This window comes from Lemur catta, chromosome 6 (genome assembly GCF_020740605.2).
Source record: "Lemur catta isolate mLemCat1 chromosome 6, mLemCat1.pri, whole genome shotgun sequence".
In the NCBI taxonomy this organism is placed as follows: domain Eukaryota; kingdom Metazoa; phylum Chordata; class Mammalia; order Primates; family Lemuridae; genus Lemur; species Lemur catta.
In genome coordinates, this window is record NC_059133.1 from 55,902,129 (window position 1) to 55,971,083 (window position 68,955).

General features: G+C 52.9%; 3 protein-coding genes across 4 annotated transcripts; all 3 read left to right on the forward strand.

The window, feature by feature from the left end:
* Positions 1-4,629: 4,629 nt before the first annotated feature.
* On the forward strand, positions 4,630-11,402 carry KRT74 (keratin 74). Its single transcript, XM_045553940.1, has 9 exons — positions 4,630-5,100; positions 5,751-5,965; positions 6,426-6,486; positions 7,003-7,098; positions 7,617-7,781; positions 8,407-8,532; positions 9,938-10,158; positions 10,598-10,632; positions 11,117-11,402. The coding sequence occupies exons 1-9, from the start codon at positions 4,630-4,632 to the stop codon at positions 11,299-11,301; spliced, it is 1,575 nt and encodes a 524-aa protein (XP_045409896.1). The 3' UTR covers positions 11,302-11,402.
* A 9,746-nt stretch (positions 11,403-21,148) lies between these two features.
* Positions 21,149-30,148, forward strand: KRT71 (keratin 71). The gene is made up of 9 exons (XM_045553937.1): positions 21,149-21,653; positions 23,901-24,115; positions 24,789-24,849; positions 25,369-25,464; positions 25,820-25,984; positions 26,160-26,285; positions 27,656-27,876; positions 28,518-28,552; positions 29,351-30,148. Exons 1-9 carry the CDS (start codon positions 21,216-21,218, stop codon positions 29,560-29,562), a joined length of 1,569 nt encoding a protein of 522 aa, XP_045409893.1. The 5' UTR covers positions 21,149-21,215; the 3' UTR covers positions 29,563-30,148.
* Positions 30,149-51,883: 21,735 nt separating this feature from the next.
* KRT5 (keratin 5) lies at positions 51,884-57,841 on the forward strand. Of its 2 annotated transcripts, none has more exons than XM_045553931.1 (9): positions 51,884-52,815; positions 53,407-53,621; positions 54,405-54,465; positions 54,576-54,671; positions 54,813-54,977; positions 55,323-55,448; positions 55,652-55,872; positions 56,645-56,679; positions 57,149-57,841. In XM_045553931.1, the coding sequence occupies exons 1-9, from the start codon at positions 52,264-52,266 to the stop codon at positions 57,478-57,480; spliced, it is 1,803 nt and encodes a 600-aa protein (XP_045409887.1). In that variant the 5' UTR covers positions 51,884-52,263; the 3' UTR covers positions 57,481-57,841. The 2 variants fall into 2 exon arrangements, with proteins under 2 accessions (XP_045409887.1, XP_045409888.1); XM_045553932.1 differs by lacking the exon at positions 51,884-52,815 and adding an exon at positions 53,179-53,290.
* Positions 57,842-68,955: the final 11,114 nt, after the last annotated feature.

Below are 68,955 nucleotides of genomic sequence, written 5' to 3' on the forward strand. Positions count from 1 at the left end.
GCTTGAATGTTTAAGTTTTACAGACTTGGGTAGATGGGACTTCAGTGAATCCTGCATCTCCTGGAGAGTCTGGTACTTTCTCTGCAATATGGTGGGTGATGTTCGGGTGATCAGCTATCTGGGTTTTTCCAGAACTGTCCAGGTTGTATCACTGACAATCTTGGAAAGCCCCTCAGCCTGGGCCAACTGGGATAGCTGATTACCCTACAAAGTGGTACTTGGATAGTCCCAGTGTCTTGTCTGGGACACGTTCCCTCTTCCTCTGTGCCCAGAGTTGCCCCTTCCCCTTCTCATGAACACAGAACTTTCTGCTTCACTCTCACGTTCTCTCCCGCTCGGCCCCCAGCCTGTGTCTAGAGCCCTGGAGCAGCAATGGGTTCTGCCCCCTCCGCTGGTGCTGAGCCCACCTGCTGTCCGACTCGGCACTGCAGGAACCCGGGATTTCAGGTCAGGAAGGTGGAGGAGGGGGAGAGGGTGGGGGAGGATGGGAGAGGGCGTGGAGAGAAAGGGAGGGAAGCAGTCCGGCTCCGTTGGCTGAGCTGGCTAACTTTGGACAAGGATGGAAAAACAAGCTCCTTTCAAACTGGTTCAGACAGGCAGAGGGTGTTAGGTTTCTGCACTGAGCTCACTTTTAAAGTGAGCTCAGAGAAATCAGAGAACTCAGTTTCAGGTCTTTGCCAGTGCTAGGGTGCCATGATTGGTCCCCAAGTCTTGTCACCCCAAAGTTTAGCTCACTTAGTATGTCAAGCTTCTTCCTCTCTCCACGAATGAACTTGATCTACAGAATCTGGGTCCCTCGACTCCTGTTCTGTGCCCAGGAGCAGTCAGAGGCCAGAGGGCTAGAGGAAAAGGACGTTTATCATCGGCAAGCCAGACAGACATGGCTTTGGTTATGGGCGGTTGGGATTATTGCTGGCACTGCTTCCTGTTTCCCTCCGGTGTGACGTGCTTTGCAGAATGGGGTTCTTGCCCTCCAGGAAGGCGGTGGCAGATTATGGCGCGATGGACTCAGCTCCTGAGGGCTCCCTGGGAGCCCATATCCGCCCAGTTCTCCTGCAGCACAGGACCTATTCTTTAACCGAAAGCACTGGCGCCGTGAATGTGCGTCTCTTCAGGATCCTCGCAGGGCAGGGAGAAGGGAATCCTCCAGGGCTGCTCCTCCATCTTCGCCTCCAACTCTGCCTCCCAAGTCACCACTTCCCTTGCGACCACCCGGCTTCTCACGGCCTTGGGGGTGCAGCGTGCACCCGCCCCTTTCCAACCCCCCCCCCCACAGAGCCCGACCTCTCTTTTATCCTCTCTTTTATTCTGTTTTTTAATTCAAGGCTGGAGAAGACTTACGGTAAACAAAAAGCAGATTTTCATGTGTTTTCTTCTGTTTTTAAAAAGCATCAGAATTTCAATAACAGCATGTCTGAGTCACCCATGTAAGCACATAATCCAATACAGACACGCAGAGTTAAAACCACAATAACAATAGCAAAACAACTTCCATGTGTTTGTATTTTGTCTTCTCCAGTTCAGTTAACTTCCCGCAGGGGAGAGGGAGTGCTCAGGCACGGCTCTCGATACCTAGCACAGGGTTGTGCACACAGTAGGTGCTCAGTGTGATACTTACTGAGTGAACTGAGCTCAGGCCTGGGGACACTCATTAGGCCAATGAACTCAGAGACCGGGGCGTGGAGTGTGATGACTAATTACAGGGTATCCAGCCGGTAGTGTTGGAACTGTCAGAGATCCAGCTGAGTGGGTCAAAGAAAATTCCCCTGCAATTAAGTTTCCCAGGAACCGACTAGGAGGGGCACTTCTGTGTGGCCACGATCACAGCGCTGTTGTCAGGAAATTCCACTCTGCCTCCACCTCCTCCCTCTCTGTCACAGCCTCCACCATCACCACCCCATCACTGTCGTCAGACCCTCACTGGCTGTCTCCAGCACAGGGCCTGGTTGGTTGCAGGCACTCAGAAAATGTTTCTGGAATGAATACAAAGGGTTCTGGGCACCCAGCTCTAGGCCTGGCCCTGCCCAGCCCGTCACTTCTGAGCATGGTGGGCTCAGCTGATGCTTAGCATTTCTGTGGGCATCTGAAAACCTGCTTTTCGTTGACCCTAAGTCTTCTCCAGCCTTGAAGATCCAGCCTGTGCTTTCCTTTTCTGCTTTGTAAATACTTTCTTGTTGGGGTTCCCAGTAAGAGGTCCAGCTCTCCTATCAGATTGGGGCTCACACTCAGCCAGACTGTGGTGGTGCAAAGCCCGGCCCAGGCGACTCAGACAACCAGAACCACATTTACTTCCCCGTGGGAGCTCCGCGGTGAAGAGTCAGCTACTGGGGATTCTAGAATAGCAAAGCCCCTCATGAAAGTGAGGCTCTTCCTTCCTCTGCCCATCCTTACTGTGGCTGATTTTCTCTCTAGCACGGCGTCTGACGTTACACGAGCCCCTAGCTTGGTGGCAATCTCCCCTTCTCCTCACGGCATCCTTGTCTCCAAAACACAATAGAAACACAAACACGAGCGACCCAGCCCCATGGCAACCACGTGCATCAAAAAGTCTTTGCATCTCTGCCATGAACTTGCATCTCTAGCACGGAACACGATAGTCAGGAACGTGGACTTTGAATCCAGATGCACTTGGATTCCAGGCCCAGCTCTGACTCAGTAGCTGAGTGACTTTGGGCAAGTTCCTTAATGTCTCTAAACCTCAGTTTCTTCAACTGTAAATGACGTCAGTAATGTGATGGTTAAATTAGATATCCTATCTAATTTAGTGCTTGGCACAAGGCCTGGCGCATGCAAAGTGAGCACGAAGACTTAATTCTTTGTGTTACTACTGTTGCTATGACAACACCTGATGTTCTCGCTGCCTCCATTGCTACCACTCCTATCAGCGGTGCTTCAAGGCCCACCACCCCTGAGCCTCTGCTCTGAGCCAGCCCCTTTGATGACCCCTGCTGGGAATTTCAGCCCAGCCTTCTGGAGGTCCCTACAAACCCGGATCTAGCCACTACTCGGCACACCGCTGACCCGCTGCTCTTAATGCGTTTTTATTATTCTGTAGCTTTGGCCCTGGATTAACTTCTTTGTGTACATTCCACCCACTGGTCTGCAGGCTTCCTGGGGGCTGGGCCGTATCATTGTCACCCCTAGGTCAAGGAACTGGCACCATCTGTTGACATTCACACACCAGCATGGGAGGGAGACAAGCCCAGTGTCCCAGGCAGCACCCCAGCTACCTTTGTACCTGTTGCTGCTCTTGCAGTCTGGCCTAGAAAACCACAAGCAGCCACTCGATTATGTCTTCCCAGGCTCCAGGGCTAGGCCCGGCCAGGAAGCCTGGGAAACAGGGTCCCTCAAGAAGGTCCTTCCGCTGCCGCCTCAGGGGCTGAGAGGAAAACGCTCTGGAAGGGGGAGGGCCTCTGAGGCAGGTCCCAGGCCTCAGCCTCCCCCACCCACCAGGCTCATCTTCCCTGTCCCTCCCCAGCAGCGGGAGCAGCTCTCTGCCACCCCCTGCCTGACCCGGACAGGCCAAGGATCCCCAATTTAGTTACAGGAAGTGGTAGGAGCCCTGCCTCAGGGCAGCCACAAGATTCAGAGTTTTTAAATAATTTTTAACATTCCACTCTACCAGGACTACCTGTGCTATACAGGGCTGTCCCCAATCTGGGTGGCTCCCTGAAGTGTTAAGGAAACTGGCAGAACAGCCCACCCTGACCGTGGGAGGGAAACTCAGGGTTCCTGTCCCTTGGTGACTTCAGCCACAGGCTGTTTCCCCACAGAGTCCAGGGGCTAATGTCCCAGCTCCTGCCTGGCCTCCCAGGATAGGACAGACAAGCTTATCCAGGAGAGAAAAATCCAACTGGAGGAAATGCCATCTCCCTGAAAAGGTCCTCACTGTTGAAGGTCGCCACAACCCAGGCCCTGCCCAGTACAGAAAGCCCCAGGCATATCCCTCCTGGGCCGGGCGGATGCCACGTGGTCATCCCCACTTCTTTCCTGGGCTCCATTCCATTGCTGGACAGCTATGGTCCTTGTCACAACCCAGAGAGGGACCCCTGCAGCTTCTTTCTTGGATCCAGATCTTTGAAGGTTTCTTCCCAAGAAGAATCTTCTCCTTTCCAGGTCTTCTCTTCTCTGGCATAAACCCCACAGCTCCCCAGCAAGTCTGGGTCACAGGGAGATGGTTTTTTTTAGCACGAAACCTGGGGTTTTCAGATGAGCCTTCTCTGGGTAAAGCCAGGCATTTGCCCTGCTCCTTGCTGAGAGATAAACAAAAAGGAGGCAGCAGTGGAGAAATACAGCCAGGAGATCTCTGCAGGGGATAACTCCCCAGGTCCCTAATTAGGGAGCACAGATAAACCCCAAATTAGCCCACTCCAGTCTGCAAGACCAGCATATTTCACTCGCTATCAGAAGGGCTTTGTTGCTGCAAAGGGCTTGGAGATCTCTGTGCTTCAAGTCGCCCACGGCCCTGGACCTTCAGCGGGGGAAAGGAGATAGAGCAGAGACGCCCTTTTCCGGTGTCCTGGGCTCAGCAGGGATAAAAGGAGGCAGCACTCTGGGTGCCCCATTAGTATATTCTCTGTCCCTTGGCAACTGCTTTTCTCTAGCTCTGTCAACTTCATCTCTCCCACCATGAGTCGGCAACTGAACATCAAGTCTGGAGGCGACAAGGGCAACTTCAGCGTGCGTTCAGCAGTGCTGCCGCGGAAGGCTGTGGGCAGCCTGGCCTCCTACCGCGCAGCTGGCAAAGGGGCCGGGGCTGGCTTCAGCAGTCGGAGCCTCTACAACTTTGGAGGGAATCGACATATTTCTCTTAATGTGGCTGGCGGCGGCGGTCGGGCTGGAGGTTACAGCTTCGGGCATGGCTCTGGGTATGGAGGCGGCAGGGCCAGCGGCTTTGCTGGCAGCATGTTTGGCAGTGTGGCCCTGGGGCTAGCGTGTCCATCCGTGTGCCTGCCTGGAGGCATCCACCAGGTCACTGTCAACAAGAGCCTTCTGGCCCCCCTCAACGTGGAGCTGGACCCCGAGATCCAGAAAGTGCGCACCCAGGAGCGGGAGCAGATCAAGGCTCTGAACAACAAGTTCGCCTCCTTCATCGACAAGGTGGGTTGCACAGGGGAAGGATAAGACAGCCCCGTGAGGTCTGAGCAATTTCCCTGCTGCCTAGGAATGCACCAGGCATTGATCATGGAAAGGTACAGCTGGGCCTCGGGAAGGCACCCTGATCGGCAGTGCAGGGGGACAGACCTGCGCGCTGGGTAGAGCAGAGGGATAAATGCATGTGTTGTCTGCTTTGGGGATTTTGCAGAGAAGGGCGGGAAGTTGCGTAAAGGGTCACCCTACCTTGAGAAAGAGAGATAGGATTCTGGAGGACAGCTGGATGGCTTCCAGCTCCCCAGAGAACATGAAGGGCTACTGGAACCCAGCACTATTCAGAGGGAAGGGCTTGTGGTACAGGCAGAAACACTTAGCTGAGACATTAGGGAGAACGTCTCCTGGGACCAGGGTCAAGCAATAGAAGAAAGCTGTGGAGTCTTCGTCTTCAGTAAGTTTTCAGTGACTATTTGTCCCGAAGGTTATGGAATGAGCACTTGTATAGGGTCTAGTTTGCATGGGGTGCCAAGGGTGGAGAGTCAGGACTTGAGCAAAATGACTTTACAAAAATCTATTTAATGTGGAGAGTCAATGGTGCATGTCCATGGGGCATGACAGCATCCATTATGGTTCCAGGTGTCTGTCAATTTGGTTTCCAGGTGCGGTTCCTGGAGCAGCAGAACCAGGTGCTGGAGACCAAGTGGGAGCTGCTGCAGCAGCTGGACCTGAGCAACTGCAAGAACAACCTGGAGCCCATCCTCGAGGGCTACATCAGCAACCTGCGCAAGCAGCTGGAGACGCTGTCCACGGACAGGGTGAGGCTGGACTCGGAGCTGAGGAGCATGAGGGACCAGGTAGAGGACTATAAGAAGAGGTGAGTGTCCCTGCCAAAGGGCACAGGAACTCTGGGCTCTGGGCTCCCCAGTGGCTCTGGGCTCCCCTGTGGCTCTGGGCTCCCCTATCTTTGTGCCATTTTTTTTAGAAGGGTCAGGAGCTCGTATCCCCTTCTCTGGTTGTGGGGGAAAGGCCTACCCTGTTTGAAGAGAGCCTCCTGCCTGGGTGATAGGAAGAAGTTCCTATGCTCGCTGACCCACTGAGAGGCTCAGTGGCTGGCTTGGGGTGTCCCCTAGGCACCTGTGCATTTTCCTTGGATGCAGGGAGGAGGATGCATGTGGGGCCACCCAGGACATCTTACTCCTGCCACGAGTGCCTTAGTGCTCACCCAGAGACCCTGCTGGGCACTCTGCATCCAGAGCACTTCCCCAGCCAGCGGGGGGAGGAGGTTCCTGGGCCAAGGGGGCTGAGCCTCTGCCATCTCCTCTCCCTGCCCACAGATACGAGGTGGAGATTAACCGGCGCACAGCAGCCGAGAATGAGTTTGTGGTGCTCAAGAAGGTGAGGGAGAGAAGAGTATCCGATATCTCTGGCACCCCCATCCTCAACAACTCTCCCAGGACTTAAGCCTAGGTCACCGAGGAGGGGGCTGGTGACTGATGAGAGTGGAGTCAAAGTCCTGGTCCCCAGCGAGGTAGAGAGGAAGGACACATACCTGGGAAAAGGACACAGACAGACAGAAGAGAATTCCGGTCTAGGAATTGGGAAACTCTGGTCCATCTCGGCCTTCCTGTGTGACGTGGGGAGGCCACTACCTCTCTGGGCTTTGTATTCCCCAGGCATAGCAGAGGAAGTGCAGAGCCCTGGTCCCCTTTCCCTAGTCCCAAAGGTTCAGTGAGTCTGAGAGAAAATTGATACTGAGTGACTATTCAATCGATATTGAATGACTATTCATCACTATGCTTCCCTTTGTGGGCAAAAATAGGACATCAGATGGCTTTGGGGATGGGGGTGGGCACAGGGCTGCTGATGGGACAGTGGTTGTACTGACTGGTGGCTCTGGGCGCCCCTCGGCAGGATGCAGATGCAGCCTACGCCGCCAAGGTGGAGCTCCAGGCCAAAGTGGACTCTCTGGACAAAGACATCCAGTTCCTCAAGTGCCTGCACGATGCGGTGAGGACACTCCTAGGCCCCACCCCCCCTCCGCCTCTTTCCAGCTGGGGCCTTCACCTGGCTCCCCGGGAAAGGCTGGTAGGGGAGATCTAGGATCAGCACAGTGAGAGATGTTTTGATGGAAAGGTGTCAAACCCTGCATTGGGAGACCAGGGAGGTACAGGATTCTGGTCCCTGGAGGCCATACATCTGGGAGGCAACTGAGCTGGATCACAGCAGTGGCCTTGCCCACAGGCAGGAAGAAACGACCCAGTGAGATCCTACCAACACGCAGATCCCCGGATTCTATGAAATTGTGGGAAATGCATTCTTACGCTGGCTGTGCTGCCTCCCGCTGCCTGCTGCCCATGTGCCGCTCTCCCTCGGCCCCGCAGACACTCCCCAGTGGCACTTCTTCTATCCACTTTGGCCCCATGGACCCTGGGGACCCATTCTGCCGGGGACCACAGGCCCAGAAGCCTGCTGGGCAGAGGAGGGACACCAGGGCACTCTGACTCTGTCCTCATTTCTCAACACAGGAGATCGCCCAGATCCAAACTCATGTCAGCGAGACCTCTGTCATCCTGTCCATGGACAACAACCGGGACCTGGACCTGGACAGCATCATCGACGAGGTCCGTGTCCACTACGAGGACATCACCCTGAAGAGCAAGGCCGAGGCTGAGGCGCTGTACCAGACCAAGGTGGGCTGGGCAGGTCTCCTTCCCCCACTGCCCTCTGTCCCTGGGGAGGGTCAGCCCCACCAGTGAACGCAGGAGACACCTCTGTGCTGAATGAAAGTGTGGTCTTAACCAAGGGTTCAACCACACTCTACCTGTAGAGTATTCTCAGCAGAGATTGCTCCCACAGGTAAGTCATGAGAGTGGTATGGATGGATGTGTCCCACGGAGAGGCACGGGTAGTCCTCTGTTGGAGGACAGAAGTGAGGTGTTCCCATCGTAGAACAATCACATTTGCAGGGACTGGGGTGTGTTGCTGCAGGGAGGGGAAGAGTCACACATGTGGAAGAGCAGCCGTGGATGGACCGGGGTGGGCGGGAGGAGAGAAGGAGAAGCCCTGAGCTCTTTTCTGAACTGCGGGAAGACTTCCCAAAGGAAGAGGAGTCTAGGACTATCCTGAGGAGTGGAGCTATGCTTTGGGGTAAAACCCTTTGGGGCCCCCAGGGAGGAAACCTTTGACCTGGACACTCCTGGGCCCCAGCTTGGGGCTCCTTTTCCCGTCCGTTGCATCCCACTAACAGCAGGGATGACAGGTGTGGTTCATCCCCTACCTTGTCTCATCACCAACTTCCTGTCCCTGGGAGACCAGATGCAGGAGCTGCAGCTGGCGGCCAGCCGGCACGGCGACGACCTCAAGCACACCAAGAACGAGATGTCAGAGCTGAACCGGCTCATCCAGAGGCTGCGGTGTGAGATTGGCAATGTGAAGAAGCAGGTGGGCAGCACCCCACAGAGAACCCCAAGGCTCAACGTCATCCTCTGGGGTGCAGAAGTGGGCCCACCTTTTAGGAACAAGCAAATGTCTCTGGCTGGGCTTAGGGGCTCTGCACCATCCTCAGCCCCTCTTCCTCCCGCCTCGGTGCCCCTGTCGTTGGAGCTGTCCCCCTGCTCATGGTCAGGGTGAGCCTTGGGGCTGTTGCTCTGACTCCCCAGCTTGCAGATAAGCAGCTGGGCTGGAGAGGGGAGGGGGCCAGGATTGGAACCCGGTTTCCTCTTTCTCAGCCTTTTCCTGTGTCCAAGATACCTGCCCCACGTCCCCTTCAGGTGTCCCTTCTTAGGGCAGGCCCTGTGCCCCTCCTCCCACAGGACACGGGGCATGTGTGGGGTGCAGGGGTGTGTGTCAGGGCCCTCTGTGACCATGCTATGTTCCTACCCTCAGGGTGGGGCATGGTCTTGGTGACCGAGGGACACAGCAGCAGACGAAGCCTCCTGGGTCCCCTACCCTGTGCCATGGCACCATTTCCATTTTAGCTAGGGGACCCTGTCTTATCTGAGAGCAGCAAGTCTTAAACACTGTGTCAGTGGGGAGATGATTCTGGACCTGTGACCTCCCTAAGAACCAGGTCGACTCTGAGAATGATAGAATTGCCAAACTGGAAAATCTGAGCCCAAGCTCCTCCCCATGCCCCATGGCCCACCATGTGATGTGGGGGCACAGGCACAGCTTCAAGACTCTACATTTGGCTGATGTGCAGGTTCTGCGAGGACCGTTTCTCTCCCCATCAGTACCTGGTATCAGAATGCCCTGGAAGTTCATCAGAGTCCAGTTTCTGAGGTTGTGCCTACAGTTTAGGGCCATAACTTCCCGCCCTAAGTGAAGGCTCCCTCACCCATCCAGGCCAGATATGGGCGTGTTCAGACAGATCCTCCCCACAGAGTGCTGGAAGAGTCCAGAAGCACTTGCTCTGGGTGCCAACAGGTGGGGAGGGTGTCCACGGGGGAGACATCCTGGAGCAGGAACCTGATGGCAGTGGGGCCCGTGCATGCTCTCTGGTCCCAGGGGCGTCCTGGCTGGGGTAACAGGCATGGTTCTCCCGGACCTGGGGTACTTTGAATCTGTAGATGTTGGTGCCTCCAGCCCCAGGCACTACCCCACCTTCCAAGCATCGGCATCTCTTCCTGCCTCCTGAAATGTGACAGCTCCGTGGCTTCCCGTGACAACACCTCTGAGTATCCATCTGCAATAGAAAATAGGGAGGCTGGGTTCTGGCACTGGCTTTGCAGCTCTTCCTCATTGTCACCCTGGGCCCTGTTTGTAACATGAACAGGTTGCTCTGCCTAACCTGTAGATCTAGAAATTATGCTCTGTTCTCATGGTTTCTCCATTCTTTGCCCTTCAGTGCACCAACCTGGAGACGGCCATCGCCGATGCCGAGCAGCGGGGAGACAACGCCCTCAAGGACGCCAGGGCCAAGCTGGACGAGCTGGAGGCCGCCCTGCAGCAGGCCAAGGAGGAGCTGGCACGGATGCTGCGCGAGTACCAGGAGCTCCTGAGCCTGAAGCTGGCCCTGGACATGGAGATCGCCACCTACCGCAAGCTGCTGGAGGGCGAGGAGTGCAGGTGGGTGGGGTGGGGGGGACACTGGGAGAAGGGGCTAAGGGGCCATGGGGCAGCTGGAAGGTGACAACAACTGGCTGGTGACCTTCTTAGCAAGGAACGCGGTGGTCTGACTGGCGAGCTCAGCTGCAGCTTCCTGCAAGGGGCTGTCAGACGAGCCACGAAGGCAGGTGGCTGGGTGGTTCTGTGCAGAGAGCCGGCTCAGGCGGCCTGGGGGTAGCTACCGGCCCTGCCACGTGCCATCTGTATGCCCTGGTGAATCACCTCACGTCTCCGTGCCTCTTATTTTCTCACCTGTAAGATGGAAGTTGTAATCTCAGGCTTATGGGATGTTACACGGATGGGTTAACATGGTGTACATATAAAGCAGGAGCCTGCTACGGTTTAGCTGAATCTGGATGCTCCCTGAGGTGTCATCCTTCTCTAACTCTCTGACTTACAGGATGTCTGGGGAGAATCCATCCTCTGTGAGCATCTGTGAGTATTCCCGTCGTGAGGGATGGTCGGGAAAGGTGGGGACCCTGGGACACAGTGTGCCACCTCCATTCATTGTCTCCCCATTCAGAAGTTTCTGTCCTGTCTGGGGACGCTTCTCTGGCCTTATAGGAAACCTATTCCTGTTCTGTCCTATGGAAGCAGAGACTGAGATCATGCCCACCCCTTTCCCTTCCTGCCTGTCCCCTGGGCAGTGTCATCTGGGGAAAGGACTGGGGGTATGGACTTCCCCAGGATCTCCAGGAGGGCAGGGCCGTGTCTGTCCTATGTGGTCCCCACCTCATACCGAGTCTGGCACATGATAGGGTCTCAGCCCCTCCTTGTTGTGTTTCTTGACTGCTGAGGGCCGTCGTGGGGACGGAATGGGGTGTCAGATTAGAGGTCACCCTGGGGACAGCAGTTACTGGAGCTGTCACCCGCTGATTGACACTGTTCCCTTCCCCTGCTCTCGGCTCTTCCTCCTCAGCCGTCATCAGCAGCAGCAGCTACGGCTACCACCCCAGCTCTGCGGGTGCCGAGCTCGGGGCCAGCGGGGTGGCAGGCAGCTCTAGCAGCACCCGAAGTGTGCAGATCAAGACCAAAGGGGCGCAAGGGGGAGACCTCAAGGACTCCCAGGGCAGGAACGCCCCGGCCAGGAAAGCCACCCGGTAGACCCACGGCCCCACCCACCTCAGCACCTGGAGAAAGAGATGCCTTTGCCACTGCCCACGTTTGCCATGCCCAAATCCTCTGTCCTTGAGTTTTAAAACTGTCTATAGCACACTCGACTCTCCGCATCGTGGCTTATCTTACTCTCAGTTCTGATCGACACTGTAGGTCCCGTGTGGACGTTATGACTTCTCACTTTCCTTGCTTCGGACGCACAAGCCATAATCGCCTACTTGGTGCGGAGGAAGCTGTGATTGTCCCTACAGGCAGAGAAGGAGGGAGGGAGGAGGGGGTAGGGATGGTTTGTTCCGTGCTTAGGCCAGGTTAGCAGGTGTCTGAGAGTTTTGCTGCCCCTGCTGGCATGGCGGGGCCAACGTGACCTGCCACCAGGAGGTGAGAAGTCAGACAGCCTTCACATGCCCACCAGAACCGACTTTGCAGGACAACTCCATTACTTAGGAGACAAGTGTACATTCTCAGACCACCAGCTGCGCCCAAATTCACAAAGCCAAGTGAGGGAGAATTGAGGATTTTTTGCCACCTGGTGTCACCTACCCACCTCTTTTATTGTCAACGATAGCAACTACCATTTGTCAAGCACGTACATGTGCCAGGCACATGCATTGCCTCTAATTCTCTCCCAGTTCTGCAAGGAAGATGCGATCGGCATCCTTGGAACAGACAAGGAGCCTGATCCCCTGAGAGGCTGAGGAACTGGCCCCAGTTGTCACCTACGTGCCAGAGTTAGGCTGGGCTGACTCCGGGTCTCTGCTGTTTCTAGGGCATGTCACTGCCACTTAACCAAACGGAATGTCCAACTCACAGTTCTTTTTGATGAAGGCAGCATAATTACGTTGCTGTTGGTCAGGACTGTGGGTATGCGATTTGTCTTTGGTCCTCTCTCTGGGGCTATGTCCCACATAGCTTCTGACTCTCAATTTCTGTTGCTGTGGGCTGAGTTCCGTGAGTGGAGCTTGGTCCTCTGTCTCTGTGTGGTACCACCTGGCCTAGAAGTTGTGGCTCATGGTGTAAATATTCCTAGGAACAGCGGCACCTAGTTCCTCCTTTGCTTGAGTTGGAGACTCTGAATTTCTGCTGCATATTCAATAAACTGCCCTTGCGTGATGTCAGAGGTGCACTGTCAGTCTGTCAATCACTCCAAATGTTCCACCCTCTGATGACAATGTGCCCCCACCACTCCCCAAAATGTGCAGATGAGCCTTAAGCAGAAGCTGGAGCTGCTCTGAAGGCAACCTCAGGCTGCTGGGACAGTCACACACTCGCTGCACAAATCAGCGAAGGGCAGCCAACAATGGTGAGAAGTGACAGGAGTGGAGAGGCTAAGCAAGGAGGGCTTTCTGGAGGAGGAGAGTTTAATTAAATAACCAGAAAGATGGGCACATAGACTCCTGCAGGGAGCCATCCCAGTAGGTTTGAACACAGGCTTTGTACGCTTATTTGGTGTGGGGTAGGCGATCTCAGATTTTCCAAATTGGAACAGGTTGAGGATCCCTTATACAAAATGCGTGGGACCAGAAGTATTTCTGATTTGAATTTTTTTCAGATTTTGGAATATTTGCCTATACATAATGAGATATCTTGGGGATGGGACCCAAGTCTAAACACAAAATTCATTTATGTTTTATAAACACTTTATACATACAGCCTAAGGGTAATTTTATATAATATATTTAATAATTTTGTGCATGAAACAAAGTTTTGACTACAACCCTTCACATGAGGTCAGGTGTGGAATTTTCCACTTGTGGTGTCATGTCGGTGCTCACATCGTTTTGGGTTTAGGAGCATCTTCAATTTCCGACTTTGGATTAGAGAGGCTCAGCCTGCAGTGGGCTGTATGGGTTTCCAAGCCCCTCAGCTTTGGCTGGCAGAGTTCAGTCCCCTCGGCTGCTTTCCAACTGGTCTTGTGGCACAGGTGTGCCCAGAGATGTTAGTCTCTATAGGCCTCAGGACAGTGAAGTGGGGCCTTGGGAGGGCGAGACCTCTGGCCCCAAGCAGCCACTTCTGTTGCCCACACTGTGCCTTTCACGTGTGCAGGAGGTCCCCTGCTCTGTGTGCCAGCTGCGACAAACCGCAGGAAGCACAGAGCCCAGGCGTGTGGTGGGCCTTCTGCCCCAGTGTCTCCTTCTGATGTCACTGCTGCCACTACGTGGGTACTGAACTAGTGTCCTGGGACTTATGGGGCTTCCATTCCAGCTCTGCCACTAACCAGTCACCTGTTACATACATTCTGTGGTTCTTCACCTCGTGGATCATGGACTCTTTTGGGATCTGATGAGAGCATGAGTCTTTTTCCTGAAAAGTACACAGAGTCATGTCTACATGCTCAGAGATTCACAGGTTGTCACAGACCCCCATAGCCCATCCATGGACTCTCTGGGTCAGGCATCCAGGTTACGAGCCGCTGGATCACCTATCCCTGAAGTCCTTCCCAGCCCTGATGCTCTGCCTCTTCCCAAAGATCAAGTTCCCAGTGAGAGACCCAGGAAGAGGGGCTGAGGCAGGGAGAGCGAATGGGACCCACAAGCTGAAATAGCTGTTAGAGGAACACGTGAGCCTCTGTGAAGCCACTCCCAAGGCTGCTGTGCAGGCACAGCTGTGACTGTGGGGCACACCTGCCCTGGCGTGCTGGGTGCAAGGCCCGCATGCTGCCCCGGCTCTGGATGCGTGGACGAAGGGCCAGAGGCTACATGGTTGTGACACAATGTGTCCTTTGCTGGGGCATTGAGGAGGGCAGAAGGGATAGCCTCGCTAGCTGCAACTATCTGCCTGAGAAATGGAGAGACTGTTTGCCATCTGGGGTTTATTAAGGTCCTGAGAAGTGCACAGGACTGATGGTGCTCTTGCTTCAAGACTCAGTTTGAGATTCCTTTGAAGCCCAAGAAGGGAGACCATGGAGGCAGAGCCAGAGGTCATGGTTCATTTCAACCCTTTGAGTCTATGTGCATTTTGACAAGGATGCCAAGACTGGGACAATCAGATGTCCACACACCGAAGAATGAAGTTGAACTCCTATGTCACACCATATGTAAAAATCAATCAAAATGAATCAGCAACCTAAATATAAGAGTTAAACCATTCTAAAACTCTTCTTCTAAAACTCTAAGTTTTCTTCTAAAACTCTTAGAAGAAAATATAGAGGTGAATCTTCATGACCTCGATTTGGCAATGGATTCTTAGCTATGGCACCAAAAACATAAGTAACAAAACAGAAAATAAACTGGACTTTGTAAAAGTCAAAAACTTCTGTACATTAAAGGACATTATCAAGAAAGTGAAAAGACAAGCTACAGAATGAGAGAAAATATTTGCAAATCATATATTTGATAAGGGTCTAGTATCCAGAATATATAAATTACTCTTACAACTCAACAATAAACAAATAAAAAAACCAGTTAAAAGTGGGCAAAGAACTTTAATGGACCTTTCTCTAAAGAAAATATACAAATGGGCAACAAGCACATGAAAAGATGCTTGACATGATTGATTAGGGAAACGCAAATCAAAACCATAACTAAGTATCAGTTTTATACCCACTAGGACAACTATAATAAAAAAAATGTTGGTGAGGTTGTGGAGAAGTTGAAACACTCATACATTGCTAGTGGGAATGTAAAATTGTTCATCCACTGTCAAAAACTTTGGCAGTTACTCAAAGTGTTAAACAAAATTGCCATATGACCCAGAAATTCCACTCCTAGATATATTACAAAAGAATTGAAAACAGGTGCTCAAACAAATACATGCACACACATGCTCATAGCAGCACTATTCACAGTAGCCAAAGGTGGAAGCAGCCCAAAAGTCCATCAATGAATAGATAAACAGTTGCAGTATATTCTCGCAATGGAATATTATTCAGCTATACAAAGGGATGACTTATTGATATATGCTACAATGTGGATGAACCTCAAAAACATTATGCTAAGTGAAAGAAGCCAAACCAAAAGGGTCACATAGTATATGATTCCAATCATATGAAATGTGCACAATAGGTAAATCGGTACAGACAGAATACAGATTGGTGGTTGCAGGCATTGGGGAAGGGGAATGGAGGTGACTGCTAATTCATACAAGGTTTTCTTTTGGGGTGATGAAAATGTCATGGAACTAGATAGAGGTGATGATTGCACAACATTGTGAATTTACTACATGTCGCTGAATTGTTCACTTTAAATAGTTAATTTTATGTTTCTTAATCTCACCCCAATAAAAGATAAAATTTGTGGGTGTAGTAGAGAAAAGGCCAGGAAACTGTATCTTTGCTCATAGGCTCACAGCTCATGTCTGTGGAAGATACTAAAAATATTTAACAGCTGGTACCCAGGCACTAACCAACCAGAGAATGCTGAAAAGGGGTGAGGGCTCACATCTGACCTGCTGGAGGGTTGTGACAAGAAGATAAAGTATCTGAGGCTCTGGTCCTGGAAACTGGAGGCTTGCAGGACAGGCTAGAGGGATGGTGGGCGAGCAGGGAGGACCATCCCAGTGGCTGCTGCCAGAATCCCAGGGGACAAATGAGGGAGTCAGCCTGGGCTATGGCCATGGCGGTGGGTGCAGAGCAGCCGACTCAAGAGAAGGCAGGTGACTTCTTGAGGGTGGGGAGTACCTAGGAGAATGGGGGGCATGGGGAGCCCATTTGGGGTAGAAAGTGATGAACGCAGTTTTTCAGGCAGAAGAGAATAGAAACCAGAGCTCGTGAGGGTTGGAGTTGGGCATGTGCACCCAGAATAGGGCAGGCACCTGCCCTAGACATTCATACATGAGCAAGCCAGGGCAGTGTGGGGGCTGGGAGCACACACCGCAGCCGGCCTGCCTGGGTTTGAACCCTGGAGGACGGGGCTTGGGTTCCAGCCTTTTAAAGGAAGAAGGCTTGGATGGATGGGCAGCAAGGAATGGAGGAAACAACGTGGGGTGGCAGGAGGCTACTCGCTAGCTGTGCGACCTTGAGTACGGTGCTTAACTTCCTTGTGCCTCAGTGTCTTCATCTGTGCAGTGGGGATGGTAATAGCCCCTCCTCACAGGGCTGTTGTGAGAATCCAATGAGTGAATACATGTCGAGTGCTCAGAGCAGTGCCGGGCAGTTAGCACTGCGTAGGTGTTAGCCACCTGTTAGCAGCAGCATCGTCATTCCTGCTTACAAGGTGCCTCCCTTCCACCTCGGGGAGTAGGTGATGTGGACACTAGTTTTTAGAGATGTGGAAACAGAGGCTTAGGAAGGTAGCAGACCTGCCCGTGGTCACACGGCTTATGAGTGGCCGAGGCAGGACCAGGACCTGAGTCCTCAGAGTCTCAAGTCCACTCGCTGTGCCAGAGGCTTGGGGTGGGGCTGGAGCACTGCTCCAAGCAGGCAGTGAGGAGGACAGCGGCTGCCCAGACGCAGCATGGCAGGCTGGGAGCGCAGCTGTGCCTGGCAGGGCAGCCCTCCCTGTTCTCTATGCCCCAGCTCCTCTGGGGCGGGCTCACCTGCCCCCTTGCCAGCAGCAAACCTGCTGAGCGGTGTCCTGCCCCAGAGGAGCGGCTGACTGTGGCAGGGCCCCCAGGGACTGAGCCCCACCCAGCTGGCTTGTGCCAAGTGCCCTGCCCACCTGAAACTCCAGGAGGAGGTGGGGTGTGAAGAGGGGGACTTTTGGGGGTCCACCTGCTGAGGAGGGCTGGCAGGACCTGGGCTGACATCATCCAGACAGCCCAGCTCATCCTCTCTAATTTTGGAGACAATTATTTGCTCAGAGAATCACCTACCCCTCTCAGTGTCGCCAGCCCGCCCCCCTCAGTGCCACCAGCCTGCCCCCACCCCCAATCCTACCCACACAGCAGCCCGGTTCTGCTTCCTCCAACACATGTGGCTTAGGCTCTCCCCGGCTCAACAGTCCTCACTGGCTCCCTATCACTCGCCCTATCTCAAGCAAAGCCTGGGATCTAGGGACCCTCCACCCAGTCACTCGTGATTGCTTTAGCCTGATGGGTCTTTTCCTCACAAATGACCTGCCTCCTGCCACCCCATGTTTCCTCCATTGCCTGCTGCTCATCCGTCCAAGCCTTCTTCCCTTAAAAGGCTAGAATCCAAGCCCCGTCCTCCAGGCAGCCCTGGTGGACCTGGTGCACCCAGTGTGCATTCCCCGCGCCTCTCTCGTGTTGTGCCCAGTGCTCTCGCCTTTTCCTCTCAGGCCTTCTCCGAGAGCTCCTCAGACCCAAGAACACTGACGGGGAGCGAAAATGCAAATCGGAGTCCTGGGATCACAAACAAAGGTGTCACACTGACCATGATCACAGATACAGAAACAAAACACAAGGAAAACTACAACTTATTCATATAAACCACATAACGCATTTTGGCCATAAGACCAAGAGCCATACAAAGGTAATTTAACATGCCATTTAATGTTGCCTTGAATGTCCAAGCTAGATGTTCCTGGTTCCTCGGGGGTTCAATTCTCTAATCTGATACCCTCCTCCCTGACCAAGTCACCGGTGAGTGAAACCAGCTCACAGGGAAGCTGGACTGCCCACATCCTGCCTCCCCAGCAGGGGCTCTGTCTCCTCCCAACCCTCAGTCTCCCCAGATCTCAGTTGAAGTGGGAGCGGAGCTGGGGGAGGTTGTCACCTCGGTGAACTGTGGCCCTCCCCATCTCCCTCCAGCAGAACCCAGCAGCCCAGGAGCCCCACCTGGGCCCACCCCTCCTGTGGGCAGTCTAGAACGCTCCTCCTCCCTCCTCTGTGTAGGCCTCATCACCAACACTGGGCGTTTCATTCCTAATGGCAGCGTATGATTAATTCATGCCAGGGTGTTAATGACTTGCTAATAGCTTGATGAGCTGCTTCTCCCCAGGGCACCTGCACTGGGAGGGACCCCGAGACTAAGTTCGCTGAGGGCAGGAAACTGCGTATGGCCCTCTCACCACTTGGTAGGGGCTCGATAGATATTTCATAAATGGATCAACATCAGTAGTTGTAAGTGAAATGATGTTTGTAAAGTCCTTCCTACTGAGTTTGTCCTTGGCAAGCACTTTTTAGATGGTGGCTGTTATTATTATTTCTAATGGTGGATTTTCCAATAGCAGGGATGGTCCGAGTGGGGAGACTCTTTGAGCCTGGAGCCTGTGGGAACCCCACTCCTTCCCGGATGACGCTCTGTGGGAATGTGCTGATCCAGAAGCCCCAGAGGAGGGGAAGGAGGGGGAGGATGGAGAGAGGAGAGGACAGGATGATTCCGTAATTCTGTTAACACTTCACTCCCTGCTTTTGGTCATCGATAGCGTTTATTGAACATTAAGTATACACCAGGCGTGTACAGAACACTTTATGTGGATTAACATGTGCAATCATCACAACTACTCCAATCGGAGTTTATTATCCTATTTATAGTTGGGGCTTAGAGAGGTCGAGCGAAGCTCCTCTGCTGCGCGGTGGAGTGGAATTCAGATCCCCGGAGCCTGGGCTCTGACCTGGGGCCACACTAGGTGGACGCAGGCCCAGAGGCTCCCAGAAGATGCACCAGCCCTGCTCTGTTTGGTCGCTTCTCCAACAAGGGGCTGTTTATTGGCCCTCCTGCACATGGGAGGGGCCTGGGGCCATTCCCTCCCCGCCCCCCCTTCTGAGGCTGGTTCTGGGCCCTGAGGGAAGGCACAGAGGGAGGGGTCGACTGGGGACATGAGACCCTTCCCCAGGCCCTGGCCCTGGGAAACACAGACACCTGTACACAGGTGTCAATGGACAGGGGTGTCAGGGCACAGAGGAGAGGGGACAGGGCAAAAGCCAGGGTTTTAGGCAGGATTTCAGAAGACCAGGGGGATTTGGGTCAGAAGAGAGGGGAGAGAAGGGGTTCCTGGGTAGCTGACGATGAGACCAGTGGGTGAGACGTCCTTGCCTGGCAGGGAGCGTGGAGGAAGAGGGTCGTGGGATGGGTCAGGGCAGCAGCTGCAGGGACAGAGCAGGCTGGGCCAGGGCAGCTGCCATGCAGTGGAGAAACACGCAGCCTGCACAGCCTGTGACAGAGGACCACTGCGCAGGGCGCTGACAGGCCTTCGGCTCACCCCACAAACTCCTGTGTCCCCCACTGAGCACGGCGCTGGCACTCAGCAGAGCTTCACCGAAGGGGAGAGGGAGGGAGAAAGGGAGGGAGCAGAGCACTAGGTGGTCTCTGATCTGGAGAAGCCTCTACCATCCTTACAAAGGAAAACTAAGGTGACATGTGACTTGGCCTTCAGGGGAGCCTCGTAGGAGCTGCCCACAGAGACACTGCCCCTCCAGCACACGCCAAGAACACGCCCAGGGCTGAGGGAGGTGAGGAGAGCCCAGACCTGGCTTGTGCCAGTCCAGGAAGACCTCCTGGAGGAGGGCAGGATGGGGGAATGACAGCACAGGAGGTGGCGGAAGGGACAGACAGAAGGATGGAGGGAAGGTGGAGAGGAGGGAACGAAGAGGGATGGAGAGAGAAGGTGGGAAAGAGGGAAGGGAGGGAGAGAAATTCTGGTGGTTTCAATAAGAATGAGGAAGAAAAACGGCAGGGGAAGGACCTGTCTCCAGACCCTCCTCCCTCCTGTGCCCACCCAGCCCAGGGCCACAGCTCTCCCACAGGCCTCAGCAGCGAGCTCTGGGCGAGCGAAATCTCCAGGCACAGACAGCTGTGGGCTGAGTAGGGCCCAGTGGCTATGGCAGTCACAGGAGGGGACCATAGGAGCCGGTGGCCCACGCTGTAGGGACAGCAGGCAGAATCTGTGCAGCCGGCGACAGGACTGTTTGGAGCAGAGGGCATCATGCTTACTCTGCCACCCCTACTGGGGTCTTTCTGGCCTGAGCCTGCCCCAGCCAGCCTGTTCTCGGCTCACCTGGGGCTGGAGAGATGCAGTAGGAGTTAAGTCTCATGCTGAGAACAGCTTCTTTATTTGAACTCTGGACAGATGATTCCTGTCCTCAAGTGGCTCCTGGTCGTAGCAGCAGATACGCATTGGAGGAGGAGAAATGACGGAATGACCACCCAGGAATCTGTCCGTGGACCTCCAGGCTGGGGGGGGATCCTCTCTCTGGCTTCTCGGTGCCTCCTTCCAGTTGAGCCCCCAGATTTCTCAGCCACCTGCCCCAGCTCCCCAGCTCATCCTCCTTTCCTCTTCCTTATTCTTCCCGGCTTCTGAAGGGCCTGTCCCCTCACACAGCCCCTGCCTGCCTTGTTAGGAGCATTTGGGTGAGGTGTGGACGTCCAGTTCCCTAGGGAACTTGCAGAAGCACACGGCTCCCACGGGCCCATGGTTGGCTCTGGCCTAGGCTGCTCATGTCCTCCCGTGCCAGGGAGAGGGTCACCCCTCCCCTAACGCCCCAGCAGAGAGCTGCCACCCTCTGTGGGTTATGTCTCCAGGAGGCCTGGGGAGGGGTAAGTGCCTGAATGATCTGCCCCTTTCCAGGAAGGAGGAGGACAGAGCTATGGTCGGAGCCCCCGGACATCTCTACCAGTGGCCTTCCCCGTCCAGGGATGTCTGTCCTATCTCCGCCCCCTGACCCCCTGGGAGGAAGCCAACAACACAGAGAAGGTTAATCAGGATAGGGATGGTGAAGTGCCAGTGACATCCCCCTGGAGAGGCTGAGGCCTGGGGCAAATTACCCTATAACAGCAGGTTAATTAGATAAGACCCAAATTACATGAGCAAAGCTTGCAAGCCCAGCAATTTGAAGGTTTCATGTTGTTTCAGAGGTGGAGAGGGTTGATCTCTAGCTCAGCACAGAGAAAATGACTTCTTGCTCCCAGGCAAGCCAAACCCACGAATTAACCCCTTGACTGCCCATCCACAAGCCCTGGTGCCAAGCGCATATAAAGGCACCTGTCAGTCCTCGCTGCAACCAGCAAAGCGTTGTGGATTTTGCCTGCCTCCCTCCTGCATCTGAGCTCCATCTCCACCGGCAACATGAGCCGCCAATTCACCTGCAAGTCAGGAGCTGCCACCAAGGGGGGCTTCAGCGGCTACTCGGCAGTGCTCTCAGGGGGTGGCTCGTCCTCCTACCGGGCAGGGGGCAAAGGGGGCTTCAGCAGCCGGAGCCTCTTCAGCCTGGGGGGCACCCGGAACTTCTCCTTCAATGTGGCCAGTGGCAGCGGGAAGAATGGAGGTTATGGGTTTGGCCGGGGCCGGGCCAGTGGCTTTGCTGGCAGCATGTTTGGCAGTGTGGCTCTAGGGGCTGTGTGCCCCACTGTGTGCCCACCTGGAGGCATCCACCAGGTCACCGTCAATGAGAGCCTCCTGGCCCCCCTCAACGTGGAGCTGGACCCCGAGATCCAGAAGGTGCGCGCCCAGGAACGGGAGCAGATCAAGGCTCTGAACAACAAGTTCGCCTCCTTCATTGACAAGGTGGGTTTGCTAGGACCTGGGGAACCTGCAACAGCCCTTCTCTTCTCTTCTTGGAACATGAGATTTTGTTACAGCAGGAGGGATTGAGGTTAGACATGCAGAGGCACTTACTGTGGACAAGGCAGGTACATTGATTGCCTTATAAGGATAACTTGTACAAGATTCTCTGTGTTGTCTTTCTGGAGGGAAAACAGAGATAGGTCAGTTTCTACTGGCAGAGGCTTATTGTGGCTACCAGCAGGAGGTTCAAGGGAAGAGACCTGGTCCTTACTCTCAAGGGCAAGCTTGGTGCCACTGCTAAGCCTAAGGGCCAGTCGGGCTGTACGCAGGAAAGGCCTGTGAGAGAGAATCTGCCCTAGAGTGACTAGGGAGCCTGTCCCCCTCCCGTGGCACGCTGATCTTGTCTACTTGTCACTTGACGGATGGATCCGGAGCATCAGTGTGTGGTCACCTCAAGCACTTTGGGTTCTCGATGTCTCTGCCACGGGCATCTGTCCCAGTCTGAGGACTTTGGCGAGAGGCAGAACAGGGCAGAGGGGAACAGGTCTCCGTCGTGACCAGGGACATGGCTTTGGGAAAGTTAATTGTCCTGACTGGGCCTCCATTTCCTCATCCTTAACGTGGAGATAATAACCTACCCTTGGGTTGTTGTTAGATTTGTCAGAGAAAATGCGTTTGAAGATCTTGTCGCAGGCTTGGCACATACTAAGTACTCCAGAAATGGTGGCTGTCATTACTCTTAGTTCTTATCTCTGCTGCGGAGAAGAATCAAAGGCCTCTAGAGACCTAGAGACGATCCAGTCCAGATAGGCCCCCGACTTGTAGATAAGGAGTGATTACCCCTATTTCATGAGTCAGCAAAGGCATGGAGGTAAGTGCCATGCCCAAAGCCATTTGGGGGAAGGGGAAGGCGAGGCTGGACCCTCAGCCTCCTGCCTCCAGCCCAGAGAGGGAGACGAGAGGGCTGTGTTGGCTCCATGGCCGTCGGGCACCAAGGACAGGTCAACCCAGGACAAAGCCTATGGTTGAAACGGTCACGTGGCCATCAGAGCTGAGCCTGCCCCTGCGGCTCTGGACTTCCTGCTTGGAGGATTCCCTGCTGCTAGGGCTGGCCCTGCAGCTGCTTACTCTTCTAAGCCTTTTCACATCTGGAAGATCACGGCATTCTGAGGATTGGGGTCTGGGGAATGGAGTGGACTGACCCTTGGCCAGGCTGGTCAAGCCCTGTGGAGGGTGAAGTCCGGAGACATGGAAGAAAGATGAATGTGAAGACAGTCACATCTTGTTCACAAAGGTGATTGGCCCGGAGGGGGGCAAGGAGGCTCAAAGGCCTGGACAATTTCCCGACAATTTTAGTCTCTGGAGGGGTACAATCCCCTACTTCAGGCAGCCAGAGAAGGTGGGTCAGTCCTATCCGCAATCCAGATGTGTCCAGGCATGCAGATGTGTCTTGTGGTGTCTCAGACGTAGGGTCTATTCTGTGGTTACTGCTCAGCCTCGTGGATACACATGAAAAATTCAGGATTGGTTAAACCAAACCAGATGCAGGATGATCTGCTAGAGACAAACTGGTGGATAATCTACCTCACACATTGAATCCCAGTTTTCCCATGTCCTGTGTTTCTGAGGACACCTCCCTCTGGTCCGTCTCCTGGCCCAGTGAGGGGCCGGATGGGAGGGGGCTTTCTACTGTCCACCTTGCTCCATGTGCCATGCTTGCTCTAGGGAACGTGGTTCTGGGCAGCAAGACTGAGGGGAGAGGGGAGAAGCTGTAGGCAAAGATGGAGTCGGGTCCTGATGCAGGAATTTAAAATACCTGGGAGCCCTTGGCCCAAGCCTCATGGAGCTTGACATTGTCATGACATGAAATGAAGAGCAGACTTCCGTCTTCAGAATGGTCAACTTTTTCACAAAGATAGACCCAGACTGGCCTCTGTCCTGGTATTTTCAGGCATGCCCATGCCCTGAGCTGGGCCATGGTGGGCTCTGGGTGACTGGATGCGTGGGTTTCAGAACCACACGTCTGGGTTCCATTTTGGGCTCCAGCACTTATTAAACTTTTGTACTTTGGAAGGAGGCTAAGCTTCTCTGTGCCTCAGTTTTCTCTCCACTGCACAGGGGTAATGATTCCCCCACCCCATGCAGCCGTAGTGATGGATAAAGGAGAAAATGCATGTAGAGTACTTTGCACAGTGCCCTGTGAGAGGCAGGTGTGGGAGCTCAACAGTTCTGGGCTTTGGATGCCAGGTGCGGTTCCTGGAGCAGCAGAACCAGGTGCTGGAGACCAAGTGGGAGCTGCTGCAGCAGCTGGACCTGAGCAACTGCAAGAACAACCTGGAGCCCATCCTCGAGGGCTACATCAGCAACATGCGCAAGCAGCTGGAGACGCTGTCCGCGGACAGGGTGAGGCTGGACTCGGAGCTGAGGAGCGTGCGAGACGTGGTGGAGGACAACAAGAAGAGGTGAGTGGGAGCGGATGCCCTGTAACTGGACAGCTGCCCCCGTCCCTCTGAGGGACCCTGGCCGTTTACCCTAGCTTATACTTTTTGGAGGTAGGGACAGTGTTCCTGGTGATACTGTGCAGAATCACCCCAACAAAACTCCAGAACTTGCTCCCTGCTCCTTCCGCCTCTTGCCTGGCACTTAGGACAGATGTCCAGTCATCTGGGCAGTGGTCAGAGGGTGATCTGTGGCTCTGGGGTAAGGGAAACCTTGGGTAAACCACTCATGTCCTCCCAGAGCTTCTGTGTCCTCGGGTTCAGGACATTTACCCCCAGACTGTTAGGAGGGTAACAGAGGACATGCACATAGGAGCATTTTGTCATGTGCAAGGCTTTATTCAAATTTGGGGGAGCAGCTCCCTTCTTGCTTCCTCTGACAGTTCCCACAGGGCATTTGATCCACGTGCTCCTTCCTCATTTTCCAAGCTGGATCTACAGCAATCTCTTTCTTCCAAATTTGGCGGTCCCCTCCTCCAGGGAGCCTTCCTTGCCTGGCTATCCCCCTGGCTCTGTACTCTGTGGCCCCCAGCACCTGTGTCCTCTGACTAGCACACCACTCCTCGCTCAGGGTCTTCCCTGGGCAGACAAGGCTCTCGGTGAAATGTGCTAACCGACATGCCCTGGCTTCCCGCAGGTTTGAGGACGAAATTAACAAGCGGACAGCTGCCGAGAATGAGTTTGTGCTGCTCAAGAAGGTGAGGGGAGGCAGGACCTGAGTCCTGGGGCTGGCCTGGGGCCTGGAGCCCAGCCTGCCAGTGTGCTCTGCTACCCACCCCAGAGTGGACTGATTCAGAGACAGTGGCTGATGGCAGAGAAAAACCATGAGGAAAGACTTGCCAGAAAAAGGAATGAGAAGGCAGGGAGGATGCTGGCGAGAGGACGCCTTCCTGAGTGTTTGTGGTGGGCATGGTTTGTCCCCACAGAAGAATAACAGAGGATAACACAAAGGGGCTCCCCTGCAGCCAGAGGACCTGCTCGAGCATCACAGGGATGCCTCTGACAGCGGCCCGGCTGGGGCGCCCTCCTGAGGGGGGCACCTCACTCCTGCCGAGGGAGCAGATTCTCAGAATGGGGCGGGGATGGGCCTTTTCTCCTCCACGAGCCACACGGAGAAAACAGGGTGACCACTCCCCAGGGCAGGGCACCCAGGCCGAGGTGGGCGCTGCCTTCCTGGCTGCACCAGCAGTGACCGGGCATTGCTGGGCATCTTTCAGGATGTGGATGCGGCTTATGCCAATAAGGTGGAGCTGCAGGCCAAGGTGGACTCCATGGAGAATGAGATCAAGTTCCTCAGGTGTCTCTTTGAAGCTGTAAGTCTGTGTGCCCACTCTGTTCTCCTCCAGTGGGTGAAACTCTGTTCTAGGGGCCAGGAGAGCCACAGGGACCCCAGCTCTCAAGGCCCCCTAGTCAGCCACGCATCTCTCACTTCAGCCGAGAGGCTCCTCAGTCCTCACCTCTGAGTGGGAGGGAGTGGGCCAGGCCCGCACTCCCTGGCGGTGGGAATCTGGCAGGGGCCCCGCGGGGAACTTGGTTTGCTCAGGGAGGTGCAGCCTTGGGTTCTAGGCCCCGAAGTTAGCATTACCAGAATTTGCTCACCTTGCTTGGGGGAAGTTGTTGGCCTCCAACAGTGGTCAAGCCGAGACGCCATGCCCATTTCCCCTGCAGGAGATCGCTCAGATCCAGTCCCACATCAGTGACATGTCCGTCATCCTGTCCATGGACAACAACCGCAACCTGGACCTGGACAGCATCATTGACGAGGTCCGTGCCCAGTACGAGGAGATCGCCCTGAAGAGCAAGGCCGAGGCCGAGGCGCTGTACCAGACCAAGGTGAGCTGGGCTGGGGCCGGGCCAGGGAGGGTGACGCCAGCAGGCACCGGGCTGGGCCTGACTGTGCACAGAACAGAGGCTGTGTCCAGGCACGTGTCCACTGTGCCCTGACCCCGGGATAGCATGTACTCCCATGACACACTCATTCACGGCTCTGCGCTCGGGGGCTCCCCAGTTCCAGGAGCTGCAGCTGGCCGCTGGCCGACACGGGGACGACCTCAAAAACACCAAGAATGAAATCTCAGAGCTCACCCGGCTCATCCAGAGAATCCGCTCAGAGATTGAGAACGTGAAGAAGCAGGTAAGAGCACCTTGGCCTGCGGCCAGTGGCCAAGCACAGGTGAGCTCGAGCAGAGGGGAGACGAGTTGCTGAGAACACCGGCCTCCCAAACTCTGCCCAAGAGAAGAGAGGGGGCCGGTGAGGCCACTGCCTCCAACACCTGGAGCAGGACATCTCTGGGGCACCTCAGCCCTACTCACTCCAAGGACCTCTGCCTTGCAGCCCCCTGCCCAGGAAGCCTCCTCAGCACTGGGCTGGGCCCTTGCCCTGGCATTGTGTCCTCTTGCCACCTGTGCTCCTCTGTCCTTGTCACACTTTCTGTCATTGCCCAACGCTTGCCTCCCCCCTCCCATCAGACCGGAAGGAGGCAGGGAGCAGGCTGCTCTGTGGCCTGTTGTTTCCCCGGCATCTCGTGGTGTCTGGTGCGGAGCTGCAGCTGAATACACATTTGTTGAGTTAAGGATTGAGAAGGAGGGATGGCCTCGGGGGCACCCATTAAAAGTGCCATATTAAGGACTTACTAGGGGTCGCCCCCAGGAATGTAGGACGCAGCCTGGCTTCAGGAGGTGGGAACACGAGAGGTACTTACATCTTAACAATAGCAGCAGTGCCTGTCAGTTTATCACACTCAATCCTGGCAAAGCCCCCGAGAGGCAATGGTTGCCATCGCCGTTATTACAGATGAGGAAACTGAGGCTCAGGGAGGATAAGGGGGTTACACGGCTGGTAAGTGGCAGAGCTGTGGTCTGAACCAAGGCCTCCTGACTCCTAGTGCAGTGCTCTCTCCAGTCTCCCCGGGGCTCTAACGCTGAGTAGCTCTGTGACCTTGGACAAGCTCCCCATGCTCACTTGGCAGGTGCTGTGAGGACAGAATGAGCTAAGGTGCGTACACAGCACGTACAGTGCCCAGCGTAGTGCCGGGTACAGTAAGCCCCAGTGAATAACCGTTGCTGCTGGGGAATCTCCTTCCCTGTGGTCCACGCACCTGCGCAGCCGCTGTCATTGCGCCTGTCACGCCACATTCCAATGATCTCTCCCCCTAGGCCTGAACCAGCTCGAGAGCAGAAAGCCAGTCTCCCTCCCGTTCATTCTGTGCCCTCAGCGCAGTGTGGCTGAGTGATTTCTTTGCCCTGAACTGAAGTGGGCTCAGTTGTGTGGTCTCAGGAGGGCAGGGCTGCGTGGCGCCCGTCACCACACGTCTAAACACGAGAGTGGAGCTAGAGCTAGGGAGGGACTCGCTAGTCCCGAGGGCTCCGACTGCAGGCCAAGTGTGGCGGCGAGGGGGGTGGAGGCAGGCCGTCTGCCCCGGCTCTACGGACCAGAGGGGGTTTGGATGTGGATGACTCCGACGGCCTCTTCCAGTTTTCTGCCCTCCCCAATCCCTTGTTTAGGCATCCAACCTGGAGACGGCCATCGCCGATGCCGAGCAGCGGGGAGACAACGCCCTCAAGGACGCCCGGGCCAAGCTGGATGAGCTGGAGGCCGCCCTGCACCAGGCCAAGGAGGAGCTGGCGCGGATGCTGCGCGAGTACCAGGAGCTCCTGAGCCTGAAGCTGGCCCTGGACATGGAGATCGCCACCTACAGGAAGCTGCTGGAGGGCGAGGAGTGCAGGTGTGCGGGGCGTGCTCTGGCGGGAGGGCCCCGAGGGTTTAGAAAGAACCAAAGAAGGCCTAACACATCCCACTCCAGATGAGAGGAGCTCTAGGGGCCTGACAGTGGTGATGATAGAAACAATGGTAGTACTAAGTAACAGTACCCACAAGTGGATGTGAGTATCCACCCATAACACACTTCACGGCGGGTACTGTGTACGGGGTGTGCTGTGTGGTTTAGCTCATCCTTCCTGAACTTACTAGGAACCTCCCACTGTCCGCTCTCCCCAAAGCCCATTACTCTATTGGGCTTCCTTGTTCCCTCCTCCTGACCTGTCCGGGTGCAGCATGGGCTGGTCAGGGTGCCGGGGCAGCCGGTGCTCCAGGGCATGGGAAGGAGGTGTGTGGGCCTGACACCTGGGAGGGCAGTGCACTGGCCCCACATGTGCCCCTCTTGCAAACTGTTGTTTGATGTGGTTGTCGCCTTGATACCCCAAAGATTCAGGAGGTCCCCAAAGCTTTGCAGGCTCTACTTGCATCCAAGAAACCCTGGAATTTCCAGGTGCCTGCTGGGTTCAGACACCCACATCAGGCCAGTGGGGGCAGTGGCTTGAAGAGGCCGTGGCTGGCTGATCTCTCTCACTTTGTTCCTCTTAACAGGATGTCAGGAGAATTCCCCTCCCCTGTCAGCATCTGTAAGTACTTGCACACTTTGACCTAGAACTGTAGAATCTGTGGGTTGGGAAGGACCTTAGTCACACCCTGTGTGTGTAGACAAGGAGTCTAAGCACCAGAGAGGGAAAAGCTGTGTGTGAGATTGCAAAGCCAGATGGCACAGCCATGGCCAGAAAGGAGGTCTCCTGACTCCCAGCCCAGAGCTCCTCCCTCTCTGTTCTGGGGACATGGCAGCTAGGAAAAGCTATTGCCACGAGAATGGGGAAACAAAGGTCTCATTGCTGGAACACGATGTCTGTACAAGGCTCAGGGAGCCAGGTTCGCAAGTTGCCATCAGACTAGGCTGGAAAATTAGAGAGGCCTGAGGGAATTGGAGATTGAGGAGCCTCAGAGGTCGGGCTGGCAGTACTGGATCTCTGTGTTTCTCAGCAGGACTAAAAGAGTTAAACCAGAACTTTGGGAAGATGCTATTTGTGGGACAGCTAGTGGGAGGGAGAGGTTAGAGGCTGGGAAGTATAGTGAAGAGGCTAATGGAAGGGGCCGTGGGTTGTGTCCAAGAGGACAGGAGGACAGGTGGGTGCATACGTACCTGGTCCAAGGAAATGCCTCTGAGCATTAATGGGGTCAGACTCAGCCAGACTGGGTACAAGCTGAGCAAGCCAAGGACAGGACACAGGAGATGCTCCCCAGGGAGGGAGTGGCTGTGACCAGGCCCCCCACCCACCCCGTTGCTCCAAGAAGAGCCCCATCTGCCCTGGGGAGAGGCGGCCTCCCCCAGCTCTGCCGGGGCAGCTGTTGACCTGGCACCTCCTCTGCAGCCATCATCAGCAGCACCAGTGGCAGCAGCGGCTACGGCTTTCGGCCCAGCACGGTCAGCGGTGGCTACGTGGCCAACAGCAGCAGCTGCATCTCTGGAGTGTGCAGTGTCCGTGGTGGGGAGGGCAGGAGCCGGGGCAGTGCCAGCGACTACAAGGATACCCTGGGGAAGGGCTCCAGCCTGAGTGTGCCCTCCAAGAAAGCCAGTCGGTAGAGAGGGCTGCACCGTGGCCCTCCCCGCATGCCGCGGCTCTGGCTCCCACTCTGTGCCCCACCCGCAGCCCACTGTCAGCTCCGCCTCCACCCTGCTGGTCCTGCTCCCACACACCTGCACTGGTCTTGGCCACCCGCTCTCCCAGCCTGTGTCTTCCTGAGCCTGGACAGGCCTGATGCCCAAGCTTGGTGAAACTCCTCCCTGCACACTCTGGTCAGTCACTCCTTGGCTGTGGTCCCAGCCACACCACCAGCCGTGTTCCTGGCTCCCAGCCTCCCTCCTCTGCCCGGCCTCCGGCTCAGCGCTAACTACTCTGCTTGGCTCCCGGGGCCTTTGTCTCAGCGCCTGCCTGTGCTGGGAGCTGGCTCTGCGTGCAAGAAAAGGACGACTGAAGGACAAACAACCGAGCGTGGCCCAGTCCCCATCCTACCCTGGCTCAGTCTCACAGCTCATTCTGAGGGGGCCAAGCACAAGTCAAGGTCTCTCTCTTCACTCTCCTGCACCCACAGTAGAGAAGAGGCACGGCTCACTTCTCCCCTGTTCTTCAAGGTCCCCCCTGTTGCATCCTCAATAAACAGCACGATCTGATGGCCTGGTCTCTGAGTCGTCCACATGCGCACATGTACCTCCGTCCAGATGCGTGAGTGTGCGCCACACACACGGACACACACGGACACACGTGTGAACACACGCAGCACAGACACAGACATACATAAGTACGCCCCTATGCATCACCCTCGAGGCCCGTATTTCCGTGTTAAATTTCTCCGTAGAGCAGAAGAGCAAACTCCCAGTGCACACGAGGCAGCGGGGTGGGAGACTGCAGGGGATGGGGTGTGGAGCGGAGCCTGGGGGGAGGCAGGAGGAGGGGCGGGGAGAGAGGAAAGGACGCGCACAGAGAGGCTGGGTGCACCCCTGGCTGGTGGCTTCAATAGGAGTATGAACTGTGTCTGATGAGAGAAACGGTCATGTTCCCGGCAGGGACCTGCCTCTTTCTGAGACTGGACTTTCCTAGTGGGAAGGTGGGGGCTTGGTGCACAAGTGTGTGCATTTGTCCAGCCCTGGCCTCACTGCTCAGAGGTCTGGCCTCCCGGGGGGTCAGCCAGGAGGGGGCGGGGCTGGTGGGGGTCCCACACTCCAGGCCACTCCGATGGAAAGATGAGTAACAAGTCCTTGGAAGCTGGGGCAGGATTGGGGTGGAATGAGCTGGGGGCCGCCATGGGGTGGGGGCAGGCTGTGAATTTCAGCGACTGTGTAGTTGGCACCTCCCAAGACTTGCCCATGTCCACCCCACAGAACCACTGTGGCGATGGCCAGTCCTGCCTAGGTGAGGAGGGGTGTCAAGAGGGTGGACTGACAGACTCCCCAGGCCAGCTCTCTGTCTGTGGCAGGGAGCGGGGAGGTAGAGGAGGGACGGCGCATTGTGGGTGGATGGGAAGTCAAAGTCACTACAGGTCGTGGGCACCGATCTATTCGCAGGGTAACCAGGCTAAGGGCGTTGTTTGTGGGGAAAGAAGAGGGTTTCAGTTTCATAGAGAATGGGCAGCCGGTGGGGGGCAGGGATTTGGGGAAGGGGCCTGAGGTCGAGGCGGGGCTAGAGAGTTGGGGAGGAGGGTTTGGGGCAAGAAGAGGAAGTGCAATGGCAGAGGGAGATGGAGGGTTTGGAGGAAGGGATGGATGGGCTGGGCTGGTGGCTAGAACATTCAGGATAGTGGCTGGGGCTTGGGGCAAGACCACAGGGCCAGGCTCGAAAGCCCCCTGCCCAGGAGGTAGCCATCATCCAGAGCCCCCTGGCTGCCCTCAGCTTGTCAGCACCACCATCTAGCAGGTGGGCGTGAGCAGACAAGTTTGCCCCCTTGGTTGACAAGGCAAGGTGTGTGTGAGTGTGTGTGTGTGTGTGTGTGTGTGTGTGTGTGTATGTTTCCAGGATGGGGCATAGACATTGCCATTTCCTCAGTGAAGGCACCACACGCCTTTTGCCTCTGCCAGCCTGCTCCCTTTGCAACAGTAAGGACTGAGGTCAGAGAGCAGAAAGAACTTTCTAGTTGAGAGGCTTAAAGAAACAGCTAAATTCTCAAATCTGGGGGTGGTGGTTTCTCTGGACGCTGCTGGTTCATCACACAGATTTGGGGAAGGAGTGAAGGACTCTCCCACCATCCCTTTATGCCCCAGGCTCACGGGGTCTCCTGGGTGGGCAGGGCTGTCCTGGGTTCCAAGTCTGTTTTCTAGAGCCACAGAACAAGGTGCTGGAGACTGGACCCCTCTGCAGGAGGCGGTTGGGAGACCTGCACCGAGTGAGGCCCATGGCAGGGACCTGAGCTAACAGGGCGGCAGGTCCCAGCACGAGAGGGCCCAGCTGGGCAGCAGACCAGGCAAGACTTGGCGGACAATTTTGGGAGCAAGTGAGGGGTCAGGGGAAAGGAAATAATGACAATGACAAGCAAGCAGGGCGGCCACTCTGGTACACCTTGTGAATCGGCACGGGCATTTGGCTGTGGTTGCCGAAAGCAAGGCAAGCTCTTTACACAGGCTGAAAAATAGCCTTGAACTTGAAAAATACTGATGTCCAAACCCCTACCCCAAACCGATTGAGTCAGGCTACTGGGAGTAGGGCCCAAGCGTGGACTGGAATCTTCTGAAAGTCTGCAAAGGGACTGCCATGAGCAGCCGAGCTAAGAACCTAGAGTGTGGCCCAAAGGATTCTGCAGCTGTGCCCAGGTCCAGAGGGAAAGAACAGCACGAGCGACTTACCAATGCCGGCGTGGTCACCAGCGCAGGAAGGGTGCATGTTTGTCCTCTCTGATGGGCACTACCCGTCACTGTGCAGCCTATGAAGCATTTTCACACCCGCTGTCTGAGAACAGCTCTGGGAGGAGGGACTGTTGTTGCTGCCTTCTCGCAGTTGAAAAGTCAGGATGAGAGCCCTGCGTATCTACAACCACCCTGGGCTGGAGGAGACCCCAGAGACACCCTGCCTGTTGCCTGCCTTTTAGGGGGCTGAGGGGAGGAGTGTGGGGGCAGGGCTCCACCTCTCAAGTCTAGACAGGAGCTTGTTCTTGGCCATGCTGCCACCTGCCCGCTTCTCCCACCTGGCAGGTTCCAGGAAGAGACCAGCTGCAGGGTAAATGTGGCAGAGGCCCTGGTGTCCCGCTGGGGGGTGGCCTCTGTACTGTGCAGCAGGAACCACTCTATTTATCTCACCAGCCGGAACCAAAGTGTCGGTAGGCCAAGCACCAGCTGTGACAGAGGTGCTGGGGTGTCTTTCGGGCTGGAGACAGAGACTCATCCAAGACAGCGCTAGAAGCAACTGGACGGCTCTGCTGGGCAGGGCCGATTTGTGCAAGAGGGAGCCTGGAGGGGGGCTGAGGGGCAGGGGCAGGGCTAGGAAGGCATCCGAGGGGTCGAGGGGGCTGTGGTTGCCATGACAATGAGGGAAGAGGTGAGGAGAGGAGTCCCAGCTTGTTCACGGCAGAGCCCCCTCTCAAACCCTGGCAGTGAAGGCCCGTGAGGCTCGACCAGTGCCCTCTCCATCATCCTGCTGCTTTCTGTCATCTCCCCCGGCGCCTGTGACCAGAGGTGGACAGTCTTCAGCTTGGCACCCCTAGCGTGTGCCTGGCACACCACGTGCACTCCGCGTCAGCTGGTGGGCTCACTGCCCTCCCCGCAGGGCTCTAACTCCGGCTGTCACTGTGGGTACTGACGGGAACCTGCCCTGGGACACCTGGCGGGAGGGCACCCTGCAGAGGGCCCGCCAGACATCGCAGCCCAGCTAGGGGACGACTCGGGGCTGCTGTGGGTCCAGCTGGCTGTGGACACTAAGCTGGGCACCCACAGGACAGCTCTGGGGGTGAGGAGAGCACAACAGTCCCGCCTGCCACCTGGGGGTCCCGCTGGGTGTCTGAAGGCCTCCCTGCCTCGACCACTGCTCGGCTCCTTTCTCCCTCTGTGGAGCCGCGTCCCAGTGGCCTGTGCCGCACTTCAGGCCCAGAGCACCCGGCAGGGGACGGGAGACGGGTGTTTACGGAGCACCTGCTCTGGGCCAGGCTCTGGAGGCTGGGAACGGCACCTGCATCATCCCTCCGAGGTGGCTGCTATTGTTCCCAAGACACAGACGTACTCAATCCAGGGCTGCAGAGCCAGGATTCGGTGAGGTCGGTCTCTCTAAAGCCCACACTCTTTCCACAGCACCACTCTGCCTCCTGTGATGGGAACTGTCGTCTCTGCCCACCCAGCGGCCACACCTTTCCCCCTGCCCTGACGCCCTGCAGGCTCCCTGCCCACTTTCCATGGAACTTCTGTCCGGTTCCACCAGCTGAAGCCCGATGTCTCTGGGTCCCAGGCACTGGGTTGGGTCCCCTTTCTCTGAGTTCCCCTCCTGCAGGCTGTCTGCTGAGGCTGTGCCCCACCATCACCCCCAGGTCACAGAGACCGATCCCCTCGATGGTGGGGGATCAGGCAGCGCCGAGGTCCCAGCTCCACACTCACTTCCCCTGAGGCCCTGTCCAGGGGTGGCCGGGGCAGCGAGGTGGTGTGGGCTTCAGGGCCAGCAGGGGGTGGGGGGGAGGCGGGAGGAGGAAGAGGAGGAGGACGTGGGCTGCGGGGTGGGTGGGGGTGAGGAGGGAGAGGAGCCCAAGCAGACTGGGTGGGCAATTTGTCCTGAGCTCTGGGACCACAGGCACCAAAATGGAACCCAAGACCAGCAAGAAGGGTCTGGAGAAGCAGGAAGGAGGTGGCGCCAGCCACGCATGTGAGTGGGCTCTTTTGGGAACTGTCTTCCTTCAGACATCGGGGTGGTGGCAGGTCCAGCCGCTAAGCACAGCCACCACCTCTGCGAGCACCCCTGACAGGCACCTCCTCTTTCCTTAGGAGACTCTGAGTCCTCACATCTCACTTCTGGCCTTGGAGAAGTTCTGCCTCATGTCTGACCTCCACCTCCTGCGACACAGGCCCTCTCCCGACAGCTTGCCCCGCTGCCCGCAGTGAGGACCTGCTCTTCTCAGCTGGCCCAGCCCTCGGCCTGCCCAGGCTCGCCGCCTGCCCCCGGGCCCGTCCTCTAACATCCGCTCACTCAGCCGTGGCCTTCCCAGCTCAAGCCCAGGTTCCTGCCTAGAACACAGTCGTGGCCCATGGCCCATGGCCGGTGCTGGTGGAAGGTGGGGGAGAATCCACCGACGACCCAGAAGTGAAGGGCAGGCCCTAAAACAGGTAACTCCGGAGCTCACTTTATATAAGGGTTATCTCCATTTATAACAAGTAGGAAATATTCATCCTCTGGGAACCAGCTGCCCTCACAGGTCCTGATTTTTTCTGGTGTGAATAGATCTTTGATGGTCTTGGAATCGAGCCAAGTTGAGAGAGAGGGCCTCTAGCTTGCCATGAAAAATCCTCAAAACAAATAAAAGACAGGTGAATCATAACCTTGGACTGCCCTAGGGGTAGATGGGATAAGGGTGGGGGTGGGAAGATTCTTGCTCCATTTTCTCCCCCAAGCAAGCAAGGGGCGCATCAGGGAAAGGGGCCCCATGCAGGTTGGGGCAGGCTGGGGCAGTGCTGGTGGGGACACCACACCCTCTGAAGCCAGAAAGACCGGGGCAGTCCCGTTGCACGTCCTCGGCAGGTGAGTCCTGCAGCCCCAGGCCTTCCTGTGTCTGGGGCCCCTTAATCCACCGTCAGGGGTGTGGAGGCATTTTCCTAGCTCAGTGGGAGGCAGCAGGGCCACGGCCCTTTGAACGTCCTTCATGTTCTCTGAGCAGCATGCGTGCCCCTGAGTGAGTGCCCAGCCCAGAAGAGGTGTGCGGTAAGAGAGAGCGGAGCAAGCCCTGGGGGCCAGGCCATTAGGGTCAACGCTGTGAGTCTGCCATCATGGAGGAGGGTTTCAAACCAGATGCTGGGGCTTCCAGCCTTTTATCTTGCCAAAATAGGACATTAAAAATGCAACAATTACCACCTACGACCTTTACCATTTCATAAAAGAAAGGGACACTTTAACAGTAGAAAGGACGTTCTCCCAGACTAAGTTCAGTCCTTTAAATCTGTGGTCCCCAACCCCAGGGCCACAGACCAGTACCGGGCCACAGCCTGCTAGGGACCAGGCTGTGGAGCTCCACCCCCCCCCACCCGTCCATGAAAAAATCCTCTTGCAGGAACCTGGTCCCTGGTGTCATAAAGGTTGAGGGCCACTGCTTTAAACAAAATGAAGTTAGACACATGAAAGATTTACCGCAGTGCACTTACTTTTCTCAGTTGCTCCGGACGCATGAGAAATGCATCAAGCATGTTCCTTTCTCAGGCACCTTTTTGTACCTTGGTGTCCTCATCTAAACAATGGGAATAAGACCACGCGGTGACCCTCATGGGCGGGGGCAGGGGGTGAAGGGCCTGGGCTCTGGCCCTGACTCCAGCAGGGCTGCCGCTTCCAGCGAGCACTCACCTTCCCGTGTCTGCCCTCTCTCCTGCAAAAGTGAGGATGAAAATCATAACAACAGCAGTAATAATAACAATAACTACTTGCTCACATTGTTGTGATTTAGGCATAAAATGCCTGGCCCACAGTAATGATATAATCGACGTGAGGTGCTATAATTATAATTATTATTATTACTACTGCTATTGTTAGATATCATGATGACCACCCAGGAAACTGTGGGTGATTCTTAGGACTTCTCTGGGGACTCTGGTCCTAAATTGATTTCCCAGCAGCGAGTGTTTGTCTCCCACTTCTTCATCTTGTGCCCCTGCCCAGTGTGCATTAGCTCATGTTTCTGGAACTTCGCCTCCTTTAGGGGACTGACATAGAGCTTCAGAGCCCACAATGTCCTTCTCCCCCCACCACAGTGAGACGTCCCCCTGTTTTTCTCCCTGAACTGAAACCCTGGAATCACCTTAAATTGTGCCTGGCTTCTGGCATATATATGTTGCTAAGACAGTGATTTACTTTAAAGAGGGCTGCTAGTAGCAGGTTATTAAAAATGAAATGTCTGATTTCCTTAAGTACTAAGTTGGACAGTTGATATCTCTGACATTTTTAACTTTGATACTTCTTGTTTTATTTTTACTGTGGAGGTGCATCCTCAGTCTTTCAATGCATGTTTTGTCTCTGATTATCTTTCAGATTTTTTTTAGAGCAATTTTTGTGAAGCCATGAATAAGTCAAAAATTTGTGTTCCTTTTTAATATGAGTTCTGTCATGGAAATGATGCACAGACGGCTTGAAATATCAACAAAGTGTTGGGAAAGATGTGGCTAATGAATTCACAGTACACCGAAGGTTTGAGAAGTTCTGTTCTGGTGATTTTAATCTTGACAATGAACCACATGGGCGACCTGAGACCAAGGTGGACAACGATGAGCTGAAAGCTGTAGTGGAAGCGAATCCATCTCAACCTATGCACAAATTAGCAGCAAGATTTGATGTTGCTAGTCCACCAATATTGGTCCATTTGAAACAAATCGGCAAGGTAAAGAAGCTGGAGAGATGGGTTCCGCATGAGTTAAACAAGCATCAGAAGAGAAATCATCTTGAAGCTTGCCTTTCTTTGCTGTCACAACATAAAGGCAAACCATTTCTACATTGTATTGTTATGTGTGATGAAAAATGGATTCTTTTTGACAATTGCAAGCACTCGGTACAATGGTTGGATAAAGATGAAGTGCCGAAACACAGTCCAAAACCGAATATTCATCATGAAAGCTAATGGTGTCTGTTTGGTGGTCCAGCGCTGGTATGATCCACTACAGCATCATGAAACCTGCTCAATCCATTGCGGTGGATATCTACTGCAACCAACTGGATGAAATGATGAGGATGCTTGTGATGAAGTAGCTGAGATTGGTTTGTAGTGTTTGCCAATTCCCTGGGTGTAGATTCTCCCACAATGGTGATTTCAAGCTACCAACACGATGCTACCAATTACAGAGTTGGAAAGAGATGTGCAGCACCTGCCATCATACAGTATTTCCACTATGTAGATTCAGTGACTGTAAATAACAAGAACTTGGATAGGAGTGGAGTATAGTAAAATTAGAAAGCAATGAGTTTTAGGCATTTCTTCTCTTTGTTTTTCATGTAATTTATTTAACTATAATTGCACATAATTTAATTTGAATTATGGCAATGATTGATAACAGGCTCACAAAATTCTTTAAAATTTAACAATTGGCTTTTTCAAACCCCTTGAGCTTTCTCTACCACACCACCAGTCAGAGATAAGAACACAGGGAGGTCTTCAAATGGGATATGTGTTTTTTTGTCAGGGATCAAAATGGGATTTATTTTTAGTTAGACTTAACAGACATATATCGAGTCCCATCTGGCACAGGGATTACGCTGGAGAGTTGGTGCAGCACAGGAGGGGCATAGAATGAACACAACATGATTCTGCCCTCAGAGGTCTTGTGGGCTAAGGAAGACACAGATGCCCACAAAGACAATAACATGTGCAAGCTATCATGGTGGCCCCAACGGTTGTAAATCCCGGAGGTGGCAAAGTTAAAAGGTTTTTGGGTTCCAGACCTGGATCTGTCCCCAAGTCACTGCCCTTTTTTGCCCTCAGTATCCTTGTCTGTCATACGAAAGGGCTGAGCTGGGTGAGCTTCCAGATTTCCTTCTAGCCTCCAAGGTGGGTCTTCCAACAGGGTGATGGAGGGTGGTGCTCTCTGGATGAAGGGCCATTTGAGCTGGGATTTAAAACATGGCCTTCTTAAGGGATAAAAGGTGGAATAAGGTAATTCTGAGTGTCAGTAGCTATGAAGGCAAAAGCAAAGGAGCAGGCATGTGAATGATGCTTTGGGAAGAAGATGAGAACCCTGGGTGACTACAGAATAGGAAAGGAAGAATAAAGAGGGTAAGTACCAAAGTTTATGAGTGGTGATGATCTTAGGGTTCATCAAGAAATCGACTAGGCCAGTGCCTCAGTTTACAGATGGGGAACCTAAGCTCAATGAGGTCACATAGCAGGTGGAAGAATCAGGCCCAGGTGACTCTGTCTAGATAAGGGTATATTCAATATATGATTTTATGCCCAACTCACACATTTGTTAGAGTAACTTAGTTCTAGATGTCTGGGTCTAGGATAATCACTGACAAAAACAAACCTAAAGTCTTTCCCCTTATGTGAAGATGGTTGAGTTCAGGACACTCAAAAGAACTGAGAAAATGGCACAGAATATAGGACAATTATTATGTAAATGACTAAAGGCAAAAAACAACAAAAACAGCTAATAAGGTTATTAGCTTGCATTAGCCTCTGAAAAAGGGTCTGGGTGTTTGCACACCTCAGCTTTGCATACTGTCCTGGGGCTTCCTCTCTGCATGGCTACCCTTAGCCCAGCCGGCCCCAAGGAGCGAGCCAAAGGCTTCGTGGCTCTCTCTGCTGCTGACCCTCCTGAGAACCCCAAACATCCGACAGCCCCTCCATACACCAAGACTAAGGCTCCACTTCCAAAATGTGTCCAGGCCAGTGGCCCAGGAGGGGGCAGAGGTGCTCTTGTTCCTACCAAGTCCAGGGTAGGACCCAGGAGGGGTCAGTACTCCAGTGGAGTGTTTATTCTTGGACTCCTCTGACTTCCAGGTCCTAACATGGCAGTGTGGAGAGAGCTCCCAGTGCCCGGCCTGCAGCTGCCCCTTTCTCTTCCTACCCTTTGTCCCCAGCCTACACATCTAAGCCCCATCCACACCCTGCAGACACCCAAGGCCTGCCCAGCAGTGTGGCAATTTGCTTTCCAGAGGATGGACCTGGGTGAGGGGCCTGTGCAGGTCTGCGCGTGGGCCGGGCGTTGCTGGTTGGTTCTGAGGCTGGCCTGGAAGGGGGGGCAGCGTGTCTTCCCTGAGCACGTCTAAGTACCCCTGCAGACGTCTGGCTGTGTGGGGAGAGGACAGCTGGAAGGGTCCAGGGCAAGGGCCACTCTTGACTAAGTATAAGGGTGCTCTGGATACAGCACCCACACTTGGGACACCTAGGCCAAGCTTCGGGTGTCAGAGGACAGGAGGAAGGAATAGCAAAGGAGTCGATGGGAATGGGAAATAAATGTAGAGACAAACTTGGAAGGTAGGAATAATGAAATAGCTATTGTTAAACTGGGGCTGTGCATCAGGCCATGAGCTAGATTCTTTAAGGATATTTCCTTATTAGAGCCTTAACAATCTTGTTAGCACCCCCAATTTATGTAAATAAGGAAATTTAGAGCCACTTAGGGCCCCCAGCCAGAAGTGGCAGCCCACGCTGTCTCCTACCCTGAGGAGCCAGAGCGTGGACAGGGGAGAGAGAAATGTCACTGTGTCCCTCATGTGTCTCAGATCTGGCACCTGAAGACACAGAACCAAGTCCTGGAGTAGCAGGGGCCCTTAGGGCTCCCGGGGAAGTTGGGGACGCTGTGTGGGACCAACAGTAAGGGTCTGGGAGGGGAAAGGTGAGGCTGGAGTCAGCAATGGGGACAGGCAGGAAGTACCAGAGACAGCCAAGGCCCAGCAAGGGGCCCTGTGACCAGGGCGGCAAAGGCCTCGAGGTGACAGGCTTTTCAGGAGTCCGTCCCGGGTCTCGCCAGAGGGCAGTGAGTGTGGTTCCCAGCATCTCTGGGTAGGCACTAACTATCACAGGTGGGGCGGGGTTGGGCCCCTTGGCCACCCCCCTCCCCCAGCGCACACCTGGGCTGAACCTCCCACAGCCCCTGTTGTTTTGGCGGCCTGGTCAGAAGCTGCTGTCGCTACACTCACCCTCTAACCCTCTAAGGACTGTAATTGACTTTCCGAGTGCTCATTTGTGGTTTGCAGACACTTGATCTATCATCACGGAAATTCACTCCCTGCCGCCCTGACTCTGGATCAGGAGTACCTGGTCGTCCAGGCTCACAGCTGGGCATCCTGACGATGCCAAGCAGCCCAGGTGTCGCCCCTTGCCCCACAACCCACCTCTCCACTAAGTGCAGGGGGCGGGGCAGTGCGGTCCTTGTTTGGTGGGAGAAGAGGCCTGGGATCAGAGAGCTATTCTCCAAACTTCCAGGCTGGAGGAGGACTGGGAGCCAGGAAACAGAGGCAAGGCCTATCCCTAGTCCCCAGGGCCCCGGGAAGGAGGAAGGTGGAGCCGTGTCAGGAAGGCGTCTGGGACAAAGGCTCGAGGAGGGGGAGGAGGGAGCACAGGCCAGTGAAGCTGTGCTTCCCACCCAGGGTGGCCTGCCACTGCAGGCACACAAAACCATTTCAGGCTTCGTGTCACTGCCTGTTTTATGGTTGTCACAGCATTATGTTGATATATATTAGAAAATATGTAATTTGTTAGTTAATTAAGTTTTCTTATGAAATAAATATACTAGGTGAACGTGTAAGCCAATTTTAGAAAATGTATTAGAGGAAACAGTGATAGTATAGGTGGCTTGTGAACATGGCCAAACTCCTGACAGTGGCACTCGAAGGACTGCAGTTTGGGAGATATTTAAGGAGCCATAAATATCAGTGGGGGCTGAAGGGGCACCAGCTGGGGAGGCCAGCGAGGCTGGGCTGGTTTAGGGCTGGCTGCAGGGCTGCAGACAGCTCGGAGGGCTGTAAGCAGGGCTGGCAGCAGCGGACAGTTTGGGATATAATCCCATTGTTCTCCCTGCGAGTCAGTGCCCTGGGGGAGCGAGACTAAGAAATGTCTCCAAATACAGACGTATCTGTCAAAGAGGTAGAGGCCTGGTCTCTTCTGTGCAGCTCTGCGGAGTGGAAGTGTGTTGGAGGGAGGCAGATTTCAATGCTCAGTGAGGAGGACTGTGCTGATCGTGAGGACTGTCTGAAGTTAGACAGGGGTTCTCGTGCGTGGTGAGCTCCCCTCCACTGGTGCCCCCAGCAAGGGTGGTGAGACCCTCCAGCAAGGGGTGGTGGCGGGGAGAGAGCCAGTGTGCTCTCAGAGGAGGGCCTGGGAACGGGTGGCTGGGTGGCCGCCATCACTCAGGGCCCAGTGCGGCCTGCCTGGCAGGAGATGCATCCCAGGTGGGTGGAGGGCCACCTCTGCTCCAGAGCCAGATGACGGGAGCAGGAGGGCAGACTCTGGAAGCCTCAGAGAAGTGCTCCTCCCCTCCACCCTCCAGGGATTGTTGGATGCAGACCCTGCCTCAGACATCTCAGGATTCTTGGCCATGGAAAACTGCAGGACTGAGCAGATCAGAAGGAAGAAGGTGTCCAACCTGCCACCCAGCCTGAGGCTGAGCTCGAGCCCTGGGACCTGACTAAGGTGATCAAGTGATTGATGGTGCTGGAGGCCTTCAGAGATGCCTGCCCTCACGAGGTGGGACCCAAATTGGTAATCTGAGCCCGAGGTCTGGATGTTAGAACATCCATGCTGGATCGGTTTCCTTGGGGTGCATGCTCAAGATCTCCCCTGCTCTGTCCCTTCCACGTCCATCTGGAGCTGTCCCCCAAGAGTGGAAGAGCTGGGACCCAGCCATGCCCATGTCCCTGGAGGGGTGTGGAGAGGGTGCAGGCCGTGGGAACACTCACGAGGGTGTAGGGTGAAGTGCAGGGCAGGATTCCTGAGCAGCCCAAAGCTATTTTGAGGTCAAAGGCTCTGTCTTTAGCCTGTGTTCCCCGCTGAGGTCATTATGAGATAAACCTATTAGGCATGCCTCTCTTCGCAAGGAGTGGAGTCTCTGTCAAGATTCTAACACAAGGGAGCACCTGTTCTCTGCCACACAAGAAGGCTCTGGGGCCTAGAGAAGATGGAGGGAGCCCATTCCTTTTGGGGTGAACCCTCTGGGGCTGTCTGGAGAAAGGGTGGGGATGGTTTCCTCTGCCTCCCCCACAAGCAACTGGGCCACTTGGGAATGCCTACATTTGTCCCATCAGGCCAACAAACTCAGAGAGATAATATAACCAGTCATCGTGTCACATTTCAGGACAGACACCTGCCTCACCAGCCAGACCCTTTCCTGCAAACTGCCCTCTTGCCTTGCTCGGCCTTTCCAGCGTGAGGACCTGCAGCTGGCGGCAGGCATTGGGGGTGACCCTAAAGTGGGTAAAAGCAGCAGTGGGCAGAGTCAGTTGACCAGAAAATGAGGCCACTGATCTACCGAGAGACCAATCCCCTCTAACACCCAGGAGAAGGCTGGCAGGGTAGGGTGCTCTGCTGCAAGCAGGCCAGACACACTGGAGCGGCGAGCCCCCAGGTGGAGCAGGCATGGGCTGGGTGGCTCACCCGTCAAAGTGCAGCCAGGGGCAGGTGTGAGTCCAGCCCGAGCTCCTCCTGCTCTTGGTGGGACAGTGAGCACCTGAGCCTGTCCCTTGGTGCTGGGCACGGCCCCTGCTGAGCCTGGGGGCAGAGGATTGTGGAGGCTGGGAGGGAAAGCCAGTCTGAGGAAGGTAGACTTGGGACCCAGCCCACAGTGAGCACTCAATCTGAGACCAGGAGATAAAACCCTGAATGCACAGAGACCCTGGGGCAGTAAAGCACACGTCCGGCAGAGGAGCCCGGTGGTGTTGAGCAGGTGGTGACAGTGGCCTGCTCACTGCTCTGTAGACTGGCCCAGTGTCTGCTGCCCTGCACAGTGTGTGCAGTGGGCAGTGGGCCTCAGCAGGAGGTTCAGGGCGAGGAGGGCAGGTGGGCTGGGGGCAGGGGAGGGGAGACTGGAAGCTGGGAGAAGGTAACCTGAGTGTGGAGGGCAAAGAGCAGACCCCCTTGGCCGCAGCAGAACCTAGACAGAGAGGTGGCGTCCTGCTGCGGCTACAACGTTACCGCAAACTCAGTGATAAAACAGCGCAAACGGCCACGTCACAGACCTGGAGGTCAGAGTCTGAAGGGGGTCTCGCTGGGCTAAATGGAGGTCTTGGCGGAGCTGCGTCCCTCTGCAGGTTCTGGGGGAGTTTGCTCCTCGTTCATCTGCTCCTACAGGGGGTCAAGTTTGTCCCATGGCATCACTCTGACCTCCTCTGCCACTTCCGTTGTTCACATTTAAGGACCCTTGAGATCATCGTGAGCCCGCCCAGATACTCTAGGGTCATCTTCCCATGTTAAGGTCAGCTGGCTGCCACCCTTCACACCACCTGCAGCCTGAGTTTCCCTTTGCCGTGCGACATGACAAACACTCCCAGGGTCCAGGGATTAGGACGCGGACATTATTGGGAGTCATTATCCTGCTTACCACGGACGTCAGGGAAGACTGTGAGCAAGGGGGACCCAGAGGCATTGAGGATGAGGCCGGGGGGAAGCTACTGCATGTTCCCGAGCTAAGGAGGTTCTTACCCAGGGACCTGGCTAACCTCAGTTCTCAGGGTTAACGTGAGCTCATTATCCAGGCTCAGAACAATGGAGCCATGTTATGTCTGAGGCCATGCAAACCATAACGTGTTTTTGTTCTCTGTTGAGGGCAGTGTGCCAGCCTTCAGGAGGCCCTGGTTGACGCCAGAGTGAGGGGGCCCAGCCCTCAGAGATGCCCAGGTCAGCTGACGGCTGGAGACAGGCATGGCGTGGGCTGCGAGGCATTAGTAGCCATGGTATGTCTCCCTAGCCCTGGACACCGGGGCTCTCCCTTCCGGGGTGGCCTGGAGGGTGTGGAGGCTGATGGGTGGGACAAGCCCTCGGGGAGACTGAGAAACCGGTTGGGACTCTCAGTGGCTGAGGAGGGAAGCAGGGCCTGGTGGGGCGGGGGAGGGTCATCGTGAATGGAGCTTTTGTTCACTCCTTGGCAGGGCCCTGCCTGGGAGGCTGGTGGGTAGGTGGAGAGCATTCAGGGCTCATAGATCTAGAGGGTTGGGAAGATCCATCTTGCTGGGGCGTCATGGTGTTGAGGACCCTTGTGGCACCCCAGAATTTCTTCCTGGGTAGGGATTGGGGCTTAGAGGTGGTGATCTGGCTAGGAGACAGTGGCGTGGCTGGTCTGTCTCCAAGCTGGTTTGCAGAGGAGCACACTGTGCTGCTTAGGTGAGATGTCTATTTGAGGTGGCTTTAATATATGGGCCACTGATGGAGATCATGGAGGTGCTGGGCTCCTTAAGACCCCTCGGCGCCACCACTTATGTGCTGGCTGAGAGCACGCGGGCCAGGAGCAGACAGACCTGGCATCCAACTCCGGTTTGGGCACGTATTAGCTGTACGACTTTAGAACCTTTTTGAGGTTCACAAAACAGGGATAATATTATAATAGTCCTTAATCGCCTGTGGATAATGTGGGTAGTGAATAAGACAGTATATGTCAAATCTTAGCACGATGTTAGGCACATAGCAAGCACTTCAAGGAAGGGCCAAAGGAAATCAGGCCGAGTGTCACCAAAAGCAGCGAGGCTCCATGTCTCAATGAAATGGGGTTAATTTCTTTTCTAAGTGGGGTAGCCTTGTGCAAGGAGCAGGTCATCTCTGAGGCCACTGGTGGCTTGGCTCATCCCAAAGGGTGAAAAATGCCAAACAACTGCACAGCAATGTGAATGTACTTAACGCTGCTGAACTGTACATTTAAGAATGGTAAAGGCAATAAATTTTATGTTGTGTGTATTTTGCCACAATTTAAAACATATATATGTATATAAACATTGATATTCCTACTTACACAATTAAATGTTAATGTTATAAAACCAAAAAAAAAAAAAAAAAAAGAAAGAAAGATGCCAAATAACTCCCCAGCTGGGTCATCCCATTTCATGTTCGTGGCCTCTGCTCATCCTGAGCAAAGTGTTGTAGGGGCATGTTTGGGAGTTTTGGCCATAAGTAGTTGTGGGGTTGGGAGAAATGAGAAATGAAGGAATAGCTGAAGTTTGAGCCAAGACCAGACCAGCCCTGAGATGTTAGGGGAGCAGTTGTCAGCCGCATCGCAGGCAGATGGAAGGATGGCCCCAGGAGGCGTCTGGGCCTTTGCCCTGGGCCTGGTGCTGGGGCAGTAGGGAGCTGAGTGTCAAGTGGTGGTCTCCAAGCTTTGTCCCTGGAGACACTGCACAGAATAACTTCAACCCCCTGGAGTCTTTCCCCAGAGTCTCAGCTGTCCCCACCCTGGGTTCTCGCAGTCCAGAGAGGAGAGGGGGTCTCCCAAGGGTCCATTCCTCTGTCCCTACTCTAGGATGGAGGGCCTGCTCCCTCGGGGTTTCTGGAAGACACTGAGGGACATTGCTGAGTGGCATTTATGACCCACCGTGTTTGCTGCCCTCAGAGCCTGGCCGGAGTCGTCCTCTGCAGAGTCGCGTCGCGGTTGTGCACCGACACCCTGAACATCTGCAGTGGTGGAGACAAGGGCTTTTGGAGCCACACTTGCCTAGGCCCACGTCTAGGCTCCGCCGCCTGCCAGATACTTACACTCTCTGGGCATTAGTTTCCTCCTCTGTGAAATGGGACGACAATAGACCCAACCCATGAGGTTGTGAGGGGTAAATGAGTTGACATATCCAGAACTCTGCCTGGCACACACCCAAGTGCTACCTAACTGTGGCTACTGCAATCATCTTCCATCACGCCACAAAGCACATTGGGGGCACTGACCCAACCCATGTTTTGAACTGTTTTGAGATCATGGAGAGTCCAGAGGGAAGGGGGCAGAGCCAGCACTGAGCGGGTAGACACGGGGGTGAGGGTGGAGTGGATCCCCTGGCTTCAGGGTGGCCTTGGGGCTGAAAGGCCGTGGGGACCCAGGGACATGTGAACAGAACGAGGAACGATGGGAGCCCTTGGAGACGCCTCGGGGGACATAGATTTGACCAGAGAGCTAGCCAAGGGCACTGCGGGGCTCTGAATGGGGCGGATAGGGCCATGCACGTGTGAGTTCTCCCTCCTCATATCAGTCGGTGGGGTGGGGTGGTCAGCGCTCACAGGCTGGTGGGACCCAGTGGCCTGGTGTAGGCAAATGCCTCAGGGGAAAAGCTCCCTGGAGAGACCAGCCAGCACCAGAAGTTCTCAGGGCTCTACAATGGAGAGGGAGACTGGTAAAACCGCCATCACCCACGGCGGTCAGCAGCCAGCAGCCAGCCCCCCTGGTGCACTCGGGCCTCGGGAAATGATCCTCCCAAGGGGACCGACACACGCAGCCTTGGAGTGGGAGACAAACACGGTCTTGCTGGCAGCATGCAGGAGGGGACCAGGACCTGGCCCTGGCTCTCACCCCACCTGCCGTGGGCTTCACCTCCCTGAACTCAGCCTCTTCCTCTGTGGATGGATCAGGAGGGTCTCGATGTTTGCTGAAACCAAGGCAGGCAGGATTCCTTAACTCAGCCTTTGCTCGGCCACCCGGTCACCTCCAAGTGGCGTGGGTCACCGTCCTGGCCTGGCGAGGAGCTCTGGGGAGGAGACCCAGCCCTGTCCTCAGCCCTGGGGTCTGGAGGAGGACATAGGATGGACACAGGGACACAACCGAAGTCCAGAAGCACCCGGTGCATGGCGCCCGGCAACGGCTCAGACACGCATGTTGAATGAAGTCCTGGTTCGGTGACTGGTACAAGTGTTCGCTCATGCTCTCTTTTCTCAGCTGCTTTTCATATTGCGTCTCCCCCGGAAAAAGCCTTACTCTGTTTCCACTAACCCTCGACAGTGATTATTGGTCCAGGCGGACAGTGAGCAAAGTCAGTGGTGGCTTGTGCTTGTGGGACGTGAAGACAAGAGCTGCAAGTGTGTGCACAGGGTGGGCCTGGGGCCCGCAAGGTGCCGTGTGCCCTGAAGACTATCCACACGCCAAGCACGTTTCCCGAAGATGGCCCTGGGAGAGGCGACATCCCCAGCCTCAACGCCATCGTTTACTTTCTTTTCTCTACCGTCATAACACCACTGTGCACTGACTTGCCCAGGTTAGGAGCTCACCAAAGCAAAAGGGAAAGCCAGGCAGACACAGGGCTCTGTCCCCTGTGCCTTGGCCTTCCCTCTCATGACGAGGAAGAGGTGCATCAAACCCAAACTCCGAGAGAAGGCGGCAGCAGGCTACCTCTGCCGTCCATCCCTAATTATGCCTGCTGGGGAGGGGACAGACAGGAGCAGGGAGAAAAGGAACATGGTGCAAGTTAGGAATGTGCAAAAAGCTTCCTTCTGAGCCTCTGATCCTGCAAGGTACGACCTGGGTAAACGAGTCGTGTCCCTGCCGCTCCACTGCACAGAAAGGCTGTAAGTCCCCAGAGTCCCAGACACACATGCCCATGTGTGACGCCAAAGCAAACCCTGAGAACACGGTAAAAGCCCTTCTTTGCATGTTCCGATGTTAGATTTATACACGTAAAGTGTGAAGGGCAGCGCCTGGCACACGGTAAGTCCTATATAAATGTTTATCTAAAAATTGAAACCACTGTGTATGAGAAAGCAAAGCGCAGAGGTTTCTGCTGTATGTCCTTTTTTAGTCCCGCTGACTAATTAAAGTATTTGTTGATTTCCAGCCCATGGTTTCAATCAACCGAGGGGGATTTCAAACACATTGCTATGTTGTTGGCAAAACACCCTTCAAATAAGGAAAGCGCATTCCCAGACTTGTAGGGGCCTGCTGGAGGGAGGCTGTGCTCCCGCCCGCCTGCACTGCTGATCGCTTGCTGAATCTGAGGGAGGGGGGCCAAGCTGCTCCCCGGGCCTCCTGCAGGTCTGCCCTGCCCTTCCTGCTCAGCCCCAGTCAGCTCTCAGCTAAAACTCCAGCTTGCTCGGCCCCCTCCCCACCAGTGAGCCCGGGGCCCTCCCTTGTCTTCCAGCCCCCAAAGGGGACACTGTGCAGTGAGAGGTGGGCCACAGGTCCCGGGGCCCAGAACCATTCAAGGGCTTGATTAGGATTAAGACATGGTCCAGAGTGGGGCCATGAGCTTTTGTACCTGTGCTGTGACCCACAATTTGTGTGAAGCCCTTGCACCGGAAAACTCAACTCCAGAAGGTCACTTGTCACTACGACCCCAATAATGACAGCAGGGAGCTGCCTGCAAAGCCCGCCTGAGCCAAGGCTGAGTGGTGGCTTTACCTCTGGACATTTGTGTGTCTACCCAGGCCTATTTTCAGACTTGGGCCTAAAAGTCCTAGAGACACTGGGCGGGGTTCCCGGCATTGCAAGACAGCCTCGGCCAGACTTGGCTGCATGAGGGAGGCGTGGTATGTCCAGCTCCCTGGTCCACAGAGGGGCCAGTCTCCCATGTCCCTGAGAGCCCAAGAAACCAGCTGAGATCAGATTTGGGGTGGGGGCAGGGTTCCCGCTGGCTTTGGGTGGAGGCAGGAAAATTCTCTCAGTTCCTCCCGGAGGCTAGGGCTTTGGGAAGAGTTATCTGGGGCTGGCACAGCACTGTATCCGCCCTGCCCCATCCTGCGAATCTGGCTCCTGGCTCCCTGATGGGGCTGCCAACCACAGCCCAGTGAATAGGGGTGACTCAAGCCTCAACTATTGCTCCCCACTTTTTGTGCTGACCACGCAAGGGGTGGAAGGGCTGCAAGGACAGGAACACTGTAGCTTCCTCTGTGTCCTGGAGGAGGGGACTGGGGGCTGGGGCAGGGCATGGGGGCTACTAGTGAGCTCAGATGCAGAATGCTTGCCAGGCTTGGGGTCGGGGGAGCAGTCTAAGGAAGAAAGAGTCATGAACGCTGTCCTCAAAGGGTGCCCGGTTCGCAGTGGACAAGACACTTGCCCTGTAGGCATGGACCCAGAGACAAAAGCAGATGGGCAGGACTCTGGGACTCAGCATGTGGCTGGAGGATTCACATAAATATATGGGAATGTATATATTAATATTATGTATATAATATATAATATGCATCTATGTTGTACTGTCATGCATAATATGTATATATAATATGGGGAATTCACACAAAGATCTGGGAAAGGAGTGGAGGGAGATGACTTCACGTCAGTTCAGGGAAAAGAATGTTAGCTGAGTACCTCCAGTGCTCAGGCTGGCTGAGGGCGTGGGCTATGCAAAGCTGTTCCCTCACCTTGGGGACAGTATTTATTATGCCCTATTAAATATATCTTCTATTGAAGACATCCAGATTGGGGTGGAGGCTCTGAAGGGAGAGTCCTGGGCTGGGGTGGCAGGATTTGCCTACTCCTTGCCCCGTGAACCAAAGGTACTCCCTGCCTGGTGCCTGTGAGAGCTTCCCTGGGAAGCCCTGGCCGTGTCCCACTCCTCCACACCTCTGTGAGGGGGGCTGCCAGTCATCGTGCTGCCCCTTCCCTGATGGGGAGAGCAGCAGGGCCAGCTGCGGAGAGATCGCTAAGCCCTCACTGTCTCTTGCTGATGTGGAAAACAATGCCAGAGAAGAAGCAAGTGGCAAGTCCTGCCAAGCCTAGGTGACTCCCACGGTGGGGTGGCCGACACACATGCTCGCTGGAGCCCGCTGTAATCCGCTCTTCCCGCCACAGTGGAATTCCAGGCTGGGGTGGGACTGTCCCACCCTGCAGTGGTGCTGGTGCCCGGCGCCCCACGGGGAGCAGCTCCATTATTTATGCCCGTCCACATCTGGCACTGAAGGAGGGCTTGCCCTGCTGCCTGGGGGGAGGTTCCCACAGAGCTTGGACAGAGGAGCACCACTTTCCCCTGCTGAGACACCCAAACACTCCCTGCTACAGCTACTCGCCACACACCCACCTTTGGTCTCTGGCACCTGGATTGGAGCTTGGCACACGCTAGTCATTCTCAGACTGGCCAGAATGCATTCCTGTTCTGCCAAGTCCTGTCTCTTCACAACACAGCTGGGAGGAGGGTGAATGGGGAGAAGAGAATGTCCCAGTGTCTGGGGCAGGGAGGGGCTTCCCCGAGGGCAGTGGGGACTGTACCCAGGACCTGTGTGTGTGTGTGGCAGAGGGGACATACCCTGACAGTGATCTTCTAGGGGAGGGGGGAACTCCTAAGGGTCCCCAGACACTTGCTTCAGGCTTGAACCTGTTCTGTCAGGAGCTGAGGGGCCCCCAATAATTCTCAGGCCTCCAAGACACTCACGTATTCTTCAAAAGGCAACCAAGTGTGCAATTGGTGAACTCGGTAGAATTCATCTGAGAGTCTTAGAAATTCTCCAGGCAGGCAGGCAGCCCAAGCCTCATTGCCCAGGACCTGTCAGGCCAGCTCTGGCCGTCGGTCTGTCTGACGGGACTCACTGTCAGCCGCTTTCTCACCACAGCCCTCTGGGCAGCAACCACCACCCCGGCTGACCCTGGCAAGTGGAGTCATTTTCCCACAACCTCGGCTTCCTTGTGGCCAATGACAGGCCCTGACTGGAGATTCCTGAGCCTGGGCTGGGTCCTGATTCTTTTTACTTTTGAGGACGGAGCCCCTCAGCCCAGAGGCTTGGAACCTGTTGCACTGCCTCTAACCCTGGCCCACAGAGGCCCCCACAGTTCATAAGGGCCTGAGCTCTGCTTCTGTTTGGGGGAGGCAGAGAGGCGGCCCTATGCAGGTCTGCTGCCAAAAGAGGGGGTGTGGCTTGGGACACCTCACCAGAGCCCCCTTTCCCCCAGCTGGTAGCACAGCCCCCAGGCAAGTTTGCAGAGGGGATCTCACGGGGCCTCCCTAAAGCGGCTGCCAGGCTCTATGCCGGCCACCTGGGCCTGCAAACCTGCGTGGTCTAGTCTTTCTGGCCACACAATCCATAGTCTCCGAATCCCGTTTTCCATTCCCTTGGCCCCAAAGGAGACTGGGCTGGGCACAGAGAGAGCGCAGCCGTTCCCGCTGCATGCAGCAGGCTGGTTTGCCGTTATAACAGGCCGGCCCGCTCTCAACATGTTTCTGATGAGATTAGAAGCTCCTGCAGGTATGTGTTTGTGGCGGCCTCCAGCCTGTACCAACAGATACGGTGAGTCATTCCTTCCCGTGGAAGAACCAGGAGCTGGCTGCAACGCACCTGGGGGGCTGGAGCCCGCAGAGCAGCTCCCCAGAAAGTAGACACCACTGCCTGCTGAGCCTCAGGGCTTTTCGTAAGGGACCACGCGGGACCCCCAGGTTTGCTAAGCCCCTGCAGGGTCCTGCTCAGGCCAAAGAGCAAGGAAAAGGTCAAAGGGGACACACAATGCTATGTTAAGAGGAGCTTTGGAAGCAGGGGTGGAGGGCTTCCCACATTCTCTCTCTCTGGAACTTGAGGTCTGGGGGAGCCTGTCTGGTCTGAACCTTGCAGGGGAACCTGCCCCGTGGGCTCTGGGATAGCTGTCCTCCCCCAGGAAAGAAAGTGCGCAGGAAAGGACAAAGCTGTTTTTCCCTCTGGCACATACCCAAGGTATCAGGTCGTGGATTGCCTTTCCAAGACGTGAGATCCCTGCAGCAACCTGCCTAGAAAGGTGTAAGAGCACATCACTGCCAGGTGGTGGACTCCTCTGCCCCCACTGACAGCTCCCCTAAGTGGAAGGGCAGATGTTCCATGCGTGCTGTGCTGGGGTGTCTGTCACCCCTGGTCCCGTAAGGGTCTCCAGGACAGTGGCCGTGGCCCATGCCCCTCACTTCCTGGCACCCTCCTTGGGTTGCTCCCAGCCCCCAGCCCCCATAGTGCAGAGAGACTTCATTGCCAACTTGCTGCAAAGAGACCAGTGCTGCAAGGCAAGGTTATTTCTAACTGAGCAGAGCCTGCCAGAAAGAAAGAGTTTGCACCCTGCACTGTGCAGGTGTGACGGGTGAGCTCACAGCTGCCCCCCAGGCATGCCCAGCCCACTTAATCACTCACAGCTCGACAGCTCTCCCGCCCAGCCCAGTTCTGGAGGGGATAAAAAGGGGGCATTGCCGCTCCTGGGTAACAGAGCCACCTTCTGCGTCCTGCTGAGCTCTGTTCTCTCCAGCACCTTCCAGCCCACTAGTGCCCGGTTCTCTTGCTCCACCAGGAACGAGCCACCATGTCTCGCCAGTCAAGCGTGTCCTTCCGGAGTGGGGGCAGCCGCTCCTTCAGTGCCGCCTCTGCCATCACCCCGTCTGTCTCTCGCACCAGTTTCACCTCTGTGTCCCGGGCTGGGGGTGGCGGTGGTGGCTTCGGCAGGGTCAGCCTTGGGGGTGCTGGTGGAGCGGGTGGCTTTGGCAGTCGGAGCCTCTACAACCTGGGGGGCACCAAGAGGATCTCCATCAGCACTAGTGGCGGCAGCTTCAGGAATCGATTTGGTGCCGGTGCTGGAGGTGGCTATGGCTTCGGAGGTGGAGCCGGCAGTGGATTCGGTTTTGGCGGTGGAGCTGGTGGTGGCTTTGGGCTCGGTGGTGGAGCTGGCTTTGGAGGTGGCTTTGGTGGCCCTGGCTTCCCTGTCTGCCCCCCTGGAGGCATCCAAGAGGTCACCGTCAACCAGAGTCTCCTGACTCCCCTCAACCTGCAAATCGACCCCGCCATCCAGCGGGTGAGGACCGAGGAGCGCGAGCAGATCAAGACCCTCAACAACAAGTTCGCCTCCTTCATCGACAAGGTGAGACGTGAGCCTTTGTAACAACAACAACAAAAAATCGCTGTGAGTCTGGAATAAATGTCAAAAACAAAGGGGAGAGGGAAGATTTTTTTGGCTTTATGAAAATAGCTTCATAGTTTGCAGTTACGGGTTTTCATTTTTTTCTGCGTCCTGGATTTGTGGCCACTTTCTTAATTAGACGGGCAGCTTGGAGAGGACAGTCTTATTTCTTCCCAGTCAGAGATTACCCCATAAGGGCTCCTTGACTACTTTTGGACAGAGGGGTGAATTCTGTGCCTTGTGTAACGGGGCTGATTGCAACAGGGAGGCAGATGAGTGCGTTGGCAGCAGCCTGAGTGCCTTTGCAGCCACCACTGCCCTGGGCCAACCAGCCATTCCTAATGCTCTCTGTGCCCTGGACAAGTGTCCTGTGTCCCCCAGAAGAGTGTGGTTGGGTGCCTCACTCTGGACCTCCCATCCTGGGCCACAGGGTCAGGTACTGCACATGGGAAAAGTTTGTGGGGGAAGCAGGAGATGGGAGGTCCGTTAGTGAGTTGATCATTGAAACATGAACTCCAAGTTCCTTCACCTTCAAACTCTGCTCCTCTCCAGGTGCGGTTCCTAGAGCAGCAGAACAAGGTCCTAGACACCAAGTGGACCCTGCTCCAGGAGCAGGGCACCAAGACCGTGAGGCAGAACCTGGAGCCTTTGTTCGAGCAGTACATCAACAACCTCAGGAGGCAGCTGGACAGCATCCTCGGGGAGCGAGGCCGCCTAGACTCGGAGCTGAGGAACATGCAAGATCTGGTGGAGGACTTCAAGAACAAGTGAGTTGGGGGTTGGAGATGGGGGAGTGATAGCTTCTTGGCACCAGAGGGGTGTCATAACCATAACCAGTCTTCTACTTATGCCTTCCCTATGGGCTAGAAACATATACCTTCTACGGACACCTACAATACTAACACAAAACAACAGGTCCATGTTTAGAAAGTTCCAGCCCTAGGCTCAGCCCCTGTGCAAGGCACTTAGCCAACAGCCAGAGCAACAAGCACTGCACCCTCGGCACTACGTGGTGCAACCTGCAGTCATGTAAGTCTTGCTCTCTGTGCTGTCCTCCCCAGTAAACTCCAAGTACACTGCACGGGCCTTTGGATGGATTCGCCTCAAAGCAGGAAGTGATGACGTAACCCGGCTTGGTGGCTCAAATAATTTCTTTACTCTTATGCAGCAGCCACTGGGCTGCTAGTTTTTTGTTTTGTTTCTTTTTTTAAAAAGCCTGTGAAAGCTGAGAAAAGCACTAGAGAAATTGATTAGCTGTGGAGTTGGAGAGAAACAGTATACAGCTTTTCTATAGGAATATTCTTGAAGCAACTGAATTATAGCAATAATAGAATGATTCTCTGGTAGGCAGTTACAGAGAAAGCAAGATCCTCATGGGTAAGGACCTGGCCCAGAGGCTCACACTGCCACTGTCCCCTCCCTCTCTGCCTAGGAGATGTGAGGAGCCCCTTCCCACAGGGAAAGCAGGCTCACACTTGACTTTGTGCAACAAAGACCCTTCATCCACTCCTCGCCCTCTGACAAACACTTCTCTTCCCTTTCACCACCAGGTATGAAGATGAAATCAACAAGCGTACCACTGCCGAGAATGAGTTTGTGATGCTTAAGAAGGTGGGTGTGGGTAGGAGAGAACTTGTAGCCTGTGGCCGTGCCCTCCTAAAAGTGGAGCTCACTTAGGGCAGAGTGGAAGTGTGTGTGTGCCAACCTCCCTGTGTCCCCAGGACGTGGACGCTGCCTACATGAACAAGGTGGAGCTGGAGGCCAAGGTCGATGCACTGATGGACGAGATCAACTTCATGAAGATGTTCTTTGATGCGGTAAGAAACTTACCTCAATTTTTCCAGCAAGTTTTCAATTATTCTTTTCTCAAGTTGATGTACCACAATGAGTGGAAGATTTGAATGAAACTGACATTGAATAACACAGAATCAGATGGCTGACTTCAAATCTCCCCGCAGGAGCTGTCCCAGATGCAAACGCATGTCTCGGACACATCTGTGGTCCTCTCCATGGACAACAACCGCAACCTGGACCTGGACAGCATCATCGCCGAGGTCAAGGCCCAGTACGAGGAGATCGCCAACCGCAGCCGGACCGAGGCCGAGTCCTGGTACCAGACCAAGGTGGGTGCTCTGGTGGATGTCTCCTGAGTGAGGGGACAGACACGTGTCTAGGATCACAGGCCATGGCGACACTAAGGCTGGGACTCCTGAAACCTGCTAAAGCCTGTTGGGATGAGTTCTGGGAACAGCCCTGAGTGCATTTTCCAAAAATACCCAACAATCTGAAAACAGAACCTCACTCTGAATCTCACACCACTATCTCTAGGAGACCCTGAGTCACCCTGAACCAGACCTTAGATAACCACACCACCTGCCACCGCTTGGCAGCTCACGGGCTGCGAACTTTGGGAAGGTGCTTTTCATCCTCATGTAAACAGAACCTTTTCTCTTTTCTGGTGGCGTCAGTACGAGGAGCTGCAGCAGACAGCTGGCCGGCACGGCGATGACCTCCGCAACACCAAGCATGAGATCTCTGAGATGAACCGCATGATCCAGAGGCTGAGATCTGAGATCGACAATGTCAAGAAGCAGGTAGGGCAAAGCTGAAAGGCAGCAAGGGAGAGGCTTGAGCTCTGAAAGGGAGACCCACAATGACCAGGACACATGCACCGGGTTCTCTCTGGGGCTCTAGATAGTTTGGTTTTCCTCACCCAGAATCTCAGAAAGAGACACCTCAGGCCCTGCTCAGCTACCAGTGCCCAGTGTCCCCACTCTTCCCTCCTTCCCCTCTGTAGTGCGCCAACCTGCAGAACGCCATCGCGGATGCGGAGCAGCGTGGGGAGCTGGCACTCAAGGACGCCAGGAACAAGCTGGCCGAGCTGGAGGACGCCCTGCAGAAGGCCAAGCAGGACATGGCGCGGCTGCTGCGCGAGTACCAGGAGCTGATGAACTCCAAGCTGGCCCTGGACGTGGAGATCGCCACCTACCGCAAGCTGCTGGAGGGCGAGGAGTGCAGGTGGGCGGACAGAGGCGCCCGGCCTCTTATTTGATAAAGCGAAGCTTCTGCACTGCAGGGCGCACAACACACGTACAAGGGATCACTGTCTGGTGTGTGACAATGACACGTCATCAGTCTGATTTCAATCTGACATGTGGGCATGCAGCCAGCCTCAACCCTCTTTTCTGGCCTTTCACTGCACTAGTGTTCTGGGGCCCTGCCTCGGCTCCAAAAAACTAAGAAACTCAACACACATGTCCTTCATGTCCTACCTTTCTGCTTTTGGGAGTGCTCTTTTCTCAACCTCAATGTCCGTGCCATACCCATGTCCCCCCTTGCCCCCCCCCATTCTTCAAGAACCGCCTCCTTCAGGAAGCCTTTCATGATTGCTCCGGCAGAGTTCAACTCACCTGCCTTTGGATTCTCAACATACTCCATTTTCTTCAATCTTCTGCCACCACTCATTGCCTCCTTTCTATCTGAGACATTTCTGTCCCTGCTGAGTTCTCTCACAGAACGTGAGCTCCTCCCAGGCAAAAACTGCTTTATACATATTCATATTTCCCGCAACCTCTTACTCATGCCTTCCACACACTGGGTGGGGAATGATGGGAATTATAATCTGCCTTTGACAACTTGTTTCTAGGTCAATCTCTTTTCATCGGAAAGTCCCTCCAGAAACTCCTTCTAATTTAAGCAGTTTTGTAGGCATACGGACTCTTGGCTTATGAAATGAGCTCTAATCACTACTATGGGAGTTATAATTTAATTTTAATTTTTCCCCTTTCAGGCTGAGCGGAGAAGGAGTTGGACCAGTCAACATCTGTAAGTAACTTTGAACAGTCATTAACAATGACGATAACGGGGGCTATTTGGTGCCAACTCAGAATCCTGCTGTTTCTAGATACCAGAGATCCCCATCCCAGCATATGGTTATTTAACACACGTAGTGACAAGCGGGTGTGGCGGGAAGGACACGGATCAGGAAGCACTGTCCTGACGGCTCATGTCTTACCTCTTGGATAAGACAATGTGGCCACGCATCCTGCACATCTTGGACCTTGCACCTGCCTTTCCCTCCTCCGCCCCAGTACCTAGCACTGTGCCTTGCCCCTTATGTTCACCAACGTTTTTAGGGACCTTAACTAAATGACTTTGTTCTTCCGGAGCTTGTTTGCTACTCTGTAAAAGGGCACAGGTATAGTGCTCCAACACCGGCAGGTTCAAATAAGTTGGCCCCATAGGATCGGCTTGATGCACTGATGTCACTGAGTTCTCCCTCTTTTCCTTGCAGCTGTCGTCACAAGCAGTGTCTCCTCTGGCTATGGCAGCGGTGGCGGTGGCTACGGTGGTGGCCTCGGTGGAGGTCTCGGCGGAGGTCTCGGTGGAGGTCTCGGTGGTGGTCTCGGCGGAGGTCTCGGTGGAGGTCTCAGCGGAGGTGGCGGTGGGAGCTACTACTCCAGCAGCAGTGGGGGCTTGGGCGGTGGGCTCAGTGTGGGGGGCTCTGGCTTCAGTGCAGGCAGCGGCCGAGGCCTGGGGGTGGGCTTTGGCAGCGGCGGAGGCAGCAGCTCCAGCGTCAAGTTTGTCTCCACCACCTCCTCCTCCCGGAAGAGCTTCAAGAGCTAAGAGCCTGCTGCAAGACACTGCCTCCCAAGTGCAGCAACCCGGCCTGTGGAGACTGCCTCTTCAAGGCAGTTGCCCCGGCCAAGTTTCCCCTTTTTCTGGAGACTAGTCTAGACCAAGCCTATTGCAGAACCACAATCTTTGGTTCCTGGGAGGGCCCAATCCCCAGTCTCTTGTCTCCCATGTTGCAATTCTATATTCTGCTTCAAATCAGCATTTAGGTCCCCATGTCCTTGATTTAACAAGAATCCAAAGTTTTCTAGTATCTAAACCATCAAAACAGAATCCCCACCCCAACCCCAAATTTTGTTCTGGTTCTGACTTCCTCCAGAGTGTGTTCAATAAAATGCTTTTATAATATAAACTATTGTGCAGAATTGTTTTTTCCAGGTCTGCAACCACCCTAGAGACCCCATGAGGGTTGATTTATCCAGATGTGGTTGGTTCCTTTGGCAATTTACAGGGAGATGGGATAACCTTGAAGGGAGAGTGGCCATCACGGGTGGTCTGGACTCTCCAAGAAGCCTGAGTGGGGCTGGTAAAGCCTCTGCGGTGAAGGAGCCTATGGAGGGCACTGATGGGGGTGTCCATCGTACTGCACTTGAGTTGGATGTTAGAGCCCTTTGTTGCAAGGTGGCCCGATTTGCAAGTAACAGCATAAGTGGGCTTAGGTAAAATTTGTAAATGAAGCGTATGTTTCTTTCAGAACCCAACAGGCCTAAAAGATGTTGTGCCTATTCTACCACTGTGGGTACTGACAGGATCACTAGCTGTTTCTTGACAGTGTCAGGGACGGTTTGCCAAATAATTTCAGGAAGTTAGCTGAGGCGGCAGGACCTTGCTCTATGCGTAGGACAATGGCACACCCTCTTTTTGTGAGCTCCTTTGTGAGCATTTGTATGTCCTGACTGAGTGGTCACATCAATCCCTCTGGAGGATTCATCAGTGTAAATCCCATCTGTGCTGCTGGAGAAAGTCAGGTGCATTCAAGGTCTCCTCTGCAAAGACTGTGCAATGGCGGTGCTGTTGAGGTACACCACGAGTATCCGGGAAAAGCATGTTGCAACCCTTCAGAGGAGAAGCTGGCTGGGGCTGACAGGCTGTTGAAATGGGGACTCAACAGAACATTATTAGCCAAATCCATAAGAAGAAAATATTTACCAATTGCTGACTGGATAAGTCTGTAATTTTAATGATATTGAGTATCAATATCAATATTCAATGATATTGGGGCCTTAATGGGTGTGACCAAGGCATTAAGGTTGTGGCAATCCACTGTGAGGCACTGTTCATTCTTCCCAAGTTTAAAAATAGGCCAGACTAGATTGTTGAGGGCAAAACAGTAGATATAACCACCCTTTCTTTAAATAGATTTCTGTCTAATGGGTTTCATTCCTTCATGGTCCTATTTTAGTTTACCTTGGGGCATACTAACTATATTAAAGGGGCCAGGGGAGGCCCATGGGGAACCACTTTGTCAAGCTAATTTGTAAGTGCCAAGGACTTAACTTAGTTTTAATCTATTATTTATTGGGTCAGGCTGTCCATGCCCACTGTGGTATACTTTAGGAGATGCTATGATCACCAGGAAGTCAGGCAAGTCAGTAGTTCTGATAACTAAGGTGAGGTATACCTGTTTGTTCTCTATTTTGTGTTCAGCAACTTCTCCAATATTACAAGGGTACCTTGTTTAAAGTCAGTGGATGCCCAGGTATAAGTGTAATTTGTGCTCCAGCATGGATTGAGGCCATGAAGGTTTGTCAATTGTATTTCAGCAGATGCGAAAGTAAATTCAGATCTATGTGCTAGGGGCACAAAACCAATCTGCACATCTTTTTTTATCTTTTTGGTGTGTAAATTCTTTTTGTAAAATTTGGATTTTTAATTACATCAAATTGTGGACTTCTGGATCAGTTTTTTATTTCCTCCCCCTGTTTTCAGGTCTCCCTCCTTCCCAGCCCCCTTTCTGAATACTTTGGCAAAAGAGGAATTCTCTCTACCCTGGTTGTATTTATAAATTTCATTCTCCAGAAAGCCACAAATCAGTATCATCAGGTTTAAGGGGCTTCCCCATAGAAATAGTTGAATTAACCCCTTGAGTGTGCCATGTGTGTTTTTCCCTATAGCCCAGAGAATGAGGATCTTTTTCTGGCAACAGAGGCATAGGCAGCAACGGCAGCAGCCAGAACATTTTAGAGGGTCCTAGCAAGCCACCTGCTTTTAGAAACATGGCCTCAGCATGCCACATAGTAACTACTCTTCCTCCACATGAGTGATCAGCTGGTGGGACCATATATCTCACAGGTTATAAATCTTTTGCCTGATCACTCCATAGAATGAGGGCCAGCACCTGCTTGAGACACACAAACAATAGTCAAAGGGTAAGAGTCACTCCCCTGAACCTAGCATCAGTCCTGGTTTATGCTGGAATCATGAAACACAACTCAATATGAGACACACAGATATGTCTGAGCTGAGACACATGACTCAGGGCCACTTTAAGGAGGGCCCCAATCTCACACTCCTGTCCCCAAATGCCAATTATTGAAACCTCTGACTTGGGTCAGTTAAATCTATAAAGAGGCTTGGTAAAACTCAGCAAATGCAGCACAAAGCAACACAACTCAAAGTGCAAGCTTGCCAGCAGGCAGCAGCACAACTCAAAGAGCCCATTAGCCAGCACACAGCAGCTCTAAAGTGCATGCTTACAAGCAAATAACAGAGCCAAACTGCAAGCCAAAGCAGTACCTATGAAGCAGTATAGTGTTATTTGAAAGTGGACTTGAATTCATTGTAAATGTATGTTGCAAACTCTAGGGCAACCACTGAAAGAAGGAATAACAAGAGGCATAATTAATATACTAAGAAAGGAGAGAAAATAGAATCATATAAAATGCTCAATTAAAACCACAAAAAGTGAAAAAAGAGTGAAAGACAAAAAAAGGAACAAAGAACAAGGGCAATAACCAGAAGACAGTAACAAATATGGTAGATATTAATCCAACTAGTAATATATCAATAATTACTTTAAGTGTCAATGGTCTACATGCTCAATTTAAAGACAGAGATTATCAGAATGGATCAGAAAACAAAAAACAACTATATGTTGTCTACAAGAAACCTACTTTAAACATAAAGACACAATTAAAAGTAAAGAAATGGAGAAAGACGTGCCATGCCAACATTAATCAAAGGAAATCTGGAGTAGCTGGATTAATTTTGGACAAGACAGACTTCAGAGCAAGGAAAATTATCAAGGTTAAAGAGGAGCGTTACCTAATGATACAGGGGCTCAATAACAATCCTTAATTCTAAGACAAAACAATCTTTAATGTATATGTGCTTAAGCATGAAAATATGTGAGGCAAAAACCTACATAATGTCATGGAGAAACAGATGAATCCACTATTATAGTTGGAGATTTCAAATCCCTCTATTTTCTATTAGAAAATATTTCTATTGATTTTCTGTTAGAAAATCAGTAAAGATAGTTGAACTCAAGACCATCATCAATCACCTGAATATAACTCTCATCTTTATCCAAAAAAGAGCAGAACACACATTCTTTTCAAGTTTACATGGAACATTTACCAAGATAAACTGCATTATGGGGCATAAAACACCCCTTAACAAATGTAAAAGAATAGAATTCATACAATGTATGCTCCCAGACCACAATGGAAATAAGCTAGAAATGAATAACAGAAAGATAGCTTTAAAATCACAAAATATGTAGGGGTAAAACACAACACTTCCAAATAACACAGGAGTTAAGGAAGAAATCTCAGGTAAATTTTTAAATATTTTTGAATTAAATAAAAAGAAAATATAACATATCAAAATTTATGGGATGCAATGAAAGCAGTGCTTAGGGAGAAATTTATACCAGTGAATGTATATAATAGAAAAGAAGAAAGACCTAAAATCAGTAATCTAAGTTCCACCTTTGAAAGTAGAATAAAAATAGTAAATTAAATTCAAAGTAAGCAGAAGAAAAGAAATAATAAAAATTGGAGCAGAAATTAATTAAATAAAAAATATGAAATTAACAGAGAAAGTCAATGAAATTAAAAGGCATTTCTTTGAAAAGATCAATAAAATTGATAAGCTTCTAACCAGGCTAACTAAGAAAAAAAGAGAAAGGACACAATTTACCAATATCAGAAATGAATGAATAGACATCACTATAGACTCCATAGGCATTAAAAGGATAATAAAGAAATACTATGAATAACTCTATGCCCACAAATTTGATAACCTAAATGAAATGGGCCAATTCCTCGAAAGACACAATCTGCTAAAACTCACACAAGAAGAAATAAACAATTTCAATAGGACTGTATCTATTAAGGAAGTTGAATAAATAATGAATAACTTTCCAAAACAGAAAGTACCAGGCTTGGATGGGTTCACTGGTGAATTCTGCTAAACATTTGAGGAAGAAATTGTACCAATCCTCTATAATTTCTTCCAGAAGATAGAAGCACAGGAAATACTTCCTAATACATTCTACAAAGCCAATATCACTACAATACCAAAACTAGAAAAAGACATTAGAAGTACAAAAAACTGCAGATCATTATCTCTCATAAGCATAGATTCAAAAATCCCCCACAAAATATTAGCAAATCACATCTAACAATGCATAAAAATAATTATACACCATGACCAGGTGGGATTTATCCCAGGTACGTAAGGCTGGCTCAACATTTGAATATCATTTAGTATAACCCATCACACAATAAGCTAAAAAATCACACAATTATATCAATAGGTACAGAAAAAGCATTTCACAGAATTTAACACCATTCATAATAAAAACTCTTAGCAAGGTTGGAGTAGAGGGGAACTTCCTCAACTTGATAAAGAACATCTTCAAAAAACCTATAGCTAACATCATACTTAATGGTGTGATGAGGAACAAGGCAAGGATATCCCCTCATCACTCCTTCTCAAAATCAACTAGAAGTCCTAGTTAGTGCAATATGACAATACAAGGAAATAAAAGGTATACATATTGGGTGGTAACAAATAAAACTTTGTATTACATGACATGATTGTCTATGTAGAAAAAATATTCAACCAGAAAACTCATGAAACTAACAAGTGATTATAGCAAGATTGCATGACACAAGGTTAATATACATAAGACAATCATTTTCCTGTATACCAGCAATGAACAATTAGAACTTGAAATTAAAAACATGGTACCTTACATTAGCACCTCCAAAAATGAAATAGTTGGTATAAATCTAACAAAAAATGTACAGATCTACATGAAGAAAACATAAAACTCTAATGAAAGAAATTAAATAACTAAATAAATGGAGAAATATTCCGTGTCCAAGGATAGGAAGACTCAATATTGTCAAGCTGTCAGTTCTTCCAAACTTGATCTATAGATTCAATGTAATCCCAATCAAAACCCCAGAAAGTTATTTTGTGTGTATCAAAAATCTGATTCTAAAGTCTTATAAAGAAGCAAAAGACATCAAATGCCCAATGCAATATTGAATAAGAACAAAGTCAGAGGACTGATAATAACTGGCTTCAAGACTTACTATGAATCTACAGTAATCAAGACAGTGTTTTATTGGGGAAAGAATTGACAAATAGATCAATAGAACATACTAGAAAGCCCAGAATTAGACCCACACAAATATAGTCAACTGGTCCTCGACAAAGGAGCAAAGACAATACAGTGGAGCAAAGATAGTCTTTTCAACAAATGGTACTGAACAACTGAATATTCACATGCCAAAAAAAATTGAACACAGAGCTAACACTCTCCTCAAAAATTAATTCAAAATTGATCATACCCATAAATGTAAAATGCAAAACTATGAAATTCCTAGAAGGTAACACTGGAGAAAACCTAGATGACACTGGGTATGGTGATGACTTTTCAGATACAACACCAAAGGCGTGATCTATGAAAGAAATAATTTACATTCTGGACTTCATTAAAATTAAAACTTATTCTCTTCAAAAGGTACTGTCAAGAGAATAACAAATCAAGCCACAGACTGGAAGAAAATATTGGCAAAAACATATCTGATAAAGTACTGTTATCTTATCCAAACTGTATAAAGAATAAAATATAATTTCATTTCATTAAAATTCAGCAATAAGAAACAAACAATCCAATTATAAAATGGGTCAAAGTCCCTAACAGACACATCACCAAAGAAGATATACAGATGTCAAATAAGCATGTGAAAAGATGTAAAATATTACATCATCAGGGAGATGCAAATTAAAGCAACAGCGAGATACCACTACATATCTATTAGAGTAGCCAAATCTAGAACACTGACAACATCAAATGCTGGCAAGGATGTGGAGCAGCAAGGACTCTAATTCATTGCTCATGGGAATGCAAAATGGTATAGCTCCTCTGGAAGATGGTTTGGCAGTTTCTTACAAAACTACACATACTCTTACCATATGATCCAGCAATTGCACTCCTTGGTATTTAGTCAAATGAGTTGAGAACTTATGCTCTTACAGAAGCTTGCACATGCATATTTACAGTAAGTTTATTCCTAATTGCCAAAACTTGGAAGCAACCAAGATGTCCTTCAGTAGGCAAATGAATAAACATCTGTGGCCCATCCAGACAATGTAACATTATTCAGCACTAAAAAGTAATGAGCTATCAAGCCATAAAAAGATATGGAGGAAACTTACATGCACATTACTAAGTGAAAGAAGCCAATCTGAAAAGGCTGCATACCATACGATTCCAACTATATGACATTCTGAAAAAAGCACAACTACAGAGACAGTAAAAAGATCAGTTGTTGCCAAGGGTTAGGGGAGAAGAAGGGATGAATAAACAGAGCCCAGAGGATATTTAAGGCAGTGAAACTGTTCTGTATGATACTATTAATATAATGATACTATAAAAAATGTGTCATTATGCATTTTTCAAGACCCATAGAATTTACAACACTAAAAGTGAACTCTAAGGTGAACTATGGACTTTGAGTAACAACGGCACATCCATGTAGGTTCATCAATCATAACAAATGTCCCACTCTGGTGGAGGCTGTTGATAATGGGGAGGCTATGCGTGTGCGGGGGCTAGGGTATGTGGTACCTCTCTGGATCTTCTGCTCAAGTTTGCCATGAATCTAAAGTTGTTCTAAAAAGTAAAGTCTCTTTTTAAAAATGGTACAACTACTTTGGAAAATTAATATACATTTATGCTTGATGCAGCAATTCCATTTTCCAGGTATTTATTTAAGCAAAAGGAAGGCATATGTCTAGAGAACTATGTTCATAACTGCTTTCTTGAAGGTAACCCCAAACTGGAAGTACTCCAGGAACTCATTAGCAGGAATGGGTAAACAAACTGGTATATTCATACAATGGCACATCACTCATCCACTAACACTCACAACAACCTGGATGGACCTCAAAAACATTTTTTGAGTAAAAAATGCCAGACACACAAAAAAGTACATATACACATTTTATACACACACACACACACACACACACACACACATATGTACATGGTATATATGTATGCTTCTTTGGTGGCAAAATCAAAACAGTGTTTGCTTGGGGCAGTGGGATTCATAGGAAAGGGGCACGAAGGAGTTTTCTGGAGTAACGGGGATACTCTATGTCTTAATAATGTGTGGGTTATAGAGGTGCCTACATTTGTCAAAATAGATTGAACTCTACACTTAAGATCTGTGCATTTATACTTCAATAAACAAAATTCTTTTTTTTTTTTTTTTAAAAAAAAGGAAAGACTATTTCACTTTTCCAGTTCCTATCATGGAGATAGGAAGGAAAGGAGTGTGTTGGGAATGGAACCTGGACTGGCCAATCCGCAGTCTCTGCCACAGGATCCAGACTTTCCTAGTCATGCTGCATGTTCTTCTGCATCTATCTGGAAAAATCCAGCTCTTTTCCTGAAGTGGCTGAGGGGAGGGCAGAGCAAAGGAGAGAGAAGGTCAATTTAGCAGCCCCCCCTGAGGCCTCACCTGCAGCATTCGTTCCCCAGACTTGTGCCAGAGCATCAACGATCTGTCACTAATCCCAACCCTAGGTTTAAAGTGAGATTATAAGGGATGAACAGATGGAGGCAGTCACTACAGCCAGGAAATCTCAGAGGAGACAGAGGCTTGTTTGCTCTCTACAGTGTTGGTACTCTAAAAGTCAAATGATTTGGAGATAAATTTTAGGAGTAGGAATTACTTCAAAGCAGTCCAAATTTGGGGGATTTACCTAAGACGTCATGATTAACAAGATATTTCCCCTGTACAGAAATAAGGGGAGGTGAGCCATGGGCAGAGGTAGTCAGACATCCTGCTACCATCGGGCTGCACACATCCCATCACTTGCATTGTCTAAGACAGGTGCCTACTGTATGTCTTTGGAGAATTGTTGGATTAATTTCCCCCAACTGCACTTAAAAAAAAATGACACAGTATAGTGCAGCGGGCCCTGCAGTGGTGAGGAAGTCGAAACCAGAAGCTCTAAGTGGAGACAGGATGAGAAGGGTGGAGACCTGAGGAGGCAGTGCAGAGAGAAAAAAAACTAGTTGCTGGTGACACTTCTTGGAGATTTTACTGTCCCTCTGGAGCTCCCTTCCACCCTGTCCTTGCCGAGGACCTTGGGCGCGTGACGGGAGAACCCTCACCCTCACCTGTGCCTTTTACCCTGCTCGCCTAGGCTGGCCCCAGCCTGGTCCTGTGTCCAGCCCGCCCCTTTCCCACCTCCCGTCTTCTCTAAAGCACCTCTTTTCACCCTGCCATCACTTTCTGCCTCAGATCACCAAATGTGCCTTCACAGGACACACATAGCTCCTCCTCAGGAGTCCCCACACTGGCCAGGAAAGCTGAAGGTTGTCCTCTTCCTCCAGACGTGCCCTTCCGAGCCCAGCCCAGTCACACACTCTCAGGGACTCAGACATCCCAACGCACCTACCTGCCCCGCACCAGCACGGACTGGGCGAGTCAAGAAGAACTGAGCGCTTTCAAAGTGTGATGCTCTGTAACTAGGGTTTATAGGAAAATGTACCAAAATCGGTTAACAAGGGAACGATCAGAGTGATTTCATGTCCCTCGAGGCACAGGACATGCATGGATCCTGCAGGCTAGTGAGTGTCCCAGTTCACACCCTGTCACGTTCTACATCTCACGGTTGAAGGGGCAGCTGCAGTGCTTCCCTTTGCCCCCTCAAGTCTGTGAGGACGAGGCTCTTGACACATCCCCACCGGATTTGTGACCACAGTTCCAGAGGCAGACCAGTGCTTCAGATCCAGCATTGCGTTAAGCACTGGGGAAAATGTTCTTTCGGTGCCCTCTGGTCTCCACGACCATCCTGAGGTCCCACAGGAAAATGGAGCTGTCAGAGACTTCCTGCAGCTGCAGAGAGAGCCACTTAGGGATCGTGTCCAGATACGCAACCCTGTCGCCGTGTTCTCTGTGAAAAATGCGTGGCCCGTGTGTGAAAATCGAAAAACATAAAGGAAGCTCTACTGTGAAGCGTATATTACATGTTCACAAACAACCTAGGTACTAAACAATGCGATTCTGAGAGTTTCAGTACTTATGAACCACTCTCCCGCAGAAGGCTGCACTTTCCACCCGAGGCTCCGCGCTGCTGTGTCCCTTACACGTGCGGTTGCACCTGTTTTTCTTTCAGTGGGTGCTCCCTAGGGAAGGACTGGGTCTGTGGGATTCTCTCTGAACAGCATCATCCTGAGCTGTGGCTTGCAGGATTAGGCGCTTAGTCTTAAGCTTTTGATGATGATGACAATAGCCTAGCCCTCATTCCCGGTGGCCAGCTCCACCCAGGGAGGCAGACAGCAGGCAAATCCTCATGAGGCAGACTTTCCATGAGCTCAGGCTGCAGGGGCGCCCTCTGCCCTTTCTCCACGCTGGGAACAATTCGAGAAGTGCAGGTTAACCCCTGAGCCTACAGCAAAGGCATTCTGCACACCATGGCAGTCAGAGATGGCTTCCGGCCGAAGCTCTCTGGGCAGGGAGAAGAGGCTGGCTTCAGCAGCCTGCTGGGGAGGAGGTCGCTGTCACCCCAGTTACTCACCTGCTTGCTTCTGTTTCTCTCACATAGTTGCCTAAACTAACACCCTTTGTTCTAATCTTATTATGAAGTTCATGCCTTCACCACCCAGCTCCTCTGGGAAAACAGAACTCCCCTGGGCTCCACCGCTGGACGTGATCCAGGGATTTCGGCTGAAAAGCCAATTCTCTAACCACCCAGGAAGCCCCCTCTGCCTAGGAACACTACCCTCCCGGGGAGGATAAAGCAGAGGCCGGAGGGGAGAGGCCCAGCTGGACTCTGGGGGAGGGAAGAAGCAGGGCTCAGCCCGGGATGGCAGTCTGAGAGTGGGCTGGGAAACACACCGATAAAGAAGGACATAGAAAATCAAGGGCAAATGAACCAAGTACAAACTTGACCCTTTAAAGGTGGTGAGGCTGGGGAGAAGTGGAATCAGAAACGGATCTATGGGGGGAGTGGGGGTCCCTCCTCCCCAGCTCCCCCTCCATTATCTTAGATGCCCTCATCACCTCTCTTGGGTCTTCCTACTGACCTCACGCCACCAGGTTACTGGAATTGGTCCCCAAAGCATTCCCTGCAGATGGTGATGGGGATTAAAGCTCTTTATGTGTGTGTGTGTGTGTGTGTGTGTGTGTGTGTGTGTGTGTGTGTATGTATGAAATACTTGTGTCAGGAAATTAAGCATGATACTTTATACTGCTGGTGGTGTCTGGTGCACAAGCCAAGCCTGGGATTGGGTAAGATGTTGAAGTTAAGCCATCCTCTGATAGGCTAAATGGTTGAGTGTGAGATCTCTGCTATGATTAAATTACATCCTTCATTCAGGGAAGAGTTCACCCTCACAATAAAAAAGATATAAAATCAATACTAAAAGAGGAACTGATGGGGTCCCCTGTGCTGGTTGGTGGCAGCCTGTCCCTGTGTGCACAACCCAGAGGACAGCATGAGACCCAGCAGAGAGTGAGCAGGGAACGGTGAGAGCAGCCTGCCAGCCTCCTGCCAAGCACTCTCTCCAACCACCTTTCCTTCCAGCCGCTCAGACAACAGGCTGCCTTCCCCAGAGGAGAAATCCTGTCTGCCTGTGCTGCTGCTCAGAGGAGCGCCTGCAGCTTGTGGATCGCTCTTCTGCCTCTGTGGCACTACACAGCCTCGGGGAGCTGGGGCGAATCTCTGCGCACAGCTTCCTAGGTCCTCACTCAGGTGGCACAAGCCGGAAATGCTGGTTTCATTTCCCTCCCCGTCCTCCCCGTGGCCCCCTGCTGCCACATACCCAGGTATTGCACCTGTGTTCCAGCTCTTGAAGCTTCTCATAGATCCCTACATACCACACATTCTCCTATTTCCCTATAAGAATAATATTTGCTCATCTTCATTGAGACCAGACGTGCCAGACACTGTGCTAAGACTGTCACATAAATTATCTCATTTGAGCCT

Excerpts from the sequence above, each read along its gene's own strand:
- KRT74 (XM_045553940.1), top strand. The coding sequence starts at position 4,630 with ATGAGTCGGCAACTGAACATCAAGTCTGGAGGCGACAAGGGCAACTTC. Across the intron at positions 6,487-7,002 it reads AGTTTGTGGTGCTCAAGAAG|GATGCAGATGCAGCCTACGC; the intron begins GTGAGGGAGAGA and ends GCCCCTCGGCAG. Across the intron at positions 10,159-10,597 it reads CTGGAGGGCGAGGAGTGCAG|GATGTCTGGGGAGAATCCAT; the intron begins GTGGGTGGGGTG and ends TCTGACTTACAG.
- KRT5 (XM_045553931.1), top strand. The coding sequence starts at position 52,264 with ATGTCTCGCCAGTCAAGCGTGTCCTTCCGGAGTGGGGGCAGCCGCTCC. Across the intron at positions 52,816-53,406 it reads TCGCCTCCTTCATCGACAAG|GTGCGGTTCCTAGAGCAGCA; the intron begins GTGAGACGTGAG and ends GCTCCTCTCCAG. Across the intron at positions 55,449-55,651 it reads TCGACAATGTCAAGAAGCAG|TGCGCCAACCTGCAGAACGC; the intron begins GTAGGGCAAAGC and ends TCCCCTCTGTAG.
- KRT71 (XM_045553937.1), top strand. The coding sequence starts at position 21,216 with ATGAGCCGCCAATTCACCTGCAAGTCAGGAGCTGCCACCAAGGGGGGC. Across the intron at positions 24,116-24,788 it reads GTGGAGGACAACAAGAAGAG|GTTTGAGGACGAAATTAACA; the intron begins GTGAGTGGGAGC and ends GGCTTCCCGCAG. Across the intron at positions 25,465-25,819 it reads TCAGGTGTCTCTTTGAAGCT|GAGATCGCTCAGATCCAGTC; the intron begins GTAAGTCTGTGT and ends TTTCCCCTGCAG.